Here is a 67,119-nt window from a genome sequence, read left to right as displayed (position 1 = left end):
GGGACAGAGGCTGACCATCCCACACTCCGGAAGCTGAGGATCTTCCCAGGGTCCACAGCAGGGAAGCTGCCCGGCCAGGACTCAACCCCAGGCTGGCTGCAGCCTCGCTTTTCAATGACAGAAGCTGGAGCAGAAGGAGGTCTCGGCGGCCCTCTAGACTGCCTTTGTCAGCACACAGGTAGGCCCAGAGAGAGGAAGGGATTTGTCCGAAGTCCCACAACAGAGCCCCTTCGGAAGTGCTGTCTATGGACCCAATGTCACGCAGGGTTCTGAGAACGTGTGGGGTTGCTCAGGCCCAGGTTGTTAACAATGCAGATGGGGCTGGTGCTGTGGCATAGTGGGTAAAGCCACTGCCTGCAGGGCCGGCATCCCATATGGGCGCCGGTTCGAGTCCCAGCTGTTCCACTTCCCATCCAGCTCTCTGCTATGGCCTGGGAAAGCAGTAGAAGATGGCCCAAGTTCTTGGGCCTCTGCACCCACGTGGGAGACCTGGAAGAAGCTCCTGGCTCGCTTTGGATTGACCCAGCTCTGGCCGTTGCAGCCAATGGGGGGTGAACCAGTGGATGGAAGACCTCTCTCTCTGCCTCTCCTTTCTCTGTGTAACTCTGACTTTCAAAGAAATAAACAAATCTTAATTAAAAAAAAAAAAAAAGATGGTGAGGTGGCCAAGGGCCGGCAATGGATTGGTTCACAAATCCCCATTAGCTCCTGGTCCAGGGAAAATGCAGTTTAAATTCCGCAGCTCATTACCTGGGAGGCCCTACCATAAATCCCAGCCCCAACAGGCCAGACCCCCACAGACCCTATATACCCCTCCATCTCCCAGCCTCTGCCTCAATTCCCAAACCATCCTCCCCCTACCCAAATCCCCCACATTCTCTAGGACCAAGCCTCTTGTGAACACACAGCTCAGCTTTGATGGGATTTCTGCCTCCTGTGTGGCATAAGTAGATACTCAGTGAAGGAAGAAAAGGCAGAGAAAGGCAGGGAGAGAAGAGGGAGGAGAGGAAGGAAGAGGGGGAAGGGAAGAAGGTAAGGGAATGTGGAAGAATGGATGGATGGGTGGGTAGGCAGCTGTGCAGGGTGGGTGCGTGGATGTGAATGGTTGGGAAGATGGATGGGTGGATGGGTGGGTGGGTAGACAGGTGTGTAGGGTAAGTGCATGGATGTGAATGGTTGGGAGAATGGATGGGTGGATGGGTGGGTGGGTGGGTGGGTGGGTAGGCAGCTGTGCAGGGTGGGTGCATGGATGTGAATGGTTGGGAGGATGGACGGGTGGATGGGTGGAAGCTAGGGAAGTGAAAGGACGGATGTGTGCGTGGTGTGTGGGCAGGCAGGAGAGGAGTGAATGAATGAATGAATGAATGGAAAGAAGAAACACCAATGGGTGAGTGGGTCAAGGGATGAGCGGAAGGTCAGAGGGTGGGGGTGGTGGGCAGGCGAGTGAAGAATGGGCACAGCCCATGAGGGGTCAGCTCTGCCTGGGAGCCAGGTGGGCGGGCAGCTCCGAGGGGCTCCGACCGAATGAATCTTGAAGCTGAGTGGACGCTGAGGAAGCGAAGGCCGGGAGGAAGGACACTGGGCTGTGAAGCTGTGTGCAGGTAAGCGAGGCTGCAGCCGCCGGCTCCGGCTGAGCAGGGAGCGGGGCCTGGTGACGACGAAGACTCTGGGCCCCTGGAGGGCTGTGCCGGGGACAGATGCTGTGGGGTGTGTTTCACAAAGACCGCTCTGATGTCCATGTGGGACACATTTTGGTCGGGGGTGGGACAGGAAAGGGAAAATGGGTAAGGAAGGTTTGCTATTATCCAACCATTTCTCCCAGGAAGCCCCGCCCCCTCACCCCAGGCCACCTGGCTTCTCCCCTCCCCAGCACTCTGGGTTCTGTGTTATTCTAGCTGTGGTGCCCCAGGGGGCAGGAAACAGACCCCTCGCAGTGGCTGCTCAGCCTGCTCATCACGCGGGTCTGCGGGTGCAGACTCAGCTCTGGCCCTGGGGACAGTCCAGTCTGACGGCAGAGGGCAACCAAGCCCAGGGTGGGGTGGGGAGCACACGGGAGCCTTCCTGAAAAGGGTGCGCTTTTTTGACTCAGCGTTGAAAGAAGGGAGAGTCCTGGAGGGTGGAGTGGGGAGAGGGTGTTCCCCGCAGGGGCGTGGCTGTGGGAACCCCAGCTCCCAAGGCTGAGTCGCACTGTAGTCAGGAGTCAGAGTGACAGCAGGGCAGGACAGAGGGAACGGGGAGGGCAGGGAGAGGGGTCCCCAGGTGGTCCCAGCCTCCCAGATGGAAACAGAAGGAGTCATTTCCACCCATCAGAGAGAGGCATGGAGCAGAGTCAGCGCCTCCCCCAGGCTGTCGGGGCTCATGGCCTCCCCATTCAGAAGGAAGCGGGGTCAAGCTGGTCAGTGACCCTGGACGAGCCCCTGAAGCCCTCACGCCTGGGTTTCTTAGCTGATGGGAAAAGAGATGACTCAGAGACACGATGCTCCACGAGTGGCCGCCCAACGCCTGCACAGGGGCGGTCTCTGGCCAAGAAGCTGAGGGTGGATGATCAGCACAGTGGTGAGGTCCCCCACATCCCATATCATGGTGCCCGGGTTGAACGCCGGCTCTGCTCCCAATTCCAGCTTCCTGCTCATGCGCACCCTAAGAGACAGCAGGTGATGGCTCAAGTAGTTGGGCCCCTGCCACCCACATGGGTGTTCCAGACCCAGATGGAGGTCCAGGCTCCTGGCTTCAGCCTGGCCCAGCCACGGCCATTGTGGGCATTTGAGGCATGAACCAGCAGGTGGGATCAACCAACTCAATCTGGGGACAACATCCCCAGGATGTTGGAGGACGATGGGGGGTGGTGATGGGGATGGTTGGGGGAGATTGTTGTGGTGATGGGGGGTGCGGGTGATGGTCCTGGGGATATGGTGGTGGTTACTGTAGGTGGTGGGGATCATGACTGTGATCGTGGTACGGGGATGGTGGTGATAATGGTGTTGGTGCTGGTGGTGGTTGTGCTGGTGAGGTTAGCGGTGACGATGTTGGTGGGGGTGACGATGGAGGTGGTACGGGGATGATGGTGTGGCTGTTGTGGTGGTGGTGGGGATGGTGGTCATGATAAGGGTACTGGGGATGGCGGCAGTGCTGGGGGCAGTGGGAGAGAAAGGAGGCAGGAAAACGAAACCCTAAATCGAGTCTCCTTGGGGCACAGAACAGAACCAGACCAGCCTAGCAGTAAAACACACCTTCCTGCAGCTTCAGCCAAAAGCCGAGGTGCATTGTGGGCTTCCCACGGGTCAGCTCTTAACTGTATTGTGTCTTCTAATGCTCAAAACAACACTAAGGCAGCAACAGAGCGGCCTGGGGTCCACACCCAGGCAGATCTGCTCCTAGGAGGGTCTCATCCCACCCAACAGAGCCGAGGAAGGTTGCAAGCCTCATGGCCATCCGGGCAACCGGGAAAACAGGAGCCACTACCTGGGCCTTTGTAGCTTCCAGGGCCCGGTCTCCACCACCTAACCTGGAAGAGGAGGAGGAGGAGGAGGAGGGGAAGGGGAGGCATCAGCCAAGGCCGGCCACCGTGGGCGCCGCCCACCCTTCAGCCCTGCAGGCACCTGTGGGAGAGGAGGATGAAGAAGAGCACCCTTCCCCAGGCAGGCGCTGTCCCCAGGAAACCCACTCCAGGCTAGGCCAGCTCAGCATTCGCCACTGCAGCCCCACCCGGCACCCACTGGAGCCCCAGAGCAGCTGTAAGTGGACGTGGGCTGACCTCATGGGGCCCTGGCTACATCTCACCTTCTCTGTGAACCTGATCCAGGCCGGAGGTCTGCTCACCGGGGAGCATGGGGGTGGGGTCAGGGCGGCCCAGAGCCCCGCCCACCACTCGTGCACCTGGGGCAGTTGCTGAGCCTCAGTTTCCTCCCAGCAGAATAGAACGAGTCAGGGGAGCGGGCGGGGAGGGGGAGGGGCGGCGGCGGCCCCAGCTCAGCCTCAGAAAGCAGACACAGCTGCCCGTCCCAGCCTGGCCACAAGAATCAAGTGAGGCAACCCCAGGTTGGGCAGCTCTGAAAAGTGTCAAAGGGGAGCGCGAAGAAGGAGCAAACGTCGACTGGGTACCCGCAGTGTGCTTTGTCCGCACTTGGTCTTCCTTAACCCTCAAAGGAACCCCGTCAGGTAGGTGCTAAGAAGACGCAGAGACATGGGGGTATCCGCCCAAATTCACAAAGTGCAGACCCCTCCCATCGTTCCACACCACCTATGTTTGATTTTATTTCCTTTGGTTATCACTTTTCATTTGTATGCTCATTTTATTATCTAAGCACAAAGGAAATTAAAAATATATTTATCGTGGTGGCTAACCTGCCACTTAGAACCGCTGCTTACGACTAGGCAACCCATGTGGGAGTCCCGGCTGCTCCACTTCTGATCCAGCTCCCAATTGGTGTGCCTGGGAAGATAGCGGAGCCCAGAGGATTGGAACCCTGCCACCTACATGGAGGACCCGGATGGAGTTCCAGGCTCCTGGATTCGGACTGCCCCAGGCCTGGCCGTCTTAGCTGTTTGGGGAGTGAACCTGTAGATGAAAGATCTCTGTCTCTCTCTATCATTCTGCCTTTCAAATAAATAAAATAAGTCTTCAAAAAAGCTTAATTTATTTACAGTAATATAAGATTTCAGAAGATTAGTGCCTGCAGTCTGTTTTTAATTAAGAAGCTGATATGGTATTCATCAAATTAATTAGCTGATTCTTTGGTGTTCAAGTTTTTTGTTCAATTTCTTTATCCCTCTACACACACACAATTCTATGTAGGTGCGCAAAATTGTGCACAGCCTGCTTTTTCCTTTCCTTGTTTTCTCCGACGCCCTCTTCCCCTCTCCCCTCCCCCACAGTGATCTGTGATAAGAGGCTCACACTTTTGGTGCTTATGTAATTGCACACACACACACACACACACAAACGAGGGGTGATGGCTTGGTTATTGTTTGATTCACACAAATGGAATCAGCGTCATCCACGGGCCTTTCTGGGTTGTGCCTCTCTCTCCCCTCCTCACCTCCTCGTCACAGCTCTGATTGTGCTGTAACAATGGCTCAACATCCCGTGGTGAGGCTGTGTCAGTATTCCTACCATCGCCCACCTCCAATAGAAAATTTGTTTTCCATCTTCTGTTGCTATAAATAGGCCCTTTTAGACTGACGTTGATTTCCATTGATCTCACATTAAATAAAGTCCCTTATGTGACAGCCAGCTTCACTGTATATCCATAGGTGAGGAGTTAGAAAAGAACCTGGGGGTGGGGCCGGCACTGTGGCGTAGGGGGTAAAGCCACCACCTGCAGTGCTGGCATCACATATGGGCACCGGTTCAAGTCCCAGCCGCTCCACTTCCGATCCAGCTCTCTGCTATGGCCTAGGAGAGCAGTGGAGGATGGCCCAAGTCCTTGGACCCCTACACCCTTGTGGGAGACTCGGGGGAGGCTCCTGGCTCCTGGCTTCGGATTGGCACAGCTCCAGCTGTTGCAGCCAAGTGGCGAATGAACCAGTAGACAGAGGACCTCTCTCTCTCTCTCTGCCTCTCCTTCTCTCTCTGTGTAACTGAGTTTCAAGTAAATAAATAAACCTTGGGGAAAAAAAAAAAGAAAGAAAAGAACCTGGGAGAATGAAAACTCTGGGGACAGAACAAAAGGTGAATGTTTTCACTTTCTGAAACTTTCTAGATGCCCTTTCATGTTGTCACACTATTCAGATGATAGCTCAAAGTTGCAAAGGTTAAAAAAAAATGTCTGTTTAGGGGCCAGTGCTGTGGCATGGTGGGTTAAGCTGCAGCATCGGCATCCCATAAGGGTGCTGATTTGAGTCCTGGCTGCTCTGCTTCTGCTCCAGCTCCTTGCTAATGTGCCTAGGAAAGCAGCAGCGGATGGCCCAAGTGTTTGGGCCCCAGCACCAACATGGGAGACCTGGGAGAAGCTCCTGGCTCCTGGTTTCAGCCTGGCCCAGCCCCAACTGTTGTGACCGATTGGGGAGTAAACCAGCAGTTGGAAGGTATCTCTCTGTCTCTATCTCTTTCTCTCTCTGTTGCTCTGCCTTTCAAACAAATAAAAATGAAATATGTTTTAAAATGTCTGTTTTATGCATAACAATCTTCTTCTAAGTGTTGGGGAAAAGCAGACATGATGACCCAGCAGTGAGGTCAGAAATGGAGACCCCTCTGGACAGCTGCCACCTCTTACAGCCCTTGAGTTGCCCGAAGCCCGCCAGGGGTCTCCGTCTGCACTGACCCCATCCACACCAACCCACAGACATTGCCCTATGCCCTGTGAGAGGCACCTGGAATGTTGGGACTCCGACTCACAAAAGTCGCTTCTCAGAAGATACCCTGCACATGGCTTCCAAACCCTAGCCCCTCCTATCTTTCCTGAGTGCCCAAACTGCGTGTTGGGTGCTGGCTAAGGGGTGCTGTTGAGTCTCCAAACAAAAGTCGTGTTTGTGTCTGTCTTCCAGGGAGAAGTTGGGTGTTCAGCCACAAGCGACTGCAGGGGCAAGGCAAGCAGAAGCTGCTTATCTCAGACCCTAGGAGGAGCCCAAACATTTTTACAGCTCCCAGAAACAATGGGCCCAAAGAAACAGAGTCCTGGGCGCTCACCCCTGTCCGTTGACATCAGCAGCTGCACTTTATGGGCTATCATTAATTCTCACTCCAGTCATTGTTCCAGCCCTCGCTGCAATTATCTAAGGCAGCATTGCACAAACGTGGTCACATACTCAAGCAGAAGGAATCCAAGGGTGTGCTCGCAACAGACGAGTTACGAGGCACCCCGAGAACTCCCAGCCTCCTGGCCCAGGTGCTAGGGTCTTCGTGGAAAAGGCAGCCAAGAGCAGAACGCAGCCTGCTTGGACATTCTTCTTGGTTTGACAGAGCCAGGCCACAGAGCACCTCCTGATGGAAGGGCCGGCCCCATTCCCGGGGGCCTGGAGCTGTCCGCCTGTGAAGGGGCATCCAGAGGCTCTCCTGAGGTTCACCTGCGAGCTGAGAGTCCCCTGGGAAAGCTACCTTTCCCTACCCACCTTCCATCTCGGTTTCCTTATCTGTCAAGCGGAGCCCTGTCTCGGGGAGCTTCCTGGGGGTCCCCTGATGTGAAGTTCATGTCTGAAGACCTGGGCAGGGACCACTCCCCTCAGCCCCGTAGTGGGTGTTGCATGCCCTCTGTTCTGATCTCTCCTTAACAGAACCACTCACCAGCCAGAGGAGCACCTGAGGGCTCCTCTGTGTGTGTGGAAGGCTCCTCCCACCCCGTCCGTCATAGCCGGGACAGATGACTGCACGGAGGGAGCCGGGAGGCTGTTTCGAAACAGGCAGTCAGGTTCCTTGCTGGCACAGTATGCAAATAGGCACAGCTTCTCTGGAAATGAACTTGGTGATAGGGATCAAGAGCCTGACAGCATTTGGATCTTCTTGCCTGGTAATTGCACCCCTGGGAATCTAGCCTAAGGAAAGAATTCAAAATGTTTGCAAGAGCTTCGCACAACGAGGTTCATGGCTGCACTGCTTTAAGTGATAACCAGAAACAAAATAAAAATGCGTTCACAGGGGCTGACGCTGTGGCGAAGCGGGTATAGCCGCTGCCTGCAGGGTCAGCATCCCGTATGGGCGCCGGTTCGAGCCCTGGCTGCTCCACTTCTGATCCAGCTCTCTGCTACGGCCTGGGAAAGCAGTGGAGGATGCCCAAGTCCTTGGGCCCCTGTACTTGCGTGGGAGACCCGGAAGAAGCTCCTGGCTCCTGGCTTTGGATCAGCACAGCTCTAGCTGTTGCAGCCATTTGGAAAGTGAACCAGCGGATGGAAGACCTCTCTCTCTCTCTCTCTCTGCCTCTATTTCTCTCTCTGTGTAACTCTGACTTTCAAATAAATAAATAAACATATTTTTAAAAAATACGCTCGCAGCGGAAGCAGCACTGGAAACGTATGACACTTACACGAACACAGGAGAGTGTTTCTCGTATTCTGTCAGGAAAGCAGAATGCAAAGTCTCCAGGCTCGGGTAACTTAGTTCTAGAATGCGCTCCTACGGAAGGAGCTTACCGAGATGCTAACGCTGGTTATCCTTGGGAGTTGGGATTCGGGGTGCAGTCTGAGTTGTGGGCTCCCCCGAGGTCTGGGGGTCAGGGAGGCACATTTGCTGAAGCAACAGTTCTCCATCACAGGGCAACGAGTCGTGCTCAGCAGGCTTGAAGGACTGGGGTGGTTTTTCTGTGTAAAGCAAGGACCTGAGCCGGCGCCGTGGCTCAATAGGCTAATCCTCCACCTTGCGGCGCCGGCACACCGGGTTCTAGTCCCGGTTGGGGCGCCGGATTCTGTCCCGGTTGCCCCTCTTCCAGGCCAGCTCTCTGCTATGGCCAGGGAGTGCAGTGGAGGATGGCCCAGGTGCTTGGGCCCTGCACCCCATGGGAGACCAGGAAAAGCACCTGGCTCCTGGCTCCTGCCAGGATCAGCGCGGTGCGCCGGCTGCAGCGGCGGCCATTGGAGGGTGAACCAGCGGCAAAAGGAAGACCTTTCTCTCTCTGTCTCTCTCACTGTCCACTCTGCCTGTCAAAAAAAAAAAAAAAAAAAAAAAAAAAAAAAAAAAAAAAAAAGCAAGGACCTGGATGCAGCTGGCAGATTAAATGTGCAGCTTACCCCACCTCCTGAACACACTGGCGCTTCTGCCCGTGAGAAACCGTGTGGACAAAGCGCAGGCGAGGGGACCACGAAGTTTGAAAAACAGAGCCAGAGGAGGGTCAGGCTCTCCACGTATCAAGACGGGACTTCTCAGGCTGAATCTGTCTAAAAAAAAAAAAAACCTAAAAATTAAAATTAAATAAAAAAAAAACTAATAAAAAAAAGGAGGGGACTCCTCTGGCACTGAGTTAGGAAACAAACTGAAGAAATAACCCAACTTAGGTTAAAACTGGTCCGACAGAGAATAATATTCAAATACAGTACCATCAGCAGCACCCACACCTCTGCCAGAAATATGATTACATGGCGGAAGCGGAGCAGGGAGTGAGGAGGAAGTGGGGAGGGCGGCGTCGTCCCAGGGAGCCGGAGCGAAGCCTTCCCAGCAGGAAGCCAAGCACTGAGCTCTGAGGCCAGAGCACGGTGAAGGGGGCACACTGGGAAGAGACAGCCACAGTGCCAAGCGGAAGGCAGACGCAGGGGTGGGACCCAGCTGCGGGAGTTCTTTTTCATAAAAAAAAAAAAAGAAAGAAAAACAAAATCTGATGTCATGCACACATAACTTTGCTTTTTAATATTTTCAATTCAGAAGGCAACCAGGAAGAAGGCACGTGACTGAGCCATGTGGGCCGTGCGGTTAGTCGGGTGGGGTTGATTCACAGGCAGATGCCGGAGGGCACCTGGTTGTAGGCCTTGACCAAGTTCTAACAGGGCCCCAGGGAGCAGCTGTGCCCAGCCCTGGGAGGAAGGATCCCTGTGGTGGTGGCCGTGGGGACACAGAGGAGGGCCTGGGTGACAGGTGTCTCCTAGGGGACTCATCAGCACTCATGTAGCCAGCTTCAGGAAGGAGGCTACAGGGGAGCGGGGGGGAGCAGCCTGGGCAGGGAGAAGTTCCAGTTCTGCCCGTGCACCCCATCCCACCCCTGCCCCCTGCCTCCCACACGGACATCGCTGTGCGGGAATTGGGGCAAGGAGCAGAGTCGGGAGCCCAGCACTGGAGTCCTCGGGTTAAAACACAGAGCGCTATTAAAAGAAAGGCACGGGCTTGTAGCCAGACAGGACTGGAGTGGAACTCCGATCACGCCACTGCCTGCACGGTTTCCGGAAGTCATTCAGCCCCCCTGACTCCCGGGGCATGTCAACCCACAGACAGGCCAGGCACAGCCGCCTCGCAGGACTGCCCCTGGGCAACGCTGGCCAGTGTCTGTCCCTGCAGCCCACGACCACCCTCCCCGTGGCCCCCCTGGGGCCATGGAGCTGCACTGGGAAGGCCCTCCCAGCTCCCCTGAGGTCCCTGCCATCCCTGCCTCTTTCAGGCTGTGGGGCCCCAGGGGGCTCCCCGGAGGCACCTTCACCTTCCCTTCCCGTCGGCTCAGGAATGGAGATCACACAGGTATGCATCAACCAGAAAGTCAGCTTTATTAGCCCACCACCAGCGGAGGGGAGGGGGAGACAGCTGGGAACCGCGCTGGGGTGACAGGTCGGGTCCGGCCTCTAGGGGGCGAGGCCGGCGCGGGCAGGGGCTCCGGCAGAGGCGGCTCAGTTCCGGGAGCTCTGGCTCTGGCTCTGGCTCTGGCTGAAGCTGACCGAGCCCTGCTCCTTGAGGATGGGCCGGGTCTGGCGAGCGGCAGAGGTCGAGGATGAGGAAGAGAAGACTGTGGGAGAGATGGGACCTGAGCCGGCTGCAGGGCAGCGGGGACAGAGGGCTGGGGGCGCTGGGGACGGGGCCTGGCCCCCATCCCCCAGGGAACAGGCAGGGGGCCAGTCCTCAGCTTACCATCCCGAGAAGAGTAGGATTGACCTGATGCTTGCTGGGAGGAGAGGCTGTGGGCGAGAAAAGGGGGCGTTAGATGCGCAGGGACCTGGGGGGAGGGGCTGGGGTGGGCCGGGCCCGCACTCACTGGGCGTCCTCGCCCTCCAGCAGGCGGCGGTAGGTGGCGATCTCCTGCTCCAGCCGCGTCTTCACGTCCAGCAGGATCTGGTACTCCTGGCTCTGCTGCTCCATCTCGCAGCGCAGCTGTGCCAGCTGCTCCTCCACGCCGCCAATCAGCCCCTGGATCTGGGCCAGCTGCATGCAGTAGCGGCCTTTGGTCTCCTCCAGGCTGTTCTCCAGGGATGCTTTCTGCAAGAGAGAGAGAGAGAACGAATGTTTGCAGATCACGGCCCTGTCCCTCCAGGTCTTGGAGCACGTTTCCCTAGAGGTGCACGGACTTGGGCTCCCAGCTGGGTAGTGATGGCCCAGAAAACATGGAGAAAAGCTACTGCACCACTCTGGGCCTTGATGTCTCCATCTGGATAATGGGTACCACAATCCCTCCAGTCCCGTTCCAGGGAGGAGGGAGAGGGCAGTGTGGAGGGGTGGCCCTGGCGGTGACTCGGGGTTGCAGCTTCGTACCATGCTGAGCTGGGACTGCAGCTCGATCTCCAGGCCCTGGAACACCCTGCGTAGCTCGGTCACCTCGCTGCGGCCGCTCTGGATCAGTTCGCTGTTAGAGGCCACTTCCTTGTTCAGCTCCTCGGTCTGAGAGGCAAGAGAGGACCAGCGAGTGTGAGGCACTCCGGGACCCCCCTGGCTGGGGCGTCCTGCGGGGGCGCCGAGGCCCCCGGCCCCACCTTGCTCAGGAACCAGGCCTCGGCGTCTCTGCGGTTCTTCTCCGCCATCCGCTCGTACTGGTCACGCATCTCGTTGAGGATGCGGCTCAGGTCCACGCCGGGAGCAGCGTCCATCTCCACGCTGATGTCCCCGCCAGTCTGACCCCGCAGGGCAAGCATCTCCTAGAAGGGGTGGCAGGCGACACTCAGCTCAGCGGACCCCGCTCCTGGCTCCAGGTGGACCTGGGAACTCCACCAATCCAAGCTCGTACCCCCGAAGCCAGCCGCAACCCTACCTCCTCGTGGTTCTTCTTCATGTAGGCCAGCTCCTCCTTCAGGCCCTCGATCTGCGCCTCCAGGTCGGTCCTGGCCAGGGTCAGCTCGTCCAGCACCCTGCGCAGCCCGTTGATGTCGGCCTCCACGCTCTGGCGCAGGTTCAGCTCGTGCTCATATCTGGCAGGACAGATGGCGGAGTCTCAGGTTCCATCCTTGACATCTTTTGGGTGGACGGCCCACTCCCCAGACCCGCAGCCCACCCCCAGGGTGCTCACTTGGTCCTGAAGTCGTCAGCCGCCAGCCTGGCGTTGTCGATCTGCAGGATGGGCTGTGCATTCTCAAGGGTGGCCGAGATGATCTGGAGCGGGGGTGAACGGACGGGAGGCCTGGTCAGCCTTGGACCATGCCGCTCAAGGGTGAGGGGCAGAGGGGCAAAAGGAGCCTCCCCGGGGGTCACCAGTGGGCAGGTCAGGCCCTCCACTCCCCTGGCCAGAGAGGGGTGCCTTGTCCACCCATGTCAGAGTGGTAGGAGTGCACCTGTACCCCACGCCTCCCACCACTGCCACCCTGAGCTGGGAAGCCTGAGAAGCTGAGTTCTGCTACAGTGCAGGGAACGCTTGCAGGGAATCCAAGACTCAGGCCCAACCCCAGCTCCAACACAGAAATGCTCAAAAGGGACCCTCTGCTACCACTTCCCTGGGTGCCCTGGCACTCCCCTGAAGCACCTCGGTCTCCCTGTTTGCTACACAGAGGTGTCCTAAAGACCCCTCTTAGGGCTGCAGCCCCCAGCACCGCCCACCTTGCTCCGCAGCTCCTCGATGGTCCTGAAGTAGGGGCTGTAGTCTTTGACCTCAGTGGGCCGCTGCTTCTGGTACCAGTCCCGGATCTTCACCTCCAGCTCGGTGTTGGCCTCCTCCAGGGCGCGCACCTTGTCCAGGTAGGAGGCCAGGCGGTCGTTGAGGTTCTGCATGGTGATCTTCTCGTTGCCAGAGAGGAGGCCACCATCAGCACCACCAAAACCAGCACCAAAACCAGCACCGAAGCCAGCACCAAGGCCAGCACCGTATCCTCCACCATAGGCGCTACCCAGGGCGCCACCAAAGCCGCTGCTGCTGCTGAAGCCGCCACCATAGCCACCCCCGATCCCACAGGCTCCCCCAGAGGAGAAGCGGGAGGAGGAGACAGACAGGCCCCCGTAGGCGCTGGGAGCCCGGCAGGATCCTCCGGCCAGGACGGAGGACATGCGGCTGGAGCCGCCTCCGATGCCACAGGTGCCCTTCATGGAGCTGGACGTGAACTGGCGGCTGCAGGAGGTCATGGTGCCGAGAGGTGGTGCGAGAGCGAGGAGCCGGCTGAGAAGAGCGAGGTGCTGGGGAGGCTGAGAGAGGATGCTGTGGCTGCCTCAGCCCCAGATGCTTTATAGGCGCCCGGGAAGGCGGGGCCCTGCCAACTGCTGACTCCAGGCTCCCTGGGGATTTCGTCACATGGCCCGGCCCAACTTCCCACTCCAGATTATTCAGCTGGGACCGACTCACTTCGCTGTGTGCCGGTTCGAGTTCCCACCCAGATCGGGGGGTGTGGGGCTGGGAGAAAAATGCACAAACACAAATGTGTTGTGACTCAGGCTGGGCGGCCAGAAACCCGGCTCCCGTTCCTGGAGCCCCCGGGGCTGGCAGGGCCTGGGCACAGTTCACTTTGTGACAGCCGCGTCCTAGTGGGCTGTGAGTCAGAGGGACTGCCGGCCCCCCCACCCCGCGCCACGGGTGACAGCCTTCACTTAGAGATGTCAGCGATGCCTTCCTGGGGCGTCCTGGGCTGCAGCTAGGGGGCTGGCTGGGCTGTGGCTGCACTGTGCTTTGCTTGCTGTGTGCCCTGAGGCCCCTCCCCTCCCTTCCCGGGGCCTGAGTGATTAAGGAGTCCTCTCCAGTCTCTTTCCCCTGCTGGGTCTACTCCCTGTTTGAGAGACCACCTGTGAGGTGCAGAGCAGGCCCTGCAGAGCCAGTCGGGGAGGTGCTCTCCTGTTCTGGCCCCTGCTAGCTGCACAGCACAGGCAGGTCCATCAGCCCCACCAAGCCTCAGTTTTCTCATCTGTAAAAGGGGAAGACACAGCACCAGCCACAGAGGACCACCCCCCAGCCCTGCCCCTCAGCCTTCATTTCCAGTCCAGCTGCCCCCTCAAGCTCACCGCTACAGTCTGGGGTCCCCCCCACACCTCCAGGCAGGACCCTGCACCCACACGCCGCCCCCAGCATATGGCCTCTCCACTCCCCCTGCTGCCCTCACCTAATCCCGGCCACCCACCTGCACGGTGGGAGGCAGGCCCTGTCTTGCACTAATGCTGCATGTGACCCCTGACCCTGCCAGGGACTTCAGAGCCCCCGCACAGACACAGCCCCAGCTCTTTCTTCTCACGTCCCCAGTTCCCAAGACATTCAGTCATTCAGCCTTAGTCTCTGGGCCCCACCTGGCTTGGGCATGTCTCAGGGTGCCTGACATGTGCCACTCAGTTCTGCAAGCCGGTGTCACTCCTGCCGCCAGCTCAGACCAGGGCGCTGGGACACTCACAGGAGAGCTCACAGGATGCCCAGTAGCATGGACCTGACACTGGAGCCCGGCCCGCCTGCTCCCCCAGCCCGGGCCCACTCCATTGTCCTGCACCACCTTCCCTCCATGTCTCAGCACCCCCCATCTTATTTATTTATTTATTTATTTATTTATTTATTTATAATTCAGAGGCTGACAGAGGTCTTCCATCTACTGGTTCACTCCACACTGCCCGCAACAGCCAGGGCTGGGCCGGGCCGAAGCTGGGAGCCCGGAACTCAGTCTGGGTTTCCCACACAGGTGACAGGGAGCCAAGTTCTTGAGCCATTGCCTGCTGCCTCCCAGGGTGCACATTAGCAGGAAGTTGGAATTGCAAGTGGAGTCAGGACTCAAACTCAGGCCCTTTGGTATGGGATGCAAGTGTCCATGCAGCACCTTAAAGGCCGCACCAAATGCCCACCCTGCACCACTTTCTTGATGTGTGAATTACCCTGTCGCGGGAGGACAGAGGCCGGTTCTTCCAGAGTCGCCGGGCTTTAACCCGAGGAGTCAGGACTAGAACACGGAGCTCCAGCCTTCTCCCGGCTTCCACGCAGGCACAGGCGAGCTCCATTCTCACCCACCTCCACTCCGCCTGGCTCAAGCTCTGCCCAAGATGGGTGTGACACTGGCTGAGAACCTGGCCCAGAGCTGAGGGCTGGAAGGAGGCCAGGGGTCTGTGCACAAAGGCAGGGGGCGCTGCAGGGCTGATGCAGCGCTGACCACTGTCCTTGCTCTGCAGGGCCTCTGCGGAGGTGGAGCTGCCCCATCCTGAGTTCTGCTGGGGCAGGAGATCCTCTCCTTCCGCATAGCGGGGGCTTGTGGCAGTCACATCTCACTCTGGCCCACGGGTCACCGGCCCCAAGCCACACACGGAGCTGATGCACACACCTGCAAGGCCAGACTGGAGAAGGAGCACCATACTCTCCTCCCTGGTTCCCCCAAAGGGCAAAGGGGTCCCAGAATCTTGGACAAAGCCCCAGGGTCCAGGTGCCGGATGCCTGGAGTTCAGGTCCAAACACAGACGCATCACCCTCCGGGGAGTGAAAGATTTGCCCACGGTTAAACAGCGTGCAAGCACGGGAGCAGGAACTTGAACCCCACTGCAACTCCCAAGTCGAAGTCCACAATTAGAGGAGCAGGAACTCAAATCCATTGCAACTCCCAAGTTGAAGTCTACATGACTCTTTTTTATTTTATTTTTTTTTTAATTTGAAAGGTAGAGTTACAGACAGTGAGAGGGAGAGACAGAGAGAAAGGTCTTCCATCTGCTGGTTCACTCCCCAAATGGCCGCAACAGCCAGACCTGGGATGATCTGAAGCCAGGAGCCAGAAGCTTCTTCCAGGTCCCCTATGTGGTTACAGGACCCAAGCACTTGGGCCATCTTCTGCTGCTTTCCCAGGCCATAAGCAGAGAGCTGGATCAGAAGTGGAGCTGCTGGGACTAGACCCGGTGCCCAGATGGGATGCTGGCGCCAGCCCCAAGGTCCACATGACTCTTACAGTGGAGGGTCTGGTATCTCTTCCTCTCTGCCCCAGTCTGTACACACACACACATACACATGTGCACACGCATACACATGCGTGCACACTCACCTCCCCTCTAACTACATACTGCCCATCCCCTCCTCCCACTCTAGGACCTGTGTGGGCTGGGAAGCTACTGGAAAGTTGCCAAGTGACCCAATACGTGGTTCAGCCAGTGCCACAGATCAGATACCCACTATGTGCCCAGCACTCAGGGGTTGGGGGAGGAGGGAATGACCAGAGGCTCTGACCATACAAGAACATAGGATCTGACCTGGGAGAAAGCAGCTCACGGCAGGAACCCCTGGGGTACCCACCAGGCAGGCCACGCCCCCACTACAGGAGGCAGCTGGAGTCTCCAGCAGTAGGGGACGAGGCTGACCCTGTGAAGGGGGCTCGCAGGGAGGCCGCAGCTGGGCCTCGCAGGGTCTGAGCTGGCAGAGAAGGAGCAGGGGGCATTGCCTTCCCCCTGGAGGGTGCAGAGCACAGACTCCCGGAGCTACGGCCCTTCCAGGCAGTGGGCTCCTGCCTCCCTCTGGCCCCGCCCCATCCCAGCTGTAAAGTCATGTCATGGCTCAGTCGGCCGGGAAGCCTCATTGGCCAATACCACGCTGAGACTTGCCGGGTTTCCCAAACCTGACTGGTCATCAGAATCCCCTGCCTCCTCCCGCCCGGCTCCCAACCCCTGCATCAGCATCGCCAGGACAAGCCTGGTCCTGGGGCTGTTTTACAAGCTCCCCAGGGGGTTCTCAGGCTGGAGAGGCAGGAGGCAGCCCAAGGGGCAGGGGTGGGAGGGGTTGCAGGGAGGCTGAGAGGAGAGAGGCTGCTGCAGGGCCCCCAGCCCTGGCGGGGAGTCCAGAACCACAGGCTCCTGGGCAGGAGGAAGTTGTAGAGCCCCACTGAGCCAGGACAGCCCTACCTGGAGTCAGGGCGAGCAGGGCTGAGAGCCTGAGCAAGCCCTTGGGCCTCCCTGGGCCTCAGCTTCTGTCTCTGCGAAATGGGAGCAGCAGATTAGAGGACGAGAGGTTAACAACCTGGCGGACCCCTGGCTACCACTGCATTTCCTCGACAGGTGCTTCTAAAGGCCCCGCCACGTGCTGAGCGTGGCTCTGAGCACTCGGACCCAGAGGACGGGAGAGAGGAGCCTCCAGACACCCAGTGTGGGGGCAGAGGGTGGGAAAGACAGCCCATTACCACGTGGTCCGACTGCAAGGGGGACCAGGGGCCGGAAGGGGACCGAGAAGCGGGGTCCCCAGGGCTGAGCAATTGTCCACTCCAGGCTCTGGCCCTGTGACGGGCCCGCCTGTCCCCTCAGCTCCCCAAAGCGGGATGACCTAAGACTGTGCCCTGCTTGCACTCTAGACTGGAGCCTCCCTCAGGCCCCTCGGGGTAGGCCCTGTCCCTCTGGGGCAGGCCAGCGGGGTCCTCCTTGCCCTGCGACACCGCGGACAGGGCGCTCCCCCAGCCACCTGCCTCCCTGTAGGGAACATGGCAGGGTCAGTCCCTGCCAGGGTATCAGTGTGGGGAAGAGGGGTCCCTGGGAAGCAGGTGTGTGTGTGTGCGTGTGTGTGTAAAACAGGATGCTGTGGGCGGGGTGAGTGTGAGTGCATTAAGTCCTCACGGAGTCCCATTGCTGAGCCCCCCCAGCCAGCCACAGGCACATGTCCCCAACCACCTGGGTCTGCTCAGGGTGCCTGGACAAGGCCACCAAGCTTCCCCACCCTACCCCCTGGGGACCCCAGTGTCGCAGCCGCTGCTTTCTGGTTCAGCTCTCCTGGCACACCTGGGTGCTCCCCTGTTCTGGCCACCTCAGCCCTCCCAACACTCATTTTGGGGGAGGGGCTTCCTCCCAGCAGAGGGGCACAGTCAGACTACTCGCCCTGTCTCCAAGGATGGACCCCCAGAGTCCACGGTAGGGAAAGAGCCAGGCGGGGCAGGAGGTGGAGCGCGGGGTGCCCGCCCCTCCCACGCCCTGCTGCACCCCCGACACGCCAGGCTGCGGAGAAGAGCTGAGTCACTGCTCTCGGAGTCTCAGTGGCCCCATCCACACAATGGGGCGCCTCTCCCAGAGCCCCCGCTCGCTGTGGCTGTCGCTCCAATGAATGAGCTCACCCTCCAGGATGAGCCATCCGTGGCCTAGGGCCGGTTCTTCTGGTCCTGGCTAGATGCCGGTGCAGGGTCTGGGGGAAATAGCGCCTCCTTCCTGCCTGCCCCCCATCCCGCCCATGCCACGTTCACTGCCAGGCCTCTGAGAGGCACCAGCCTCTGGCGGAACAGATCCTGTCGCTGCTTTGCGCCCTGCAGGTGCCACTGTGGCGGGAACCTCCGGCTGCCAGAAGGCACTCTGGCTGGGGGTGGAAGTCCGCAGCTTCTCCCACCCCTCCTACAACCTGTGGCTCCCACAGCCGAGAGAGGGCCCTCGGCTCACCCCAGCAGGCTCACCCCAGGGTCAGCGCTCCTGCCCGGCCCCCACCTTGCAGACCCAGCCTCTCCTCCAGGCCCCAGGCCAGAGAGGGTGTTACAGGGCCTGCTCGGATTCCACAGCAGCCCAGATCCCCGGCTTGGCAGTTGGGTGGGGGCACCTCCTCTTATTAGCCCCTTCTGCCGCACCCCCCGCCCACCTCGGAGAAAGCCAGGAAAGCAGGGTGCCCCACCCAGCAGCTTCCGGATTTACTCGAAGGAGGATGTCCAGGTATGGGGCTCGCCCGCCTCCCCGAGGAACTGGGCTGGGGCTCAGAGGGTCCCAGCGTGGTCAGGGCACACGGCCCCTCCTCCTCTTCCCCAGGATGTAGTTTCCCACCCTCCCTCATGCCACCCACCTTCAGGTAGGGAACCAGAGGAGGCCAGACTGCCAGGGAGGCAGTCACACTCCCCCCACCCCTACAGCAGCCGTCTGAGCCACCTGACCACAGGGAGCTGCCTGACCAACTGAGAGAGGCCCCACCCTCTCTCCCACACCTGGCAGGGTTGTAGCCATCCCCAGAAGCACAGGCTCTGGCTCCCTGTTCCCAGGGTGGGGGCAACAGGAGCCCCTCTTGAGTTTCCTGAGACTCACCCAGCTACCTGGGCCCTCGCCTGCAACCCCCATACCTACCCACCCCACCTTGGTGCCTCTCCCAGTCCCGCCCACCTCCAGCTCCCTCTGGAGGAGGAGCAATTGATCAGATGATTCGGCCGGCACCAGAGATCTTGTCCATTTATGGAGGAGAAATGAGGCTCAAGGAGGGGACTGCCTGACCTCCCGAGCCGTGGAGCCATCCGGGACAAGACAGAGCTCCTGGGACCACCCCGATATGCCTCATCCCCCTGGGGTCCAGCCCAGCCTGAGCCACCCTCCTGCCGGTCCCAGTCCACTCTCAACCTCGATCTGAGCTGACCCCGACCTCCAAGTCAATATCCAGTGTCCAGAGACTGCCCCTCTCATCCTCCCAGCCCACTCCTTTGTCACCAGTGCCCACTTCAGTGGCCAAGATGAGGACACATCTCACATGTGAGGCAACAAACTTTATTGGTGTCAGGCAGAGGGAGGTGAGGGAGGGACTGAAGCGAGGACTGAGGCTGGAGAGGCTAGGGGCTGCTGGGTGGAGGGCGGGTCTGCCTCCCCGCCGCCTGGGGACTGTCCAGGGGGAGACGAGTCCTTAGCGGGTGGTCTGGTGCACCTGCTCGCGGGAGGAGATGACCTTGCCGTCCTGGACCTCTTCCACAATGGTGCGCACCTGGCGGGTGGTCACGGCTACAGGGGAGACAGACACCTGGAGGTGGGTGGGGGGCCGAGGGGCCCTTGCCCAGCCCCCAGCCCCCTGAGTTGGGGCCAGTTCTCTTCCCAGTCCTCTCCCTGCTTCTGTGAATGCCTCTGGTGGCCCCTCAACCTCACAGCAGACACACATCGCTCCTCCCCTTGCCACAACCTCCCTTCTTCCTATGTCCACTGGTGCCTTGCATGGGTCTTGCATTTAACTCTGACCCATCAGTGGCCTGTAAGAAGACCACGTAGACAGACCCCTGTGGACAGGATGCTGCCTGAACCCTGTCCCAGCAGTCTCCAGGGCTGATCCCCATCAGACTGGGCTCTCCAGCACAACCCCCAGGCCCCCATCACCCCCAGGAGAGTGGGAACCCAGGGCTATGGTCCAATCTTCCCCATCAGACTGGGGTCTAGAGGGCAAGGACCAGGTCCCCAGGTCCCACCAGGCTGCAGGCCCCAGAGCCAGGACTGCTCCTGCCCATCTGTATGGCTTCAAGAGCAAAGCTCATGAGACTGTGTCCCTGTCACCCCATCAGATGAGTCCCAGACCCAGGACCACATCTCCTCCATCAGACTAGGACCTCCAGGGTAACAAACTTTATTGGTGCTCCCTGCCCTCTCCACAACCCGTCAGATCTGATGGCATCTCTCTCACATGACCCAACCCTGAACCCTAACGGGTCCCTGACCTAAGCCCTCATTTCCGGGAACTCCTTAGGGACCCCGCCCAGCAGTGCGCAGGGGGTTGCCTGGCCCATGCACCCCGCCCCCAGCCCTCAGGCACTGAGATCCTTACGTTCTTTTGGCTTGTACTGAGTCAGGCTGCAAAAAGAGAGAGAGAGAGAGAGAGATTAGATGTGGGTCTGAGACAGCCTCACCCCCAGCCCAGAGGCCCCCAGCCCCGGCCCCGGCCCCCACTCACTGGGCGTCCTCGCCCTCCAGCAGGCGGCGGTAGGTGGCGATCTCCTGCTCCAGCCGCGTCTTCACGTCCAGCAGGATCCTGTACTCCTGGTTCTGCTGCTCCATATCACAGCGCAGCTGTGCCAGCTGCTCCTCCACGCTGCCAATCAGCCCCTGGATCTGGGACAGCTGCACGCAGTAGCGGTTCTCTGTCTCCGCCAGGCTGCCCTCCAGGGATGCTTTCTGCAAGGGGGGAGAGAGAGAGGGTCAGAGATTGATGAAGCTGCTCCTTCCCTCTGTGCTTGCCCCAGGCCCAGCCCCAGGCCTGGCGGTGCTCCTACCATGCTGAGCTGGGACTGCAGCTCGATCTCCAAGGCCTGCATGGAGCGCCGCAGCTCCGAGATCTCGCTCTTGCCACTCTGCAGCAGCTCGCTGTTGGTGGCTACCTCGCGGTTCAGCTCCTCCGTCTGCAGACGAGACAGCACAGGCAGCCTGAGTCCCCTCCCGGAGACAGCCAGCACCGTGGGCTCCCCTCAGCCCCGAGGGCCGCCTTCCTGGCCTCCCCTGAGCCTCCCAGCCTCCTCCCAAAACTGACGGCCTCTTCTCACCAGCTTCCCACTTCCCAAAGCCCAGGAGCTGGCCCTTTGAAATGTTAGCGTTTGATGGTGAATCCCTTTAAGAGGGAGCCAGCCAGGATGCACAGCCCAGCCCAGTCCTGGCGCTCGTTCCCGACTCAGGGAGCGTGGAAGCAACCCCTGCTCCCGCCTTCATTCCATGGGCGCCCCCCACCCATCCCCCGATTCCGGTTCAGCTTAGCTCCACGTCTGTTGATGCAATGGGTGGTCCTGATCCCTAGGTCCCATCTCCGAGGCCGGGACACCCGCAGGGGCCAGGTGTTCAGCTTCCTGTTGGAGCTCAGGGCCCTGCCTCCCCAGCCCGGGCAAGGCCTCTGGGCTGCAGCAGCCCATACCTTGGTGAAGAACCAGTCCTCGGCGTCCTTGCGGTTCTTCTCCGCCATCTTCTCGTACTGGTCACGCATCTCAGACAGGATGCGGCTCAGGTCCACGCCAGGGGCGGCGTCCATCTCCACGTTGATCTCGCCACCCACCTGGCCTCGCAGGGAGTTCATCTCCTATGGAGGAGGGGCAGTGGGTGTGGGTGTCTGGGATGAGGACTCCTCGTTTGTCCTGTTTAGCCTCTACCTTCTGACCCCCCCAATGATTTTTGTACATTTGCCCTGTACAGGCCCTGCCTCCACCATTAGACTATGTCTCCCCCAACAGACTGAAGACTCTCTGAAGATAAAATCTAATTAGTATTAGGCCGGTGTCCCCACTTCCTCCTCTAACTCCCATACATCTCTGCGAGGTCCAGATGTGAAGATTTGAGCTGAGACAGGATTTGGCCTCATCTGTCCCCAGCCCTCAGGCAGGAGTCCAACAGAGGCAGGAAGGCTTCTGCAGGCCCTTGGAGGCCCCTGAGGTGCAGGCAGCGGTGGAGGGGGCTGCCCTGCACACTGGCTCTGGACCCCAGAGCCAGGGCTCTGCAGGCAGGGCAGCCCTGGGCAATGATGAGCCCGGCGCCTGCTCTGCTCCCTCCCACAGCATCAGCCTTGGCCCAGCCCCAGGGCCCTGCCGCCCCCTGCCCAGCCTCCTTGACCTGCTGCCCCAGCCTGCCCACCTCCTCGTGGTTCTTCTTCATGTAGGCCAGCTCCTCCTTGAGATTCTCAATCTGCATCTCCAGGTCAGCTCTGGCCAGGGTCAGCTCGTCCAGCACCCTGCGCAGCCCATTGATGTCGGCCTCCACGCTCAGGCGCAGGGCCTGCTCCGTCTCAAACCTGACGTGGGAACCGGATGCTTCAGTCCAGGCTGCATGCACTCACAGGTGGAGCCCCTGACCCCTCGCCTGCCCTTTGCCAGGGCTCTGAGGGCTTGTGTGGGACCCACCCGGCCTCCTGGCTTCTCTCCTCTTCCCCCACCTCACCTCCCCTCCCCTCTGACACCCGTCTGAACCCAGTGACCTTTGCTGTATCTTGGGCTGAAAAGTGAGCTCCCAGCAGCCCCTCGGAACACCCCTCCCCAACTCCTAGACCTTGCCCCAAGCAGCCCAGGAGCCCTGGGGTGGGGAGGGTGCCTCCAGCCCAGCCCGGACTCACTTTGTGCGGAAGTCATCGGCAGCCAGACGGGCGTTGTCAATCTGCAGCAGGATGTTGGCGTTATCCACGGTGGCTGTGAGGATCTGGAACACAAGGGAGGCGTCAGGTGGCAGAGGCTCAGTCCAGACCAGGCTTCTGAGGTGGTCTCCCTGCCCCAGTCAGGGTGGGATGCCTTGCCTTTCCCAGACCCCTCCCTTCCCGCCCAGCCTCTCCCCTGCAGGGTGCTGCAGCAAGCGGAGCCTGAGGGGCTGAAAACCACTTCCTCCACCCACCCGCCACCACCTGCTTCCCCCACCACGGGCTGGAGCCTGGCCCAGCCCCCCAGGAGTGCAGGGAACCAGAGAGGCACAGGGGCGTGTCCCCAGGCCAGCGATGGGGAGAAGATGTGACAGTCTCCTGCTGCACGGCCAGCAAGCCTGCCCCTGAGAGTCTCCCCCAAAGGAGGCTAAAGGTGCCCTTAGCACACCGGAAGCCACGCCCCTGCTAAGCCCCAACCCTGGGCTCTGGCAAGCAGCCATGCTCCCCCCATCAGGGACTCTCTGAGCCCCCACCTTCAGGGGCAGTAAGGGATGACGAAGCCAAGAGAGCTCCCAGACTAGGCACACAGGAGGCCTTCCCCACTCGGCCCCACCCCCGTCTCCGGCCTGCTGCCCCCGGCAGGTGCTTTCAGACAACGGAGGCACCTACACACCCAGTGCCCACCCCGCCGCCAGCCCAGCCTTCCAATGCAGCCTCGTGTTTTATCTGACAACCACACGCAGTGGCAAGGCCCCTCGTGATGGGCAAAGCGTGTCTCCGAGGGGCTTGTCCCTGGCCCAGCAGGCAGCAGCTTAGCTGTCTGAGGCCCTGCTGCGGCCTCCGGCTGGACGCCAGGCCTTCACCTAGGGCAGGGGCTATGGGGGAGAAGTCATGGGCACCAACAAGCCCACCTTGTTCTTCAGGTCCTCGATGGTCTTCCAGTAGTGGCTGTAGTCGGGGGCGGGCCCTGGAGCCCGCTTCTGGTACCAGTCCCGGATCTTCACCTCCAGCTCGGTGTTGGCCTCCTCCAGGGCGCGCACCTTGTCCAGGTAGGAGGCCAGGCGGTCGTTGAGGTTCTGCATGGTGGCCTTCTCGCCACCGGCCAGCAGGCCGTCTCCGCCACCAAAGCTGCCGCCATAGCTGCCGCCCGAGCCGAAGCTGTAGCAGCTGGAGTAGTTGCTGCTCCCCAGGGCGCCAGCCAGGCCGCCCGCAGACCCCAGCCTGCAGGAGCCGGCGCCCAGGCTGCCCGACACCCGACAGGAGGTGCGGGACGAGCCCCCCAGGCCGGAGGAGCCCTTGATGGAGCTGGAGGAGGTGAACTGGCGGATGGTGGTGGTCATGGCAGCAGCGGCCGGCGGCAGGCGTGGGGCGAGAGGGCTGGAGAGGAGGCAAGAGTTGCCGAGGTGCGTGGTGCTGCCGGGGCTCGCCTGCTCCCTTTATAGGCCGGCGAGTGGGCGTAGCGATTACAACAGGCGCGCTCCGCTGTTTCCATTCCCCTGGGCTTTCATCACCCCTGGCGCCCGGCCAGCTCCCAGGTGGCTGCGGCCCCCTCCCCTCCCATCATGGGGCTTTGCCTCCTTTCGCCGAACCCCTGTGCTGGGCGGCTACATGTGCGTGTGTGTGTGTCTCTGGTCCCGGGCCCGTCACCTGTGATTCAGGCAGGCCCTCCAGCTACGCTTTCCCATGACCTAATACGGACAAGAGGAGCAGGCATGACGTCACCGTCACCCAGCCCTCCCGGGCTGCTGCCACCCCAGCCCAGCCCACCTGGATGCCGGGGGCAGGTGGAGAAATGGGGCAGGAAGTCAGGCAGCCCCCGCCCTCTCCACACACAGGGCGGCCCAGCACCAAGCGCCCACCTGCCCTGGCAACTGGACCTAAATCCACCAGGCCACCGCCCAACACGGGAGCCCCGGCAGCCTCAGGACACCAGCCCAGGTCACAGAGCAGGAAACGGGGGCTGGGGTGACGGATGCAGTATCCACCGCCCCTCCTGGCCCCACAGCGGGGCATGCGGGCTGCCCCTTCACCCACAGGGAGCTCCAGGAGCGGGGAATGCACCCAGGGGCCCAGCCTCCATCTGGTCAGGTTTCTGACCCCGTCCCATCCCTAGGACCCCTGGGTGGCCCAGCTTCCTCTTGCAAGCCTTTCCCTATGTGCCTCTGACAGGTGGGGGTCCTGGGCTGGGGCAGGCAAAGGGGTGCTTGGCTGTGGGATGGGGAGCGGGGTTGGGGGATGTGGGGGTAACAGGAGATCTGTTCCCCCTTCTACACCCAAGAGGCCTCAGAGAGGGGTACAAAGCCTAAAGACAGGCTCTTCCTGGAGCCCCTCCCAGGGCGGGCTGCACGCCCCACCCCAGGGCCCACCCCGCCCTGCACCCCATCCCCAGCCGTGCCTGGGTCCCGGGGTCCCGGCAGGCCCTGCTGGGCGGAATGTGGTCGTGTTTCAGTCTGCCGATGGCTTCTACCTCCCAGACAGGCCCAGACAGCCCCCGCCAGCAGCCGAGAGATTCCCCAAGAACCTCGCGGCTGCCAAGCCACCAAAACAAACAGGACGCCCCCCACGCTCGCACACGCCCCCGAGCCAGGCAGAGCCGGTCTGGTTCCCTGGGCTGGCTCATTGCTGCCGCCCCCTGTCATTCATCAGGGCCCTGGACTGGTCCTGTGGAAACCCCCCTGCCCAGCCCCTCTCCCTCTGCTCTGGAACCCGCCCTGGGCTGAGGCAAGAAGCCCTGTGTAACAGGTGTGGTCCCCGGAAAGTCTGTGGGGCCAACCACAGAATCAGGGACCCACAGACTGATTCTTAGAAACCTCCCTGGCCTGGCAGACGGTCCCACGCCTCCACCCTCAATTCTTCCGCCTCCTTCCCCCGCGTCCGCCCGGGGCCCCGTGGTGGGCCGGGCAGCCTGGCAGTGGCGAGCCGACCGCAGAGGATCAATAACCTCTCCCCCTCCCCCAGTGCCGCAGCGCCCACCACAAATCACACGCGGACTGCACTTCAGGCCAAGCTTGAATCGTGGTCACTGGGGGAGACCCAGGAGGCCCCCTGGGTGGGGGCTGCAGGAAGTGGAGACAGAAAGCCACAGCTCGTGGGTGGGGTGCAGACGGGTACATGGGGCACAGCAGCGAGGGCTGGGAGCTGGGGGCCCTGGCTGCCCCGTGGTGCTCCAGGCAGGCCAGGCTGTCACACAGAAGGGGCCTCAGTGGGTGCACAGTGCACCTGCTTGTGGGACAAGACCACCTGGCCGGGACTTCCTCCATGACGGTGCAGTCCTGGCGGCTGCTCACCACGACTGCAGGCGGAGGAGGACGGGGGCACAGGAGCCTCAGGTAGGAGCCCCTATCCCACCCACCAGCCTAGCAGGTCCCCTCCCCTCCCACCCGGAGGGGTTCTCAGCCACTCCTTCCTTCTGGATCCACAGGGCCCCTCCTGTGAGCAGGGCAGGGCCGGCTCTTACCTTCCCAGGTGGGCTGGGAAACCACAGACCAGGAGTACTGGTGGCCAGGCTACAGGGAGGGAGACCAGCCTGGACCCCTGGGAGCACTGCTGGGGAGGAGCAGCAGCTGGGGTGGCCTGGGCAGAGGGGAGAGGGAAATCACAGCTGGGGGTGCGCAGAAAAGAACAGCTCAGGCCAACGGTCACAAGGAGCAGCGAGACCAGCCCCAGCCCGGCAGAAGGCCCGGTGGCATTTTGTGGCCACTTTGCGGCTCCTAAGCCAGGATTTACAAGGAGAAGCTAAGCAAGTGGTTTTATGTTTCCATATCCTGAAGGGCCCAACTGAAGGAGGCGGTTAAAGCAAGAGAGGCTGTGGTTAGACTGCAGATGGACTCCGCCATGGTCATGGAGCAAGACTCTGGAGCTCGTGACTAAGCACTCGGGACGCTCTCAGCCTTTGCCACCGGCCCACGAGCCAGACGGCCTCCCACCTGCCCCACAGCACAGCCTGGGTAAGGGCGTCACCAACAACAGTCATCCCAGCCAGAAACCGGGGTCATAGGTATCCACTCCTCCGTGTGTTCTTTCAGCATCTATGGAGCCCTGACTGTGAGCCACTCCCACCAGGGCCAGGCACCCAGCCTGCTGTTTCCAGCTCTACCTCTCCTCTGCGGGCAGGGCCTTCGATTCCCCGCCCCCAGCCCCTCCCACCCGCAGAGCTCCTCAGCCTCCCCAGGGGCCCCCCAGCCCCACCCTGACCTCTGCACACGTTCTGCATACCCCGCCTCTGGCAGTTCCCTCCCTGGCTCCCCGCAGCCCACCCTGGGCAGACCCCAGCCTGCATTCTCAGTCTCACCTCCCGAAAACCTCATGGCCTTTGGGGAAAGCAGCCGTAGCCCCCACTCGCAGGGCGTCCTCGCCCTCCAGCGGGCGGCGGGCGGCGGCGATCACCGGCCCCAGCCGCGTCTTCTCGTCCAGCAGCACCTGGTACTCCTGGCTCTGCCACTCCGCATCCCAGCACAGCTGACACAGCTGCTGCTCCACGCCGCCCATCAGCCCCTGCAGCTGCGCCCCGGCCCCGTAGCGCACCCCCATCTCGGCCATGCTGTTCTCCAGCGACACTTTCTGGGGCCTGTGAGAGAGGTGGCACAGCCCAGAGAGGGCCCGATCTGTGTGGGGCTGTGGATCACCCCGGGGTGATGTGGACAAAGAGGACAGAGGCCTTGCCGTGCAAAGCGGGGACCGGAGCTCCGTCCCCAGGTTCTGCACAGAGCCGCGGAGTTCGGTGACGTCGGCACCGCTGCTCTGTGGGGCCTCCCTCGGTGTCGGGGGCCACCTCGCAAATCAGCTCCTCCATCTGCAAGACAGGGGCAGGGACAGGGCACCCCACCCTGGGTAACTCTCAGAACTACCCCGCCCCCCTCCCGGTCTGTGTGGTCCCAAAGGCTCCTGCCCTCAGTCACCTTCAAGCCCATGGTGGAGCTTCTGGAATCTACTTGCGATTGTGCAGGCACTTGCAATCGTGGTTCCTGCCACGCACAGCGCTCAGAGACAGGCACCAGTTTTATCCTTTCCATGCCGGGCACCATCCCTGGGACTCCACGGAGCCTCGGTATGAGTTACCAGGGATGAGAGTGCCGGACACAAATACACACGCCCTAGGAACACGCGTGGAGGGGAGCCCTCACCCAGCTGTGGAAACCTGGACCTCCTCCCCAAGCCTCTCTGGTTGCCACGTTTCACACCTAGCGCAGTGGCTGGCCCAGCTGGGTTTCCGAAAGTGCTTCCAGCTGGCCCAGTAAGCAGGTCTGCGAGCGTCCCAGGCGCACCTGCACGCAGCACCTGCGCCCACACGGCCGCCCACCGTGCTGAAGAACCAGTCCTTGGCGCCCTTGAGGTTCTCTGCCACCTTCCCGTGCTGGTCACGCATCTCGTTCAGGATGCGGCTCAGGTCCACACCAGGGGTGGCGTCCATCTCCACGCTGCCGTCACCGCCCGCCTGGCCTTGCAGGGTGGTCATTTCCTGGGCAGAGAGAACAGTAGCTCACCCAGGGCCACCCTGGGAAGAGGCCCTGGAGCTTGTCTTGGGGAGACTAGTGCAGAGATGGACAGACAGACAGGCCAGCAGCGCCTCACCCTGAAGTCAGGAGGCAGATGCTGTCAGATCTCGCACCGAGGGGCCACGGAAATCAACAATCTCCCTGACACGCCCTGAGGGGACAAGGGGTCCTCTCCCCATCACAGCAAAGGAGAGCACTGGCAACTGCACTCAGCGCCCTGACCACCGGGTCCCCACTGCCCACCCCAAGGCACAGCCTTGCAATCAGAGCTGGGCCCCTGCTGGAGGGAAGCAGTGTGGAGCCAACCTCAAAGTCAAGACCCCTGCCCTCAGCTCAGGCCAGCCCGGGGTCAGCTGAGCGGGAAGGCACAGTACAGGGGGACACCGGGCCTCCTGAGGCCCCCAGCACAGCCTAGATCAATCCCGGGGGTGAGCCTGGGGCTCCCAGGAGCTCTCTGGCAAAGGAGGCAGGAAAGGTGTCAGGGAGGTGGAGTCAGACCTGGTCGCGCACCTGACGGGAAGCCGCTGTGCAGCCTGGGATAAATCCTGAACCCCGCTGAGCCTCCGTTTCTTCAATGGTAAAGAGGGAAGCACGTGGCTTTCTCCCAGCGGGCTGCGGGTACCAGTGCAGGAAGTGCCGCAAGCCGGGCCAGTGTCCCTGTTGCTATGACGATTGCTATAAGCCTTAATGACAATAATTAGCACTGTGTGTTCTTAGATTCACTCCCTCATTAGTTAAGTGTCACCACACAGTTGGCTGAGCCTCAAGGGACGAGGGTGATAGTTCTGGGAAGAGGGACCTCTTGTCAGAGTCAAGGCCAGGGCAGGGTCAGGGACCCACCAGAGCCGGGAACCGGATGGAGCAGTGTCTGGCCTGCCTTGGCCTCGCCTCCTCGGGGCTCTTCCTCAGGTCGGCCAGCTGCTCCCTGAGGCTTTCGATCTGCACCTCCAGGTCAGGCCTGGCCAGGGCCAGCTTGTCCAGCACCCTGCACAGCTCATACACAGGTTTGGCTGCGAGGTGTGGGTCATGGAGAGCCGCAGCAGGCCGAGCCCAGGGCCCACCTCCGGGCGCCCCGGGGCAGCCCAGAAGCCCAACCCCACTTGGTGCGGAAGTCATCGAAGTCGCCAGCCACCAGGTGGGCACTGACAATCTGCAGCACGAGGCTGCCAGGATCTGGGAGAGACAGGGACGTGGAGAGACGCTTCCCAGAGGGACCCTGCCACACCCTTCTCACTGCCAGTGAGGATGATGAGGGTCCCTGTGGTCTCCTCTCAGATCCCTGCTAGGAATTTCAGGGGCCCACCCCAGACCCTCGGGGGGCTCACAGAGTGGTGGGGCTACAATGCCAGGCACAGGTCCGCAGGGATGCCAGGAGAGAGACTTCTGCACCCACCTCCTACTCGCTCTCACTCCTCTTTCCCAACTAGATGCACTTCTAGGCTCAGGTGCTCCCTCCTCCAGGAAGCCCTCCTGGACTCCGGTGTCCTCTCCCTGCTCATCTCTCTCTCTCATTCCACTTCTCCAGGTTGTGTGATTTTAGACCCATTTCCATGACTTTCCGGTTCTTTCCTCCCCCGCTAGACTCTGCACTCCAAGGGGACAAAGCCATGTCTGTCTCGTTCTTTGGAATCCTCAGCCCTGGGCACGGCGCCCGGCCCAGTGCTGGCCCCCAGGGAACCTTTGCTTAATTAAATGATTAATTAGTTAGCTGATTGACTGATGAGGTTTTGGCTGGCCCCGCCTCAGACCTAGGGCAAAGTTCCCTCTTCCCACAGTTCATCTGGGTGGCTGCAAGGAGAGCGGGAAGGGAGGGGCCCTGGAAGGAGCAGGGGCTGTTGTCTCCACTGGAAACGCCCCCAGAGGCTCCAGCTGGGGGGGGGGGGGCGCTGGGAGGCAGAGGAGAGCCCGGCCCCTCCAGGCTGCCCAGCAGGAGCAGGGGCATGGAGCCCGGGGTAGAGGGGAGCTGGCCTAGGAGCAAGAAGGTCCAACAGGCTGAGCCCAGGGCCGGTGCATTACCCCTCCCCACCGCCCCGGGCCTCAGTCTGCAGCCTACACCCGCCTCTGTGCTCTGGAGGCTGATTGGACGCAGCCCAGCCTGGGTGAGGAGGGGGCTGTGGGTCCAGGGGAGGAGCCCGGCACGTGGCGCCCTAGGAGCAGGGGCCGGGGGTGAGGAGCTGGCTGACCCCAAAGCTCCGAGCGCTGACTCACCAGGGCTGCCCGGCTTCCCCGCCGCCTGACCAAGCCCAGTATCTGATCTGGCACCGCCAGGCATTCTGCTTCCAAAGGGAAACTGCAGGAATCCCCTGCCCGGTGGAGGTCCCGGGCAGGAGCAGGCAAAGCCCCTCGCAGGGCAGCTCCAAGCCCAACTCTCCACCCAGGAAGCTGCACAGGCCACCCCGCCTGGGGGGCAGCCAGGCCCCAGCCTGCTCCACTCACCCCTTCAACTCTCACCTCCCCCTGGGGGCTGCAACACAGGGCAGGTCTGTGCAGAAGATCCAAGGGGCTACTTCTACAGAATGCCAAGGCCTTTGTTCTTAGGGGGCACGAGAGGGTGTGTGCTGTCTCCTCCGTCAGACTAGCTTAGTCTAGGTGGAAAAGCACAGCTCCTGACCTCAGGGATTCCACAGTTAGCAAGGGGAGACCCGACCCCAGAATGACCATCCTGGAGGGAGCATGGGGGACCCATGACAAAAGTGGCCATGAAGACTATAAAGAACACGATGAACAGGGCATAGCCTGGACCCCAAAATGTCAGAGGGGCCCCAAGGTCTGGGGATAGAAGGCAAGTGCCATCCATCCAGGAGGACTGCCTGGAGGAGGTGAGACAGGTAGGGCAGCAGTGTTAGAGCAGATTGCAATAGCAAGAGATTCAGGACAAGCGTTTGGTGCAGCAGTGAAGGTTCTGCTTGGGACATCTGCGTCCCGTATCAGAACGCCTGGTTCCAGCCCCAGCCCCGCTTCCCATTCCAGCTTCCTGCTAACGCACACCCGGGGCTCCAGCCGTTGGGTCCCTGCCTCCCACATGGGAGACCCAGACGGAGTTCCAGACTCCTGCCTTCAGCCTGGCCCAGCCCCACTTGTTGCAGGCATTTGAGAAGTAGATCAGTGGCTGCAAGAGCTCGCTCTCGCTCTCGCTCTCGCTCTCATAAATGAAAATGAATCTACAAAAGAAGAGCCAGCGTCGTCTCCCAGCAGCCACCCGGGTCCACCCCATCTCCACACCGTGGCCACGCTTGCTCTCCACCTAGACCATGGTTGCGAAGGTTTCCCCTGTCTCCTCCAGCACCTGCCCCAGTGCGGCCCCAGGAAGGGCAGTCTGCTCTGGCAACCTCCAGGCCTGGGATCAGAGACGGCCGCAGGGCCGGGTCCGGAGCAAGGAAGTGAATGAAGGAGAGACTGAACGATGGGCGCAGGTTGCAGCGGGGATGGACGGAGCCAGAGCCGACAGGAAGGGCCGAGGAGAGCAGGTGCGGGCAGGACGCGCCCACCTGGCCCCGCAGATCTTCAAGTAGGGGCTGCGCTCGTGGGCGGGCCCGGGGCCCTGTTTCTGGTGCCTCTCACAGATCTTCGGCTCCAGGTCAGTGTTGGCCTCTTCCAGGGCACACACATTGTCCAGATCAGAGGCCAGGCTGAGGCTCTGCACGGTCTCCTCACTGCCTCCCAGCAGGGCATCCGAGACGCCAAAGCTGGAGCCCAAGTCCCCACCCAGGTTGCAGGAGTAGCCCCCACCGTAGCCACCCCCAAGCTTGCTGAGAAGCGGGACAAGGTGACGGACATGCTGCCACAGCTGCCAGCTCCCAGGAGGCTGGGGCCCTGCAGGCGCCCCCCGCAAGGGCGCAGGAAGTCCAGGAGGACCCCCCGTGTGGCACGCACGCACCCTTGTTGGAGCCGGAGCTTGAGAACTGGCGGATGCTGCAGCCGGTGGCAGCCACGGCGTCCACGGGTGGAGTGCAGGGTCTGGTCCTGACACAGCCTGCTTTTACGCAGTGACCGCTCAACGCCCCGTTGTCTGCTTGGGAACAAATTTGGTGTTGGAGCTGCTGCCCAGGGGCAGGGTGAACCTCGTCCTCATGCATTTAGGCTGAGCTCATTGTCGGCGGGGGGGGAGGGGGTGCCGGAGAGCCCGGCCCTGGGAGCCAGAAAGGCCCAGAACCAGGCTCCACAGGCCCCAGGGACCAGGCAGCTAGTCAGCCCCCTACCCAGCATTCCTGGTTGTGGCCCTGATAGAGACCCCTGCCTGCCCCTTCCCTGGGGGGATTCCAAGTCCAGAGAGGAGACCCAGCCCCGCCCGGGCTGGGGGAGTCCCTGCATCTGAGCAGAACAAACCAGGCGGGCTGCAGGCCCTACATTTGCGGAACTCCTTTGTGAACGGGGGGACTTCCTCTCTCCCAAGGGCTTTGAGAGACTCTGGAGAGAACATGAGCAAAGGGAGGTGGGGCGGGGGTTGGGGCAGGGGGCAGGGAGGCCTTGGGGAGGCTCCCAGCCACGCCCCTGTCCCCGAGCCAGCACCCCTGCCAGGGAGCCGCGGGATCGCATCCTGGCGCTGGCACCGCCCAGTGCAGCCAGGAGATTACCCGCTGATCTTGGTGGCGCTAATGATTTCGGCGCTGCCAGGACGCACAGCTCTGTGCCGGGCCTGTCTGAATGGGGAGCCTCCTGGGGCAGCCAGGGCCTGAGGGACAGGGCAGGGACGGGCGGCGCACGGGTGGCCTGGGCGCTCTGCCCACACGTGGGGACAGGGAGGGAATCAGGTTTTCCATGTGGCCTGAAGTTCCCATGACGAGGCTAGACTGCAGGAAGGACTTCCTGCTTAGAGAGGAGGTGGTCCCTCCTGGGAAGGGGCCCCTCACCTGAGGAGTCCCAGAAGGCAACCCCAACCTTACCCTGATCCCACCCCCACCCCAGGGAGGATGCTCAGGAGGCCAAGGCCAGAGAACAGTCAGACCGGCACCAGGCTAGACAGAAGGAGGAACTTCCTGCCACCCAGGGACTGTCTTGAGAGAGGAGGGGCAACAGAGCCTGGGTCCACCTGAGTGGGCCACACACAGGCACTATGCCAGCTGATAGACACAGAGTGAGGACCCTTCCCCACCCCCCCAGGACCCCCTCTCTGCCCGAGCTCCCAGCCTTGTCCCCCACCCTGGCCTCCCCCAGGCAGCCTCCCTCTGGGCTCAGCGAGGGGAAGACCCTGCCTTCCAGCACCAAATCCACAGCCCAGCTGAGGCCTGGGGAGGAGGCCCGGCCACGCGGCGCCCCTGTCCCCAGCGCCTCCCCCTGCAGCCCCCACCCCAGCCTCCGGCTCCCCCGGGGCCTCAGGTCCCCTGCACCTGCTCTAGCAGCCCCTGTGGACCGACCTTCCCCAGGCCCAGGGGAGAGCCGAGAATGCACCCTAACCCTCCTTAGCCCAACCCCCGAGGGCTCCCCCCCCCAGTGCTGAAGGCGCAGCTTGGCCTCCCCTCGGGGCAAAGGGCACAGTCCGGGCCACAGCACGGAGCAGGAGCTGGAACCCCAGGGAGAACAGCCCTGGCCCTGTGGACTGTGTGGCTACCCCTGGCAAGGCTGAGGAGCCCAGGGAGCACTGTGGGGAAGCACGGTACAGGGCCCTGGTGCGTGAGCAGCCCAGGCAGCCCAGCACCTGCGTCACAGCCGGGCCTGCAGCCAGGGCCTCCCGCAGCCCCCACTCTCCCTGGCAGAGCCTGCCCAGGGCCACACGGAGGTCCTCTGAACAGCGCCTCCTCCTGCCTGGGCCTGCTCTCCACCCCCGGCAGGGAGCGGCCCCTGGCAGCACGGAGGGGCCACGCCGGGCTGTTGGCAGCTTGGCCAGCGGCACGGAGGGCAGAGAAGAAGGAAGAAGAGCTGCGGGCTCCCTCTCTCCAGCCCCCGGGGGAGATGGCTGGACGCCTCCCCAGAGGCCAAACCCACCCACCCACCCCCCCGCCACTGAGGGCCTGAGTGTGGGGTCCGGCTAGCTGGGGCTGAGCAAGCCCAGTGGGGAGGCGCCCCATTGTGTCGATGGAGGGCTGAGAGTGTAGACCAATCCAGAGGCTGACGTTCAACACGCCAGGTCCCACAGGCCCGGCAGACCGGGAGCCGTCAACCCCGAGGAGGAGGTGGACCGGGCAGGAAGGATCAGAGCCGGGGCTGCGCTGCCGTGCCGCAGTGGCCTGCAAGCGCTGGGGTAGTGGCTGGGGAGGCGGCCGGCTCCCTTCCACAAGGAGCAGGGGCAGTATCGGGGGCCACAGGAAGTGAGGGCCCCAGGAGCCTGAGGTGGGCTTCCATGGGGGTCTGGGCTTGGCTGGTGAGGAGAGGACCCGGGAGAGCCTCACTCCACCTGCAGGCCCAGCCCTGAGGGCCTGGTCAGCTGCTTTCCCCGCACCCCACAGACACTGAGCCCCACACCTGCAGGCACCTTGCGCGGGACGGGACGCTGGGCGCGGTTGGCGAGCAGGTGCCCACAGGTCCCTGCCCTCGCCTCACACCTAAGCACTCCCCTCCCCGGCCAGACACCCCTCTCAGAAGTGGGCATCACCACCACACCCTTGGCTGGAATCTTCCTCTTCCTCCTTTGTCTCCGGCCTCCATCCTGAGCCCGGGGCAGCCCCGCCCCATCCACCCACTAATGGTTTGTGTCTGCCTCTGAAGGGGCCCCACCCTCTGCCCCCCCAGGCCTGGGAGACTGCAGACACTGCTGCCCTGCCTCACACCTGGGGGGGGGTCCCCTAGGCCCCCTGCACACTCCAGGGGCTCCCTCCCCAGGGCAAGCAGACTCAGCCTCTCTTTCCCGCTGCCCCTCTCCACACCCCTCTGACTGTTCCAGGAACCACAGGCCTGGGTGCACAGACACCTGTGTTTCCAGGCAGAGCCACATCAGCCGCCCAGCCCCTTCCAAAAGAGGACCTGGAGGCCCGAATGTCCCGAGGAAGCCCAGGACAGGTCGGGGCACCGCAAGTGGGAGGGCAGCGGGCTGATGGACAGGAAGTCTGGGATGCCACCCAGGCCGGAGCTTGGCCAGGAGGCTTCCTCCCAGCCTCTCTCTGCTCCCCCTTCCTGAGGGTTGGAGAGGGCAGCAGCTCTGAGGGGCTCCCCCTCCAGGTCTGGGGCTTGCACCCCTCCCCACCTCACCCTGCAGACTGGCTCAGGGGCCCCCGAGGGCCCAGGGCAACAGGAAGTCAGGAGCACTGAGGGGCTCCCTACAGCTCCTTCCCACCTTCCAGGCCCCGCCCTCCCGGCTGCACCTGCCCACTCTGCCCATCCTTCCCCAGGCCCTGTGCAGGCTGGGGGCTCCCTGTTCAGGGAGGCACCCACGGGGGGCACCCACAGGGACCTGCGCTTTCTTGCTCAGGAGTGGTTTCCCCCAGGGGCAGGGGCAGCGGGCACCCAGAGAGGCCGTGTCTCTCCCCTCCGCTGGGACACGCCCTCCGGGCAGTGGCTGTGTCTCCCTGTGCAAGCCTCAGGATGCCCTGAGCATGGCCGGCGCCTTCACCTACCGCAGCGGCCCCTCGGCTGTCCGGGCAGGTGCAGACCGCACCACCCATCACAGTACCACCCACCCTGACCAGCGGGGGAGGAGGAGCAGGAGGATGTGGGGAGACGCAGCAAAGACAAGGATGAGGAAAGGAGGAGGGCCTGGGAAGAACCATCAGGGAGGGAGGTCGGCCACGCTTTCTAGAAGCGCAGCAGGAGGCGCAGGCAGGAGCCCCCTCCGCAGGGCCGGGCTGCGTGGCCCCCGCTCCTGCCTCCTCCCTCAAGCCCTGTCTCGTCCTTCCCTGAGGCTGAGTGCCCCCAACCAGCCAGCCAGGAGCCAGTTCCCCTCCGCCACCCTCAGCAGCCCTGCTGTCCCCTGTGCCTGCTGCCTCTGCCTAGGGAGCCAGGGTCCTGGGGCCTGGTGTTCAGCCGCTTCCAGGGGACACCCACCCCAGCAAGGCTTTGGGGCAGGAAGCACAGCTCTGTTGTGGAATCTGTGGCCATGCGCCATGATGTTGTGAGAAGAGCTCCAAGTTCAAGAACGTGGGGTTAGGAGTCGGCACTGTGACAGAGCAACTAAAGCCTCTGCCTCCAACACTGGCATCCCAGATGGGCGCCAGTTCGAGTCCCAGCTGCTCCACTTCCAATTCAGCTCCCTGCTAATGCACCTGTAAAAGCAGCAGAAGACAGCCTAGGTCTTTGGGCCCCTGCACCCATGTTGGAGACCCAGAAGAAGCTCCTGGCTCCTGGTTTTGGTCTGGCCCAGCCCTGGCTGTTGCAACCATTTGGGGAATGAACCAGCAGATGGAAGATCTCTCTGTCTCTGCCTCTCCCTCTCCCTCCTTCTGTAACTGTGTTTTCAAATAAATAAAAAATAAATCTTAAAGGAAAAAAAAGAAAAAAAAAAAGAACGTGGAGTCAGATCTGGCCTCTGTGTGGCCTTGGGCAAGGCCCTTCCTTCGGCCCCTCCCTCTGCAAAACGAGGGTTCTAGATGTGGACACCAAACCCTTCCTGGGGATGACAAAGAAGCTAACACAGAAAAGCAGTGAGCCCTGGGCCCTGTGGTGACCAGGGGTCGGTGAGTTCTCAGCGGCTCTGGAGCTGGCCAGGCGGAGGCTCGGGACAGGGAGGGGAAGCCACGCGCCTTGGTGGGCAGAACAACAAACCCAAACATGTCCACATCCTGATACCTAGAACCTGGGAATGCGCACCTCACGGGGCAAACAGGACACGGCAGCGGTGAGCCAGTGCAACACAAAGCCTTCCCAGGAGGGAGGCGGGATGAGGTCACATCTCAGAGGCCAGAGTGCCCCGGGCCTCGAGCCGAGGGATGCCGGCAGACCCTCTACTGAGCCTCCCCGAGGAACGCAGGCCTGTGGACACCCTGATTGTAGCCCCGTGTGCGGCTCTGAGTCCCTACGTTTGTGCTAACTTGTTACAGTCCCGGTAGGAAAGGGATCCACACTAGTACCACAAGGAGCCAGCCACTGTGGCCATGTGAGAATTACGGGGAGGAGCGCTCTCCCTTGCAGGGGTGCTAACTCTTTCCAGCCAAAAGGCAGCTTTCGGGCCCCCTCGGGCCCCACTTCGACGACTCCCCCAGTGGACGCAGACGGCGGGATGCGGAGCTGGACCTCACGCACCACTCCTGCACTGCACCCATTGCGTGGCAGTCACTGGGCCGGGTGCTCAGAACTCAGACCTGAGTCAGCCAGGCCCTGCCTTTAACGAGCACAGGCCGGTGAGTGGGAGACAGACAGACGCACAAACAATGTTATTGTGCAGTGACAAAAGTGTGTGTGTATAGGCGCCCTGGGAGAAGCGTGGAGGGAGCGACTCGGGCAGCCAGAGACGGTTTCGCAGGGAGGGACAGCCAAGCCGGGTTTCACAGCCAGGACAGGGCTGGGCCAGGCGGGAAATCTTCCAGGCAGAGGCGGGACAATGCCCTGGGTGCCTTAGGCAGCTCCTGGGGACTTGCTGCTGGGTCAGCAACAGGAGTACCATGGAGAATGGATCCTGGAGAGGACCCGTTCCTTCAGCTACTGTTAGGTGAACACTCACTGGGTGCCCAGTGCCGAACACAACACACAACAGGCAATCAACCAACCAGAGAGGCAGGGCCTCTCCTAGCGACAGGAAGAGGGGAGTGGAATGGAGGAGGGAGCCATGTCCAGGGAAGGGCGTTCCGGGCCAGGGTAACAGCTGTGCAAAGGCCCCGAGCCTGCACTAAGGGGTCCGTCTTCGAGGAACAGCGTGGCCCGAGTGGAGCAGAGCCACTCGAGATGAGAAAGGGTCAGGGCCGACCTCACAGAGCAGAGGCTCTCACTGCTGACGGCCAGAGCTGGCCCCCAGTGGTGCTCCCGAGAGCCAAGGCTGAGATCCATGATCCATGGCCTGTAGGCCAGGCCAAGGCATATTCTCATCAAAGAAAGAGAGAGAGAGAGAGGTCTTCCATCCGCTCGTTCACTCCCCAAATGGCCACAATGGCCAGGCGAGGCCAGGCTGGAGCCAGGGTACAGGAGTTTTCGCCAGGTCTCCCACCTGGGTGCTGGGGCCCAAAGACCTGGGCCGTCCTCTGCAGCCTTCGAGGGCGCAACGGCAGGGAGCTGGGTGGGAAGCAGAGCGCCGGGACTCAGCCCAGCGCTCCGCAGGCAGCGACTGCCCCCAGAACAGCCTTGGCTCCCTCGAAGTCCCGAGCCCCTCGGCTGGGAGAGGCAGACAGACAGACAGTGCTCCCATCTCCTTCTCCCCCAGTGCCCACGGCGGCTGGGGCTGGGCAGCAGCAGCCACAATGCAGGAACGCCATGCAGCTTCCCCACGTGTGTGTTGCGGAAACCCCACTGTTCGAGCCATCGCCACTGCCTCCCAGGGTCTGCATTAGCAGGAAGCTGGAGTCAGGAGTAGAGTCAGGGTAGAACCCAGGTCCTCCACGGTGCACGTGGGCGTTGCAACTGCAGGGCCCACCCTCCGCTCCCTGCCTGAGCCTTTAGCACGCATTGTGACTCCCCATGGCAAGAAGTGCGTCCCACACTGACTCGGACATGGGGTCACTTCCAGGAGGAGCTTGTGGGACTAGGGTTCCTTGGAACCTGCTCTGGGAATCCCCAGGCATACAGGCGTGAGAACAGCCGAAACAAGGGTGGGAAAGGGAGGCCACCACTGGTGCTGACCCGTCCAGACACTGTCCCTCAGCACAAGCGAGTTTCGCCCCCTGCCAAGCTGCGTTTAAGGTGTCACCCTGAAGACTACAGTTCCCCGCCTCGCCAGGGCTCCAGCTGCCGGGAGAGTAACACCTTCCACAGGTGCACCCCGGTCCGTCTCAGCCACCACCACCAGGAGCCAACGTGGCCGGCTCGGCCCCTCCCAGACCCTCCCCAGCTCCAGGACGCCCTTGCTTTACAAACAGTGCCGGCACAGTGAAGCCTTAGCAGCTACACCGGGAGGGGAAAGCGCAGCCACGGTGGTGCTGGGTTAAAGGGGAAATGTGGTTCTTTGACGCCATGGTCAGGTTTTCTTCCAGAGGAAAACCAAGCACTTTAAAACACTCTACCCTGGCCGGCGCCGAGGCTCACTAGGCTAATCCTCTACCTAGCGGCGCCGGCACACTGGGTTCTAGTCCCCTTCAGGGCACCGGATTCTGTCCCGGTTGCCCCTCTTCCAGGCCAGCTCTCTGCTGTGGCCCAGGAGTGCAGTGGAGGATGGTCCAAGTGCTTGGGCCCTGCACCCCATGGGAGACCAGGAAAAGCACCTGGCTCCTGTCTTCGGATCAGCGCGGTGCACCGGCCGCAGCACGCCGGCCGTGGCGGCCATTGGAGGGTGAACCAACGGCAAAAGGAAGACCTTTCTCTCTGTCTCTCTCTCTCACTGTCCACTCTAAAAAAAAAAAAAAAAAAAAACACACACACACACACACACACACACTCTGCCCTAGGCCTAGAGACCCAGATGCCCGCGCCCTGGGTTCAGTTCCCAACGGTGGCTCCTGACTCCAGTTTCCTGCTAACGAGGACCCCAGGAGTCGCTGGTGGTGACTCGGCATTGGATCCCTGCCGCCCACGTGGGAGACTCAGACGGAGCTCCTCCTGGCTCCTGGTTTCGGCTCCCAGACCCTGAGGGCATCCGAGGACTGAACCAGCAAATGGGAGAATGTCTGTCTGTCTCTGTCTCTTATATCAATAAATAGAAAATGTTTATAAAGGCAGCAAGTTGGCAATGATCAAAATTGGGTGAGGGTGGAGGGCAGCGTGTTTTGCTGTTCCTTCTACTTTCTGTGTCTTTGAATCTTTTCACAGTATTAAAAAATAATTATTGGGGCCAGCACTGTGGCGTAGCGGGTAGGGCCACCGCCTGCAGTGCCAGTATCCCATATGGATGCCAGTTCGAATCCTGGCTGTTCCACTTCTGATCCAGCTCTCTGCTGTGGCCTGGGAAAGCAGAAGAAGATGGCCAAAGGTCCTGGGCCCCTGCATTCGCATGGGAGACCAGAAGAAGCTCCTGGCTTCAGATCAGTGCAGCTCCGGTTGTTGAGCCAATTGGAGAGTGAACCAGCGGATGGAAGACTTATCTCTCTCTGCCTCTCCTTCTCCCTCTGTGTAACTCTTAAAATAATTTATTTGGGGGACAGGCAGAGTTAGACAGTGAGAGAGAGAGACAGAGAGAAAGGTCTTCCTTTTCTCTTGGTTCACCCCCCAATTGGCTGCCACAGCCGGCGTGCTGCGCTGATCCAAAGCCAGGAGCCAGGTGCTTCTCCTGGTCTCCATGCGGGTGCAGGGCCCAAGCACTAGGGCCATCCTCCACTGCCCTCCTGGGCCACAGCAGGGAGCTGGACTGGAAGAGGAGCAACCGGGACAGAATCCAGTGCCCTGACGAGGACTAGAATCCGGTGTGCCGGTGCCACAGGCAGAGGATTAGCCTAATGAGCCGCAGAGCCAGCCTAAAATAATTCTTAAAAAGTCAAGTCATTCAAAACTTCCCTCCCCCCAACTAGCCACTCCCCCTCCCCTGGTTCTGCCTCGCCAGCACTGGTGTCCCCAAGCTCGGGTGGTGGTCCTGGTGGTGAGACTGCCCTGTTTTCCATTTTTACCTCTCTTAGTTGTTGGAAAGAGCTCCCTACGGTCTTGGATTCCATCCCTTTAAGCGAAGTCTAATTCTAGTCTATATTCTATATTCAGATATATTCTATGTTCAGATATTCTTTATTTAGGAATAACTTATTTTCCTGTCTCTTATTTATTTATATATTTATTTCATTTTATTTGAAAGGCAAAGAGACAGAGATCTGCAGGTTCACTCCCCAAATCCCCACAATGCCAGAGCTGGGCGGGCCCATAGCCAGGAGCCAGGAGCCAGGAGCCAGGAGCTTCTTCAGCGTCTCCTACGCGGGTGCAGGGGCTCAAGGGCCTGGGCCATCCTCCGCTGCTGTCCCAGGCCATAGCAGGAACCTGGATCGAAGTGGAGAGGCCGGGACGCAAACCGGCGCTCCCACAGGGATGCTGGCGTCCCAAGGGCTGCCCTGCCCTGCCCTGGTTTTCAGCTTTGTCTTCTGCCCTTTCTCCACGCAGGTGACTCCCTCCCGTCACATTCATTAATTCTGTCTCTCTCGTGTCCATGTTCGGGTGCCGGGCACCTCAAAGAAGGCCCCGCGAATACCAGGTAGGGCCGGGGGAGAGCCGCCACCGGGGGTGAGGCCGCAGGGTCCGGAGGACGAGGGCCGCGATGCCGCTGTCTCTGGACGTAGCGAGCGGGGCTCAGGCCCTGTCCACCATCACCGCGGTGGTGGTGTCCGGGTGGCAGGCGCGGCCCCCGCCTCCTGGAGGCTGAGGGCGACTCCCTGTGGGCGACTGCAGCCCCTAGGGCAGGGAACACGCGCTGGGATCCCCTGGGAGGCTCAGGCCGGACTCCCGGCATGGCGGGACTGCACCACTGGGGAACTTTCTAGAAAGACCAGCGGGCCCTGACAGACTCCGGGAACGGTCCTAGAGGAGATCTCGAGGTCGCCCCCTGCAAACAGGGGGCTGGAAACTGCCCAGACGGAAGCCTGAGCAGGGCGGAAAGAGCTGCACCCACCCCGTACTTCTCGACGGGACTTCCGGGCCCCAGCGCTTTCCAAGAACCAGACCGGGAGCCTCAAGCCCGTGACGGGAGCGCCCTCTGGCGGCCAGGCCGGGCACTCGTCGTCCCGGGCGGAGCCGCCTGCGGCGGGGGGAGGGACGCACTTGTACCCTTCCCCTGCCAACTTCTGCCCCTTCCTCTCCAGACCCATGAACCCCATGTCTCCAGGCCTAGCGAGCCATTGTGCCCATTCCCCTGCCTCTTGACCCATGGGCACAAAATTCCCGCCTGAAGCCGGCCTATGGCATGCCTCCCCACCCCCCTAACACTTCCCTCCTCCCCGCACACTCGGTAGGTTTTTCCATTAAGCTGTTCCCCAAAAGCCAGCCTCCTTCGCAGCGCTGAGGGCCCCTGCTTGGGGGGGAGCCGTGGGGACCCCCTGCCCTCCGCCCGCGAGCTCCCTGTGAAGCGCAGGTGCTGCAGGAGCCCCGCACCCAGGATGTGGAACCCCTTGGGGGCCCAGAGCAAACGAACGGGGTGGTCGACGTGCCACCTGCAGCCACGTGCGCCGTGTGCGTGTGCGCGGGGCGACCGCACCCGCCTCTCCCGGCTCCTCCGCAGACCCGGGCTGAGCAGCAGGGAGCCGGCGTCTGCCGCCCGCAGGGGGCAGCACCGAGCCGCCCGAGCCGAGTCCGGTCTCCAGCTGGACCTGCAAAGGAGAATCAGACTGAGTCGGAGCTGGGGGCGCGGCCGCGGGGCGGAGGGGCGAGGAGGACCGACGGGCGTCCGAGGCGCGTGCTGACCTTGGAGGGGGATTTCCGGTGTGCGTTGGACCGTCGTTTAAAAACTCCTCCCCTGTTTTGTCAACGTTATTTCCAATCGACACCGTATTACCTGTATAAAAATAAACACTGCCCGCTGAGCTCTCTCCGGGCCGTGGGAAGACCGCCTGCCCCTCTAAGTGCGCTCTGCTCTCCTGGAGCAAAGCTGAGCCCCGAAAGCCCGCGATCTCCCCAGCGCTCACGCCAGGGTTCCCTGGGTCCTGGCTGGCACGCCTGCAGGCCACGCTGCACACCCACACCCTGGCACACGCATGGGTGTGCAGTCACCCACTCACAGACTGACACACACAGCTCACACACGGTCACACTCAGGCCGCCATCCTCACAAGTGGCCCTCACACACACTCACACTCGTTCTCCCAGGCTCCCACGCAGACTCCACGTTCACACACTCAACCCACAGCTCCCACACACGTTCACGCAGACTTGCACATACACGCTCGTGGATTCACGGATGCAGGTTCCCACGTGTGCACAGCACGGTCACAGCCTCCCCAGACGCACACACATTCACACCCAGACGCTTGGCGGCCTCCACAACCCCACTTTGCACACTCGTCCACCCTCGCACAAAGCCCCCACTGCCGCTCCGGCCTGTGACCCTGGCATGGGGGTGGGGAGGCTGGAGCCTGTACTTTCTCTGCTCTCAAGAGGGGTGTCAGCAGACCCCTCCCAAGGCAGGGGCGGCCCCCTGGGGCTGCAGGAAGCAGAGGCAGAGCCCGGGACTCCCCAGCTCCCAATCTCCCTTCATGAGGGGGCTGGGCCTGGGGACCGGAGCATGGGGAGTGTGGACTCCAGAGGAGACACCTGGGCCTCACGGGTCTTCCCACGAGCCCCTGGGGCCTAGGCAGCCTGGGCTGTGGGAGCGCCCACAGGGTCCCTGGTGCACCCCAGACGCAGCAGCTGGCGAGGGCGTCTGAGCAGGCCTGGGACAGCCAGGCCGCAGTAGACCCTGGCCTTCCAGGCATGGTGACCGGCCCAGGCCAAAGCCAGGGGCACACGGGGGCCCACGCCCTCAGGGAAGAGTGGCCGACAGGAGAGCTGCTGGGGGGATGTGGCAGGGGCCTGGCAGGCTGCCCTGAGGAGCATGGGCTCGCTCTTGAAGCCACGGTGTGCAGGGCAGGAGGGCAGGGCCGCTCTGCAGAGACTCCCAGGGCTGGCAGGCTGCCCCCAGCACCCACCCCTGGAGCAGAGCTCCCCTGGAGGTCCCAAGTACTGGCTCAGGGGACCCTTGTCCCTCGCAGGCCCGGCGTGGTCCTGACACGCAGGAGCGAAAGCCCTGGCCCTGAGGAAGGCTCCGTCAGTGCAGAGTGCCAGAAACACACAGCCCAGGAAGCCAGGGAGCTTCAGGAAAGTAGCCAGTGTCCCCAAACATGGCAGCACAGCCAGCAAGGTGGGGGGAGTGCCCCTCAGGAGGGAGCAGGGGACAGGCAGAGCAGAGCTGGGACAGCAGGAGGACGGCACGGGGGCCTGGCTCCCTGGCTGGGGCCCAGTCCTGGCTGAGGCGGGGTGGAGTCCACACATTCCTGCTGGGCACACCCCTCCCGCCTGTTCTCACCTGTTCTAGATTTCCCAGGCTGCCCTGGGCCCAGCGCTCAGGGCCAGTTCCCAGAATCCTTCAGGCTTCAGAATCCGACTGCAGGGCCCTGACCTACATATGCGAGGAGTCGCCTGCCCCCACCAACACACATGCAGTCCAGGGTACGCACTGAGCAGACACATGCTCACACACACGCATGCACACACACACGCATGCACACACGCACACACACACGCACACACAGAGCCACAGCACAGCTTTCCGAGGCCAAGGCTCCACCTCCCGCAGTGAAGACTGCGCGCTTGGGCAGGGGGCTGGGGTGCCCAGAGACCCCCAGAACAGCCTCTGCCCGGAATGCAGCCCAGAATCAGCCAGGCGGGGGCTGGGAGGGCGCAGCGGAGGGAGGAGCAGAGGGGTCCCTGGCCCAGCCTGGGACATCCAAGGCGGCTCTGCCCACCGCTGCTGCCACCAGCAGCTCTGTGGCCCTCACAGCAGGGCCTGTGCCCACCTCCTGCTCACCCCGCCCAGCTCTGCCCTCACTCTTCCAACCCCACCCCCCATGCAGAGGGGTTCCCACACCCACCCAGGGCCAGGGCCCCTTTGCTCACTCCACGGCCTGGGCAGTGCCGTCTGCAGCCTCCCCCCAACCCTGGCATCGGCTGTAGCTGAGGCAGAGGAACCGGGGCTCAAAACTACTGAGGCCTCAGGACCCAGGGGGCCCCCGTGGCCAGGCCCGGGGGGGGCTGAGATGCCAGCAGTGGCCCTGCAGCAAGGACTCAAACAGCGGCGGGGCCCCCAGATCCCAGAGCTTCAGGCCTGTCCCCTCCCCCAGCCAGAAACCTGGCCTGGCCTGAGAAGGGGAAGCTACAGAGCCGGGCGGGCAGAGCCCCCCCCTGGGGGGGGCGGTCCCGTGGAGCCCAGCAGGCCCCCAAACTCTTCCCCAGTCCCAAGATCCCACTCCATCCACCAACAACCCAGGGCCTTGGGGAACATGTGAGAGGAGAGGATACTGAGGCAGAGGACACAGGCGGTTGCAGTTGTGGGAGGAATCTCACAGCAAGGAAGCGGGCAGGACTGACCCTGACCCCCTCCCCACCCCTACAGAGCAGTGCCAGCAGCCCAGCCTGTGTGGGAGAAGCAGGCCCAGGTGGCAGATGTTGGATCAAGTCCCCCCTCCCCTACGGACACAGGGTCCCACCTGGCACCCAGTTAGGACAGAGACCTCCCTGGGGACTGGGGACGGCCAGCCTCTGCGGGGGCCTCACCACCCCGCTCCCAGAGTGCCCTGCCTTCTGCCCCCAGCAATGACTGAGCCACAAACAAGGCCAAGGCCACGACCACAGACCATCAGGCCTCAGCCTCCCGCTAACCAACCGCAGAAGCAGAAAAGGGGTGTGAGTAGGGGCCGAGGAGCGGGCACCCCGAGCCCTAGGGACCGCCGAGGGACCTGGGGCTCCAGCAGGCTTCCCCCCCTCCTTTCAGGAACATGCAAGGGCAGCAGTTCCCACAGCCGGTCTCAGGCAGCTGCCAGTCGCTGCCTTCCAAGGCCAAGGGCTGAGCTGGCTCGGGCAGGGGCCTGGGCGGGGCGCAGCACACCTGGCTGGGCCAAGCCCAGGCACACCCCGCTGGAGAGGAATGTGGACGCCGCCTGGGCTGGCCCTGGGAAAGCTCTGACTCAGCCTGGGTGGGCCAGCAGCAGCCTCAGCAGGAGCCAGGCGCTCCCACTCCGCCCTGCCCATCGGCCCACCTGGGGCTGAACCTGGGATCTGGGCTGGGAGAGGGCTGAGGGCGGGGGCAGCTTGGGGACAGCAGGGACGCAGTGGGATTTGCCCTTGTGGGCCTCGGAGCGCACCCCAGCACATTCCTCCAGGTCATCCAGGCGCTGGGTGCTGGAACTCAGCAATCTGCCCCTTGGGACCCGGGCAGGGGACTCACCAAGGCCCAGACACTCCTGTCTGTATGAGGAGGCAGGGGTGGCGTGGCTGGCAGGGCAGAGGCCAGGGAGAAATCGGCCAATCACTCGCAACTCCAATCTGGCCTGGGGCCTGGGGGGCCGCCAGCTCCAGAAAGAGGCGGCAGCCGTGTGGGTAGGGAGCAGGGAGACCCCCAGCCTCCAGCTGCCTCTCCCCGGGAAACAGACGCATTGGCCAGGCCCCGTGAGGCCTTGGCAGCCCCTGCTCCACCTGGCCAGCTTCTGTCACCTAAGGGACATCCCGATCCCTTGGCTGGGGCTGGGGCTCCCCCCGGACTAGGTGCTCCCTGGAGACTGCACCATATTTGTCCCCCACACAGGGGGCTCCCAGGAGAGGAGACCCCGCTGCCCTTCTCCATCTCCCATGGTCCCAAGTCCTGGCCACAGAGGGCCAGGACACCTGTGGTTGCCCTCCCAGCCCCTGCCCTGATCACGCCCCTCCCTGGCCACCCAGCCAGCCCCCAAACATGGCGCTGAGTGGCCTCACAGGGCTCAGGGGACCAAGCCCTGGGGGGGGGGTGTTGCAACCAAGTCTCCCACCTGTCCCCTACCTGTAAGGACAGGGCCTGCAGCCTCCCTGCCCCGCCCCCCACCTTGAACCTCTCCCGTGCCCCTCCGCTCGCTTGTGCTCTGCCCCTCTCTCTTGCTCCCAAGCCTGAGGGTGCAAGGTGCTGGGAGCTGAGGCTGGGGCTAGTGCCTGGGTGCTGGGGGGCAGTGGGAGCCGAGGCCAGGGCTGGGGCCTGGGGGCTGGGTGCTGGGGGGCAGTGGGAGCCAAGGCCAGGGCTGGGGCCTGGGGCCTGGGGGCTGGGGGCCAGTGGGAGCCGAGGCCAGGGCTGGGGCCTGGGGCCTGGGTGCTGGGGGCCAGTGGGAGCCAAGGCCAGGGCTGGGGCCTGGGGCCTGGGTGCTGAGGGCCAGTGGGAACCGAGGCCAGGGCTGGGGCTGGGGGCTGGGTGCTAGGGGGCAGTGGGAGCCAAGGCCAGGGCTGGGGGCTGGGTGCTGAGGGCCAGTGGGAGCCAAGGCCAGGGCTGGGGCCTGGGGGCTGGGGGCGGGGGGCCAGGCAATAGCCCTGCCCACGAAGCCTGGAGGCTGGGGGGCAGGGCTGGCAAGTGTCTCCAGCTCTGGGGGCCCTGCTGCTTCCCTCCTCAGCAGGCCCAGGCTGGGGGCCCAGGCTGGGGTGCGGCGTTGGCAGGACAGACAGTCTCCAGTGTTGTTCCTCTGTTACCAGGGAGGGGTGAAGGGCCTGGCTCCCGGCCCTGTTTGGGCCCCGGGCTGAATGCGTGGGTGGGGAGGGCAGGCGGGAGGACCTGGGGTGTGGAGCAGTCACTTCCCGCTCCCGGGGCCCCAGGGCAGGGAGGTCGGGCTGACGGGCTGGGATCCGCAGCTCCCCGGGCTGATTCAGACTTGCTGGAGCCCGGCCTGTGCTGGCTCAGGGAAACCAGGCCAGGCCAGGTGGAGGGGGCTGGGGGCAGGGCAGGTTGTGCTCAGGGGGCGCCCGGGTCTGAGGTCGCAATAGGAACCACTGCTGTGACGCCCTCACCCGCAGGACTGACCACACCCCAGCCTGGCTCAGGGCACCACGGCTGCGCCCGGGCCTCTGGGCCTCAGTTTCCCTGTCTGTTAAGCGCCGCCTCCCTCCTGTGCTGGGCTCTGCCTGTCACAGCCGAGCAGGCTCCTGCTGACGGCCCGTGGCCGGGTCAGGCTCCCAGCAGGGAATCCTGGGGCCCAGGAGTCCCCGGCTGTGAGGGCTCCACACATCCCCGCCGACAGCCAGAGCCAATGCCTCCTGAGCACTGGGCCCAGGACTGCGGTCAGTGCCGGGCAGTCTGGTGCAGGGGAGGGGACGCCGCGCGCCTCTGGCCCCCAGGGCAGGGGCTGCCTCTTCTGCATTTGGCAGCAATGGCCTAGCGACAGCCCACGAGCCCTGGTGACCTGTGCCCAGGTCCCCGCACAGCCTCAGCCCAGGGACAAACACCCACCTCCCCTCCACAGATCCGTCTGTTTGCTTTAAGAACTTTGGTCATTTCAAAGTTACTTCCCTTTTCTTCTTCTTTTTAAGATTTATTTATTTGAAAGGCAGAGTTACAAAGAGAGAGACACCGAGAGAGAGAGAGCTTCCATCTGTTGGTTCACTCTCCAAATGGTTGCAACAGCCAGGACTGGGCCAGGCTGAAGCCAGGAGCCAGCAGCTTCTTCCAGGTCTCCCACCAGGGTGCAGGGGCCCAAGCTCTTGGGCCATGTTCAGCTGCTTTCCCAGTGCACTGGCAAGGAGCTGGATCAGAAGTGGAGCAGACAGGACTCGAACCAGCACCCACATGGGATGCCGGTGTCACAGCAGCGGCTCTGCCCACTGAGCCACAGTGCCGGCCCCCACAGATCACTTACGGAGCCCCAGCTGGGTACCTGGCTGGTGCTGGAGGCGGACAGAGGCCCTGTCCATTGCACCATACAAGAAGCACACAGCCAACAGGGTCACGCTGACAGTGCAAGAAGGCCGCGGAGGGGGCGTGGGGAGCTGAGGCTTGAGTGGTGGTGTCCTGGCCAGATTGCGACTCTGGGAACAGAGGTCCTGGGGGAGGAGGAGGGCCCCCTCTGGGTGCTGAGCAGGGCTGCAGACGCCTCCAGGAGATGCCGACACCCAGCCCTCTGCTTTGGGTAAACAGGTGAGCTAGCGTCAGTCGGATCCAGACCTGCTCGCCCAAGCCTCACTGGCAAAAACCCAGCCAGCAGCCTGCCCGTGCCAGCTGCCGCGGGGCGGGGCCCGGGAGGACCCACTGCAGCCCTGCAGAGCTGGACCCCCGGAGCGGCAGGTGGTGCGGGCCCCACCCGGCCAACATGGGCTCCGGGGAGGACAGGCCTCCAGTTCTGCCTGCGACGCTGGAGCTCACAGTTCACACAGGAAGCCCCCTGAATTCCAGAGGAAGCCCCGAGCAGGCCGAACAAACCAGGGGCAGGGCCCGAGGAAGGCTGGACCCTTCATACGAAGGCAAAGAGAGGTGCAGGGCAGGACCAGCCTGCAGCCGGTGAGGACCAAGGCCAGACCCAGGCCCCTGCACCCCCACCCGCTGCTGGCCAATCCCACCCCTTCCCTCCACCACTATGCAGACCCCCGCACACCAAGGGGCAGCCGGCCCGCCTCCCTCATCACCCATCCCAACAGCCTTCACTCCAAACCTCTGGTTCCCAGTCCTAGGCCCTCCCACCACCGGTGCCGCCCCCCAGGAGTTGTGTGGCCCACAACTGCCAGAATTTACAAAGAAGGGAAACTGAGACCAGAGGGGCCAGCATTGCCCAAAGTCCCTCTGTGACAAGTTCCAGACCGTGGGAAGAGGGCTGGGTGCCCACTGGGAGCCCGTGCATTTCCTGGCCGGGGCAGGGGTGAGTTCCTGGCCGGGGCAGGGGTGAGTCAGGCACCGGCCGGGCAGGTCCAGGGCAGCCTCAGCACTGGGCGGAAGCGACCGTGGCCACCGCTGTCCAGGGCGGGGCAGGACTTCAGATGGCAGTGCCGCCGCCATGATGGCGGGGATGGCCTGGGACTCTGCTCCCCCGGGGACGCCAAGGCTGCCAGCTGCAGGCCGCACTTGGAGCAGCCGGGCCTGGAGAAGGTGTGCACACAGCTGCAAAGGGGCGGGGACAGCAGGCGGGAGGGCGGAGAAGGAGGCACTGGGTGCAGGGTCCTGGCAGGGATACAAAGGCCGGCTCTGCCCCTGACTGGTGGTGGGGGGGGTGCTCGCTGCCCCACCCCACAGCCTCGGCCTCAGCCCTAGGGTGCCCCCCGACTCAGTGCCTCCTACCTTGACCATGGTGCTGCGTAGGTGTAGACAGTTGTCAAAACGCCTGACCTCTACACTTAACACAGGTACACCTTATTTTATGTAAGTAGCACATCAATAAAGTCAAACCATTTATTCGCTTATTTTATTTAAAAGGCAGAGAGACAGACCATCCACTGGTTCACTCCCCAAATGCCCACAACAGCCAGGACTGGGCCTGGCCAAAGCCGGGAGCCAGGAAGTGAACCCAGGTTTCCCATGTGGGTGGCGGGGACCCAAACACTTGAGCCTCCACCCACTGCCTCCCAGGGTGCGTATGAGCAGGAAGCTGGAAATGGGAGCAGAGCCGGGACTTGAACCCTGCACTCCAACATGCAGCGGGCGGCGCCGCTGGGCCAAATGCCTGCCCCGAGGTGCACTGCCCCGAGGACGGGGGCAGCCGGCTTCAGTAGATGCTTTCTGTAAGCGGGGAGACCTGGGGCTGCGGGAACAGGGCTCACAGAACCCCTGCTCGGGGCCAACAGTACCCACCACTAACCGAGCGCCCGCCGTGTGCCAGGCACTGGTCCGACACTCGGCCTAGATCGGGGCCACGCTGCCTGTTTTTGTACAGCCCAAGGACTGAGGGTGATTTTTACATTTTTAGGTAGTTCTTTTAAATATCAAAATAGTGGCCGGTGTTGTGGTTACTGGGCTAAGCCTCTGCCTGCAGCGCTGCTATCCCACATGGGTGCTGGCTCATGTCCCGGCTGCTCCACTTCCTATTCCTATTCTATTGCTTATGGCGTGAGAAAGCAGTAGAAGATGGCCCAAGAGCTTGGGCCCCTGTGCCCTGGTAGGAGACCCGGAAGAAGCTCCTGGCTCCTGGCTTCAGATCAGCCTAGCCCTGGCCATTTGGGGAGTAAACCAGCAGATGGAAGACCTCTCTGTTTCTCCTTCTCCATGTCTATAACTCTCTCAAATAAATAAGTAAATAAAACATTTTTTTTGACAGGCAGAGTGGACAGTGAGAGAGAGAGACAGAGAGAAAGGTCTTCCTTTTGCTGTTGGTTCACCCTCCAATGGCCGCCGTGGCCGGCGCGTTGCAGCCGGCGCACCGCGCTGATCCGATGGCAGGAGCCAGGAGCCAGGTGCTTTTCCTGTTCTCCCATGGGGTGCAGGGCCCAAGCACCTGGGCCATCCTCCACTGCACTCCCTGGCCACAGCAGAGAGCTGGCCTGGAAGAGGGGCAACCGGGACAGAATCCGGCGCCCCGACCGGGACTAGAACCTGGTGTGCCGGCGCCGCTAGGCGGAGGATTAGCCTAGTGAGCCGCGGCGCCGGCCTAAATAAAACATGTTAATATATATATCAAAATACTATTCTGTGAAAAACAAAAATCGTATGTGGTACAAGTGGTGGTGAGCACATGTGAAGATCTCTTGGGAACCCGCACTGTGGCGCCATGGGCCAGGCTGCCACCCACAAAGCCAGAGTCCATGTCAGCCAGCTCTAGTCCTGGCTGCTCCACTTCCAATCCAGCTCCCTGCACATGCACCTCGAAAAGCAGCGGAAGCAGCTGGGCCCTGCACCCACAGGGGAGACCTGGATGGAGCTCCAGGCTCCTGGCTTTGGCCTGACCCTGACCCAGCCCCAGCCATTGCAGCCATCTGGGGAGTGAACCAGCAGATGAAAGATCTCTCTCTCCCCTCCCTATAGCTCTGCCTTTCAAATAAATGATAACATAAATCTTACACACAGACACACACACACACACACACACACACACACAACACGCACGCGCGCGCAGAGCCAGGCCCGTTCGCCCGTGGGTTGCTTTATACAGGGGAAGAGCTAAGCAGGTGCAAGGCTGGCACAACCTAAAATACCATCTGGCCCTTCGAGGGTTAAGTCCGCACCGTGCAAATGAGGACGAGTAAGAGGCTCCCACAGCCTTCCCCTCCACAGCTGTTAGGACGTTTGCCACCCCCAGCCCCCTCCACCCACGCTGGGCCGCGCCCAGCCTCCCCCAGCCCTGCAGAAACAATACAGGCCCAACCTCTGCAGCCGCCCTCACCCGCTCATCCGGAAGAGCAGCATCGCCCCCTGCCGGAGGTCGGGACCAGGCCGGGGCGCGAGGAGCCCAGACTCTTAGGGTCTGTCGCCACCTGGTGGCCACGTGGGAAAGCGCAGCTGGACGCCCAGAAGGGCTCGCGAAAGTTCACCAGGTGCAGCCCGGTGTGCGTGTAACCCAGAGCAACACGCGAATGGTTTCACGCAGGGCTTGAAGCCCTCGAGCTAGCGTCTCTAAAAATGTTTCATTTCGCCTTTGATTGTTATTTGGGGAGAAATCGTGTGATGGTACCAGCAGGGGGCTTAGCAAGTTTGCTGCCCTTGGCCCCACCAGCCCACCAGTTCCCCCAGAAACTGAGCACAGAACGTGAACCGTGGCCGGAGAGTCCGTGGTCGGCTGAGCCGCGGCTCCCCTCCCTGCATTTGGCCTTGAGTCCTTCCTGCGTTCTTCCTTGCAACAAATGCAGCTGTCTTTTCTTTCTTTCCCTCTCCTATGCAAGTGCTGCGCTGGACAAACAGCGGGGAACAAGACAGTGCGGCCCCGGCCTGTGGGAGAGCCGTGCTCCGCTGAGCCCACGAAGGTGTGGGGGTCCCACAACAGGCAGCACACACGCAACTGCAGCGAGAGGGCGAGGTAGCCAGGCAGGGCCGGGCAGGGGCGCGGAGGACGAGGGGGAGGGAGACGGAGGCCGAGGGCAGCCAGGGACCGGGCCAGGGGCGGCCCCCAGGGCAGCCAAGTTAGCCCGTGTCACCTGACTCTGGGGGTAACAGGAGCGCGGCGTGGCCTGGGAAGAGGCAGGGAAGAAGCCATTCAAAGACCAGCAGCTCTGGCGACCGACATGTCCTGTCCTCCTTGAGGGTGAAATCCGGGGCCTGCTAAGTTCCCCGCCCACCCACAGGGTGAGTTCCCTGTCCGCAGGCTTCGCGGGCCCTTGGGGCATGCGCAGATAGAGCCTTCCCCGAGTTCCCAAGACAGCCTTCACCCCACCCCGCAGTCTCAGGGGCCGGGGAGGGTGCCCTGCACCCAGGCTCTGGCCGCGTCCCTGCTCTTTCCCTCACGGCTGTGTAGCCTTGTGTCTGTCGCTCATCCTGAGTCCTGCCACAGCGCTGACAGCAGGCCGTGCTGGGGCAGGGGTGGTGACCGGGGGCGGGGGACAAGGCTGTGGTTTCTCCGCACCTGACCCTGTCCTGGGGAGCTCCCGTCATTCCGTGCTCTGCACCTTGTCACGGGCCACCAGCGGCGCTGCAGACGCAGCTTGGGACACCTGCGTGCCGGGTGCGAGTGCCAGCTCCTGATTCCAGCTTCCTACGGGTGCGCACCCTGGGAGCCAGCAGGTGACGGCTCCGAAAGCTGGGTCCCTGCTGCCCACGCGGGAGACCCAGGCTGAGTCCCCAGCCCCCCGCTTAGGCCAGGCTCAGCCCCAGCTTTGCAGGCATCTGGGGAGTGAACCAGTGGATGGAAGATCTCTCTCTCTCTCTCTCTCTCTCTCTCTCTCTCCCCCTTTCAAATAAATAAATGAACAAACTCGATTAAAAAAAAACACATGCCACCCAGAACTGAAGCCAGTTTGGAGGAAAGGGCTTCCCCTCGCTCCCGGGCCTCAATTTCCCCCTGTGGAGCGAGGGAAATCGAACGCGATGGCTCCAAAGACCCCCGCAGGGCCTGCGGCTCCCCTGCCCGGTGCTCGGCTCCTCTCAGCGGAACCGGGCCGTCCACTTCCTTCTTCCCCATGGCCCCTGAGGGCGGAGGCCTCCGGGCACCAGGCAGCCTTTGCCACCCACCACCCACCCCCCCTTGCCCCGGCCCTCACGTCATTCCTACGCCACAGCTCTCACCCGGGCTCAGGCACAGGCCGCCCAGCTGGCCCCGGTTCCCGCCCCACCCACACTCGTGCCCACGCACGGTCACCAGAGCGGGCACGACACCCTGCTGGCCTGGGACCTCAGGGCTCTCCCTGTCCCAGTGCTGGGGGTAGCGGTGCCCATCTCCTGCACCTGCCCAGCCTTGCCCTCGCCCTCCCCTGCATCGCGTCCCTGATGGGCGCGGAGACCCGCCCCGGATGACCGTGACAAGCCCCGGGCGGAGGGTTGAGGGGAACCCTGGACTGCGTCTGTGAGCTCGCGGCGCCCTCTGCTGGCCAAGCCGGCACCGCCAACGTCAGAGCAGAGCAGGGCGGAGCGAGCGGAAGGCCACGCCCCTGATGCTCAGGGCCACTCCCCGCCTCTCAGGGCCACGCCCAGCGGCGAGATAGCGGCTCCCCGGGGTGCCCTCTGCGTCCTCACCCAAGTCCGGTCCCCGGCCCTGCATGGACCTCCTGTCCTCCCTCCAGCTCTCTCAGCTGACATTGCTGGCCCCTCCGACTGCCGCCTCTAAGAGGAGGGGGGATCAGGGGCCTTGCAAGGGGGAGCCGCCAAGCTGGGCCATTCCGGGCCCCCCGCGGGGAGGGGACACGGCCAGGGGTCGGGCCATCAGTCTTTGCGATGGGTACTTGCCACTCGTCCCTGGGACCCTAGCGGGGCGAGACCATCCTGCGCCCACCTGAAGGAGTCTGGGCGCCTGGTGAGGACCGGGAACCCCGCGCGACGGGCGCGGGAGGCGACTTCGCGTCGCTAACCCGGTCTGTGCTGCCACCCTGTGGCCATGGCGGGAAGCGCGCCTGGAACTCCAGGTCGCTGGCGTTGCGCGACTCCAGTCCCTGGGACCGGGTTCTCGGAGAGCCAGTGCAGCCCCGCAGGGTGGCTCCGAATGACCGGCCCCCAAACTCAGCTCCAGACACCTGCCGGGGGGAAGGCGGTGTAGGAGGTCCCGGCAGGGCACGCCCAGGGCTGCGGGGGGCGCGGGGGGCTGAGCCCCGAACCTGCAGGCTTGGGCCGGCGCACAGGAGGGGCGCCACTCCGGATGCCCCGCCCGGGATAGACGGGTTCTCAGGAGGTCCGACTGCCCTCGTGCTGGCCAGCCGCGAGGAGCAGAGGGGACACTCCTGGCGCGGGGTGGGCGAGCCCTTGCGAGCCGGGCTGGACCCCGTCCCTAGACGGTCCCACAAGGGGCTGCCCGGGTCTCAGCACAGGGGCTTGGCCTGCTGAGGTCCTAGTGGCCCCCCCGGGCAGCGGGCACAGCCGGCCTTGGGGCGGAAGGAGCCTGAGTTTGAGATGTTCATGGTGTCACGTGTGTTGCCATGAGTGTGTGTGTGTGAGCATGTGTGTATATATGTGTTTGTATGTGAGTGTGTGTGTGTGATTGTGGGGAAATGCACACAATGCAACAGATTGTTTTGTTTATTTATTTGAAAAGCAGAGTGGAGGGAGGGGGATCATCCATCTTCAGGTTCATCCCATAAATGGTCACAACAACCAGATCTGGGCCAGGATGAAGACAGGAGCCAGGAACTGCATCCGGGTCTCCCATGTGTGTGACCCAGCCCCAACTCCTGGGCCATCTCCCGCTGCCTTCCCAGGCACATTAGCAGGGAGTGGATTGGAAGTGGAGCAGCCGGGACTGGAACTGGCGCTCTGACAGGGCATCACAACGCCCGCCCAGGAGTTTGGGGCTTTGTAAGGTTTGCAGAAAGAAGGGACTTGGTGGCTCAATAGGCTAATCCTCCACCTTGCGGCGCCGGCACACCGGGTTCTAGTCCCGGTTGGGGTGCCGGATTCTGTCCCGGTTGCCCCTCTTCCAGGCCAGCCCTCTGCTGTGGCCAGGGAGTGCAGTGGAGGATGGCCCAGGTGCTTGGGCCCTGCACCCCATGGGAGACCAGGAAAAGCACCTGGATCCTGGCTCCTGCCATCGGATCAGCGCGGTGCGCCGGCTGCAGCGGCGGCCATTGGAGGGTGAACCAACGGCAAAGGAAGACCTTTCTCTCTGTCTCTCTCTCTCACTGTCCACTCTGCCTGTCAAAAAAAAAAAAAAAAAAAAAAAAAAAAAAAAAAGAAAGAAGGGACTTGGCAGAGCTGGCCTCGGACACAGCCAGAGGCTGGGAGGTCACAGGAGCTGTGTGTCCTTGGGCTGGCCGCTTACCCTCTCTGAGACGTGGTCTCCCCAACCTATAAACTGGTGATAATCAAAGGAGCTGCCTCGTTGGATTGAGGAGACAAGCTGAGACCTCTGGAGCAGGGGCAGAGGTCTGAGAGAGGGTCACAGAAGCCGAGGGAGAGAAGAGGTTGAGAGCTGTGGGGAAGGGAGGATGCGGCCGTCCCGTGGCTGCCGGAGGGACCAGCTTGTCCCCGCAGGCCAGTGTGGCAACCAGGGAGCCATGTGCTTGCCCTTCCCAGGAGACGCTGGGAAATCTGCGTGTTGAAACAGCCCGAGGTGGTCCCTCCCCCCTTGCTAACCCCAGGCCAAGTGGTCTGGGCCGGAGCTGCAGTCCCCAGTCGCTCACTGCTGAAATGCACTCTCAGATTTCAGCCTGAGCCGTCTAACCCCGGAATCCTTCACAAGGAATCAGCCCTGGGCTGGGCGTCTCAGCACAGTGGCTGAGGTGCGTCCTGGCCGCGCGCCCAACTCCAGCTTCCTGCTAATGCACACCCTGGGAGACAGAAGGTCATGGCTCAAGTGACTGGGTCCCTGCCACTCGTGCGGGAGACCCACATGGAGTTCTGGGCTCCTGGCTTCTGCCTGGCCCAGCCCCAGCTACCGTGGGCGTTTGGAGAATGAACCAGCAGATGGAAGATCTCTCTCTCTCTCTCTCTCTCTCTGCCTCTCTGCGCTAGTCTCTCTCACTTCCTTGCCACAGTTTGGTTCTGTTAAGGTACAGTTGTTACAGGAAAGGCAAGGAAATAAAGCATTTCCATTACTTTCTAGTTTTCACAATAATGAGATGTTTCCCAGCACCCTTTAAAGTTGATCCGTAGTGGTTTTCTTTTATTGCCTTGCACTTGTGAATTTACACAGATTTGATACAAGCACCATTGCAATTAACACCTTTATACTTACGTGAAATACACACGTGGTTCCAAAATGAAGTCTTTAAGACAAGGTGAAGCCAAAACAGGCCAACTCTACCTCTGAGCTCGCTGTTCCCTCTCTCCCTGACCCCACCCCCAGAACGGTCACTCACATTGGAGCTTGAAACTGCTTACCCAGGCAGACACAGCAGTCGGATCTTTTTTAAACTGGACAGTAGGCGTTGTGACGTGGGGATCCAGGAGGCACTGTGTGTTTGACCTTTGTCCTGGGGTCAGCGCGAGTTCACTTCCATCCCCAGGTCCTGACAGAGCCCTGGAGTCATCAGGGCTCCAGGATCCCCCTGTGTGGTTCACAGCAGCCCCTCCCAGGAACCTTGGAGCCCTGTTACTGAGGTGACCTTGAGAAGCCCCCAAGGGTAGGGAGCTGGTTGTCCGGGAAACCAAGCAGGTGATGAGAAGACTGGAACCTTCTGCCCTCCGGGTGGGAGAGAGGGGCCAAAGGTTGAGTTTAGTCACCAGAGCCAGCACAGTGGAACCTCACAAAACTCCCCACGCAGGGCTCTTGGGGGCCCTGGCAGGGTGGGGCCCCAGGAGGGCCAGGAAAGGCCCACACTGCATCCCCTGCCTGGGCAGCTCTCCCATCAGAAGAGCGACCTTCCGGTTAGATCCTTTTACAATACACTAGCCATCTAGTACCAGAATGTCCCCTGAGCCCAGAAGCACAGGGTGCTGAGGGAGCCTCTGGTCCCAGCTGATTGGCCAGAGGTGTGTGAAGTCCATGCTTGTCCCTGGTGTCTGAGCCGGGAATGGCCCCAGGGGGCCTGAGCCCCTAACCCAGCAGTCTGGGGCGAACTCCAACAGCCCACATCAGAACTGACCTGAATTGCAGGGCACCTGCTGGTGTCAGGGGGCTGGAAAATTGATTTTTGGTGTGCAAAAATCCTCCACATTTAGTGTCAAAAGTGAAGTGTTCAGAATGTATGGGAAAGGTTTGGCTTTTGCATATTGTGCATATATTACTTGAGGCTGACTTTGTGGCATATCGGGTAAAGCCGCCACCTGCAGGGCCGGCATCCCATATGGGCGCCAGTTCCCGTCCCAGCTGCTCCTCTTCAGATCCAGCTCTCTGCTGTGGCCTGGGAAAGCAGTAGAAGATGGCCCAATTCCTTGGCCACCTGCACCTGCATGGGAGACCCAGAAGAAGATCCTGGCTCCTGGCTTCGGATTGGCATAGCTCCAGCCGTTGCGGCCAATTGGGGAGTGAACCATGGATGGAAGACTCTATCTCTCTCCTTCTCTGCCTCTCCTCTCTCTGTGTAACTCTGACTTTCAAATAAAATAAATAATTCTTAAAAAAAAAAAACAATTTAAAAAGCACATATTATTTTTACAACAAGGGAATTTAGCAATTTTTGAGACTTGTTTATTTAGGGGACCAGCGTTGTGGCACAGTGGGTAAAGCGATGCTGGCGTCCCATATGGGTGCCTATTTATCTCTCAGTTGCTCCACTTCTGATCCAGCTCTCTACTAATGTGCCTGGGAAGGCAGCAGAGGACGGCTCGAGTGCTTGGGCCTCTGCCACCTATGTGGGAGACCAGGATGGAGTTTCAACCTCCTAACTTCACCCTGGCCCATATCAGCTGTTACAGTCTTTTGGGAAGTGAACTAGTATTTTTTAATTGTTTACTTATTTGAGAGGCAGAGAGAGAGGTCTTCCAGCCACTGGCTCATGTCAGAGCTCTGATATGGGATGAGGGCTTTACCTGCCGCACCACAATGCCAGCTCCAAGAATTTTAAATAAAATAGGAGTGGGCATTGGTCTAGCAGTTAAAGCGCCTGTGTCTTACATCAGGGTCCCTGAGTGTGCGCCCCAGCTCTGGCCCCAGACTCCAGCTTCCTGCTAACCAGTGCACACCCGGGAGGCAGCAGAAATGGCACAAGTGCTTAGGCTCCGGCCACCCACGTGGGAGACATGGATTAAGATCCAGGCCTCCAGCCCCAGCCCAGCCCAGCCCAGCCCTGACTACAGCAAGTATTTAGGGAATGAACCAGGGGATAAGAGCATGAATTCCCTCTTTCTCTCTGCTTCTCAAATTAATAAGTAAAATTTTAAAATACAACATAATAATGCAAAAAAAAAAAACACACAGAAATTAGTTTTGCTCAAGGCCGTGCTTGCACTCTCTAGGCCACTGGCAAGCACTCTCTCCTGACTTCGCACTGGACAGGCTCCTCTGGCTGAGCCCAGCCTGGGCTCTGTCTTGGCCCAGTTTTAGCCAAAACTACAGAGTCAGTTTACCCCAAATCCCCCATCTTATCGCCCTGGCCTTCCCTCGGCAGGAACGCGGCTGGGGGTGGGCGCGGGGGCACAGAGGGCTAAGCCGACAGCTGAGGTGCCTGTGTCTCACAGCTCTGCGGCCCAGTGCAGCTTCCTGCTGACACACCTGGGAGGCAGTGGCCCATGAGTCTCTGCCACCTCTGTGGGCGTCCCGGCTCCTTCACTGGGCTGGCCCAGCCCAACTGTGCAGGCACTGGAGTGAACCAGCAGACGGAGGATCTCCCCCGTCTCTCTGCCTTTCAAGTAAGTAAGCAAATCTTTTTTTAAAAGATTTATTTATTTATTTGAAAGGCAGAGTTACAAAGAGGCAGAGGCACAGAGAGAGAGAGAGGTCTTCCATTTGCTGGTTCACTCCCCAGATGGCTGCAACAGCCAGAGCTGGGCCGACCTGAAGCCAGGAGCTTCTTCCAGGTCTCCCATGCAGGTGCAGGGCCCCAAGCACTTGGACCATCTTCCACTGCTATCCCAGGCCACAGCAGAGAGCTGGATCAGACATGGAGCAGCCAGGACTCGAACCCATGCCCATAAGGGATGCCGGCACTGCAGATGGAGGCTTTACCTGCTACGCCGTAGCGTAGCAAATCTTTTTAAAATCAATAGTCTGGTTAGGGCAGCTTAGCAAAGAATCACCCTACCTGTTGGTGGTTGTTTGTTTGTTTTAAAGATTTTATTTATTCGGAAGCCAGAGAGAGAGAGGAGAGAGAGAGAGAGAGAGAGAGAGAGAGAGAGAGAGAGGTCTTCCATCCTCTGGCATTGGCTCATCCTCTACTCTGCCAGCACCAGAGCCTCTCTCCTTCCTAAATCGAGTGCTTTGTTCCTGAGACACACAGGGAGGGACATAGGACCCACAGCAGAAAGTCGCGGCACAGCATCCCAGCAGGTCCGTTGTCTCCAAACCCCATCCCCCCCCGGCAGGGACGCCCTGGGGGCTCCTTCCCAGCCAGAGCTGACGAGGAGCAGGAAGCTCTCAGAACCTTGGGAGCATCCGGGGAGCAAGAAAACTCACACGCGTGTGCACACTCTCACTCAGCATGGGGGTATGTTCACTCACACTCAGACACACACACACCAGTGCCCTGTCTCTGTGCCCCCCCTGGCTTCTCCCAGTGCTGGCCCTTCTGTACCAGGGCTGAGCTCTGCCCACTCTCTGGGTCCTCGGGAGCACCTGTGCCCACCACCGCACCTGCCAGTGGAGCTCTGTCATTGCTTTATTAAATAAAGAAGATAAGAATGTTTCAACTTTTATAACTTTATTTTCATCTTATTGGAAAGGCAGAGAGATGGAGAGAGTAGGAGTTAGAGATCTTCCATCTGTTGGTTCACTCTCCGAATGCCCACAACATCCGGAGCTGAGCCAGGCCAAAGCCAGGAGCCCTGAACTCAACCCAGGTCTCCCACAAGGGCAGTGGGAACCCAAATACTTGAGGCCTCAGCTGCTGTCTCCCAGGGTGTGCCTGGAACCCCAGGCACTCTGACATGGGAAACGGAGCCCCAAGCGGCATCTTAGCCGCTTCATCGGACACCTTCCCAAGATCAAAGGTGTTTTAAGGGGCTGGCGCTGTGGCATAACAGGTTAAGTCACTGCCTGCGATGCCAGCATCCCATATGGGTGCCAGTTCAAGTCCTGGCTGCTCCATTTCTGATCCAGCTCTCTGCTAATGCACCTGGAAAAGCATCAGAGGATGGCCCAAGTACTTGGACCACTGCATATATGGGAGACCAGGAAGAAGCTCCGGGATTCTGGCTTTGGTCTGGCCCAGCCCTGGCCATTGCAGGCATTTGGGAAGTAAATCAACGGATGGATGACTTTCTTTCTCTCTCTCTCTCTCTCTCTCTCTCTCTCTGTAACTCTACCTTTCAAATAAACAAAATACATCTTTTTTAAAAAGTGTGTTTTAAACCCTAGGCTGTGCACCACAGTAGCTTCATGGCCACAGCTGCGTGGCTTCACACACTCACCCTCCAAGCAGGTGCAGCATGCGCTGGGCTCAGGCAGGGAACTGGGGTGCACACCCCAACACCGGCACATTGAAGAGATAGCCAGCCTCCCAGGAGGGTAGACTCCTCCCCAGGGGAACCTGGCCCCATGGGGTGGCCGGGCAGTGCAGCAGGGAGAGGCCCTGCCAGGCTAACGATGCTTTGTTGGGATTCCAAGGGGCAGAGGGTGATACACACAACACAGTAACTGTGAATGTCACAAAATAAAAAATAAATTATTGCCCAGAACTCCTCCTGGGGTTGCTCAGGGCCAAGGGTGAGGTGGGCACCCCTACTGTGCCAGCTCACACTCGGGTGCAACATGCATCCCTCGCTGGCCCAAGGAGCAGCTTGGCCAATGCAAGTGAAGATGTGGGGGGGGACTGTCACCTTCTTGGCCCAAGGAGGGACCCAGTTCAGAGTGGGGATATTAGGTAAGCCACCTGGGGGAGTGAGACTATCCCACAGCACAGGGCCAGGCGACAGGGACACCTGAACCTCAGAGCACTCTCTAAGTGGGGTGCAGGTGCAGTTGGCTAAGAAGGGCTGGTTTTGCTTTGAGGAACACACACAGGCTGCTGGCAGCACTGGAGGGGAGAGCAGGGCACCAGGGAGGGTGCAGATGGCCGAAGAGAAGGCTGGGGGCCGCTGTGCCTGGGACCACAGCCTGGCCGTGTGTGCCAACCGTCTCTCTTGGGTTTAGAATCACCATGAGCGGCACTGGCCAGCAGAAATATAACGCATGCCACGCACACACCTGTCAATTTCCTAGTGGCCGCGTGTTGGAGAAAGTAGAAAAAGAAAGGGGAGAAAATAACTGCAGTAATATATTTTCTCTAGCCCAATGTATCCAAGGTAGTATTATTTCAATACATAATCAATGTCCCAATGGCTGAGCTGTTTCACAGGATTTCTTTTTTCCATGCTAAGTCCTCAATGTTCTGTGTGTCTGACACCTGTGGCACATCCCCAGGCCTGGGCACCTCCAGGTGCCACATGGAGAACAGCTGAGTGCTGGGGGCAGGGCGCAGAGGTGTGGCTGAAAAGGGGCCAGCAGTGGTGGTCAAACTGGCGAGGGTGGGCCCAGCCAGGGCACTCCACCTCCCACACCCAGCCAGAAGACAGAACCCCCACTCCTACCCCTGCACCTGTGCTGGCCCTGCCACCCAGCTCACTGGAGCGGCATCTGACCCTTTGCTGGACTCCTGGAGCCAGATGCCAGGCCTGAGCCATCTCCGCCTCCTGCAGGAGCCGAGCCCCTGCTGCTTCGTCCCCACCCAGTGCCATTTGGCCACCCCGAGGCTGTGGCTTTCTTCTGCCTTCCTCACTCAGTGAGCCTGCCCCGTCCATGCCACTTACAGGGGCTTCTACAGCAGGAGGGGGCGGGTGGGAAGCAGCAGAGCAGCATGGGGAAGGCGGGCACTCTACTGGCAGGGAGGATCTGAGCCACGTGCCCGCCGTGGGCTGGCAGCAGTGAGTCCTGGGCCAAGGGAGAGAAAGTGAGAGCCAGAGAGAGACCTGGCTGCGTTGCACTGGGTAAGGGGGACACGGGGCTGAAATACAAGTGACACACTGGCCCAGAGGGGGCACTTCACACATTCTTCTCACCTGGATGATGAGGGCAATCATTCCCAGCACCCCATGAGGTCCCCACCCTTAGCATGGAGGCTGGGTGGATCTGAAGAGCTGACGATATGCTGAAGGCAGAACCGCAGGCGACACCCGACATGCACCCCCACGATGACCCAGGCAGACCTTGCAGCTCTGGTCAGCGCGCGGCCAGAGGCCGCTCCGTTTCCAAGTTGGGAGAGTAGCAGCCCTCATTCACTGGGCCCTTCCAGTGCGCATGCGGTGGAGGCGTGGGGGCAGGGGCTGTTCCAGTCACTCTCACGCACGGGAGGTAGGCCCGGAGCAATGAATGCAAGAGATACTGCACCGGTTGGACTTCCTTTAACATCACTTTTAGGCGAGAGAAATCTTTGCCAATTAGCATCCCAGCAGGCTGCTCAGAAAACCCAATCCTGGAATCGACAGGGCTCCAGCCCTCCTCTTGACTCTGGCTGGGTCACGGGGATTTCTGCAGCACCGGAGCTGCAGAGGGGCCCTGGGACCAGATCATCTGGCTGCCCTGGTTGCCATGGAGATACCTGCCTCCCCAGGGGACCTCCCTGCCAGCAGATTCTGCTGCTCCCGTGCCGCTTTGGGGGCCCAGGGGAATCTTATTGAGGCCAAGGGTTCCAGAACGTCCTACACAGCCATGCCCTTGCCATCTCCCATGGAGGTCGCGGTGGGGCGGTGCCCACCTCTGTCCCTGTCTCTTGCTGCTCTCAAAAGCCCTCTTTGCCCCTTTTCCTCTGAGAAGCTGAATCTACCTGATGATGCCATAGCCTTGTATTTTTGCCTGGCCACACATATTCTTCTCTTTATTATTTTTTAAAAGATTTATTTGAAAGACAGAGTTACGGAGAGAGGCAGAGACAGAGAGAGAGAAGTCTTCCATCCACTGGCTCACTCCCCAGTTGGCTGCTACGGCCAGAGCTGTACCAATCCGAAGCCGGGAGCCAGCATCTTCCTCCAGGTCTCCCACGTGGGTGTAGGGACCCAAGGACTTGGGCCATCTTCTACTCTTTCCCAGGCCACAGCAGAGAGCTGGATCGAAGAGGAGCAGCCGGGACCAGAACCAGTGCCCATATGGGATGCTGGCGCCCCAGGCCAGGGCGTTAACCCACAGCACCACAGCGCCAGCCCCTATTCTTCTCTTTAAATCCCCTCCACAAGCTAAGGGAAGGATGTTACTGCACCCACGGCACAGAGGTAAGAAGGAGGGCTGGGAGAGGCTGAGTCTCCGAGGCAGGAGGAAGTGCAGGTGCTCCCTGGGCACTTCGGCACCTGTGCCCTGTGCCCTGCCCTTGGCTGCTCCAGGGATAGCACCCCAGAGCCAGGAGCACAGTGATGAGGAAGCGGGCGTTCGCTGTGGGCATCACTTTCCCACATGCAACCCCGGTGCCATGATGCCTGCACAGGCCCCCGGGGCTGGGACGACCTCCCGCCTCGGGAAGATGGGCTCCAGTAGACCCCTTCCCGAAATGCTGCCAGCAAGGAGCACACAGCCACAGCCCTGACACCAGCAAGGAAATCGGCCAGGCCTTTTTTTTCCGGGGGATGAAATTGAAGTCCTGAGAGAGGAAAGTCACCCAGGAGCTTACGGCCACTTGAGAACTGATCTTCCCGCTGCCCTGGGCACCTGCCACGGGACTGCCCTCTCACCTGCATCCCGCCTGGGGCAAAGTGTGTGTGTGGCAATAACCGCTTCCAGTGCACCGGGCATCGGCCAGCCAGGACCTGTCTAGGGTGCCTAGGGCCACCTCCCTGCCCTGTGCGACGAGGCCAGTCCGGTAGCTCCCTTTGGAACTGAAAGGTGTTTTTCCGAGCCCTCTGCCCCTGGACTGTCCAGGAGGACTGCGGAGGCTGCAGCCCAGAGCTAGGACCCGTGCGATCCCAGTAAGCAAGCACCTACCACGCACACCCACGTGTCCACTCAGAGCAGAGACGGCCTGAGAAGCGGCCGTGCCGGATGGCCATGGGACCCAGGCAAGTCCCACAGGACTCCACCTACAGGGATTTGGCTCTGCTGTCGCTGTCTTGAAATTCATAACCGTTTTTGAACAAAGAGGCCCTTGTGATTTCATTTTGAACTCAGCCTGGCAAGTTACGGAGCCAGCTCAGGGAATGGGTGAGCAACTGGCAGTGTGGAAGTGGGAGCCAGAGAAGGGGCTCCAGCACAGGGAACACAAGGTCCCAGCTGAAGGGGGAAGGCGCTGAGCGGGGAGGGAGGAACAGGCTCCAAGCAGGGGAGCAGCGCGTATAACACCCTGAAGGACCAGTGCCGTGCACCACAGACCCGCCGCAGTCGAGGGTGGGGGGAGCGGTGATACACCACAAAATTGAAAAGGGAACCAGGGGGCCAGTGTGGAGGTGCAGCGGGTAAAGCCCCCACCTGTGATGCCGGCATCCCTCGTGAGCGCTGGTTCCTGTCCCGGCTGCTCCAGTTCTGATCCAGCCCCCTGCTAATGGTCTGGGAAAGTGTTTGGGCCACTGCACCTATGTGGGAGACCTGGATAGAGTTCCTGGCTCCTGGCTTCAGCCTGGCCCAGCCCTGGCCATTACACACATTTGGGGAGTGAAACAGAGGATGGAAAATCCCACTTTCTATCAAATCAATCATTCAAAAAATAAATATATAAATCATTTATTTTAAAAAAATAAGATATTTCTCTTGGTGCAGAAAATTTTGAAATGCAAGCATAGTTTTTTCATAAAACACATTTTCCACAAATTTCTTGAAGACTTTATTCAATGACTGGTTATCCACATGGGGGAAAAGCAGAGACCCACCTCACACAATGCACAAAAGTAAATTCCAGGCCAGGGGCCCAGCATTGCACCACCTGTAACCCTGGCAGCCCATATGAGTGATGGTTCAAGTCTCACCTGCTCCACTCCCAATGCAGCTCCCTGCTAATGCTCCTGGGAGAACAGCAGCAGATGGCCCAAGTCCTTGGGCCCCTGCTCCTACATGGGAGACATAGACGTAATTCCAAGCTCCTAGCTTTGGCCTGGTCCAGCCCTGGCCATTGCAGCCATTTGAGAAGTGACCCCGTGGATGAAAGTGCTCTGTGTGTGTGTCTCCGTCTCTGTAACCCTTTCAAATAAATAAATAAATTTTTTTTTTGACAGGCAGAGTGGACAGTGAGAGAGAGAGACAGAGAGAAAGGTCTTCTTTTTGCCATTGGTTCACCCTCCAATGGCCGCCGCAGCCGGCACACTGCGGCCGGCGCACCGCGCTGATCCAATGGCAGAAGCCAGGTGCTTCTCCTGGTCTCCCATGGGGTGCAGGGCCCAAGCACTTGGGCCATCCTCCACTGCACTCCCGGGCCACAGCAGAGAGCTGGCCTGGAAGAGGGGCAACCGGGACAGAATCCGGCACCCTGACAGGGGCTAGAACCCGGTGTGCCGGTGCCGCAAGGCGGAGGATTAGCCTAGTGAGCCGCGGCGCCGGCCTAAATCTTTAACATAAATAAATAAATTCCAGGTGGTTTAAAGACCTGAATGTGAAAAGCATAGGTTTGAACCTTTCAAAAAAAAAATGTCTTCATCAACCCGGGTCAGAAAAAGAAGTTCATTAATGGGAAGGATCTTTTCCTAAAAAGCTGAGGCCAGCATTAACACCAGGATAAAAGGCGAGATTTATAAATTGTCTTGCAAGGGGATTTTAAAATTTCACAGAACAAGGAGCCAGAATTGTGTCCCAGCGAGTTAAGCTGCTGCTTGTGATGCCGCATCCCGTATCAGAGCGCCAGTTAAGTTCCGGCTGCTCCACTTCCAACCCAGCTCCCCGCTAATGCATCTGGGATAGCAGCAGATGATGGCCCAAGTGCTGGGGCCCCTGCCACACACATGGGAGACCAGAATGGAGTTCCCGGGTCCTGCCTCTAGCCTAGACAGCCCCAGCCATTGCGGCCATTAGGGGAATGAATCACTGGATGGAAGATTCTCTCCCCACCCGCCCCGTGTCACTCCACCTTTCAAGAATAAATAATCAAAAAAAATTCATAGAACAGAATACTGGGTGCCCCAAGCCCCGTGCAGCACAGCCTCAGGTTGGCAGGTGGGGCGTCAGCTTCTGAGACTGCCATGGACGTGACCCTGGGACGCCCAGGGCTTCTGGCCGTGGTTCCCCCTTCCTGATGTCCAGGAAGTCAAACCATCACTCAAAAGAGCATTCAGTAAATATAGAACCAAAACAAACTTCCAGCAACAATTAGCTTCCCCACTCTGGGGGTTTCCATCTGGAGGGCTGCCGCCCTGCCCCACTGCAGTCCCTTCCCACCCTCCGAGTGGTCAGCTCCTCAGTGGTCTTCCCTGGCCCTGTCACTGTCACAGTGCCCTGTCCCAGCCCTTCTGAGCACTTCTCTCCAGCCTTCAACACTAAGAGTGCATAAACCAGCAGTCTATGGGGCTGACACACTTAGTTGTGCTTGGCTTGCAGATTTCCTCCAACAATTCGATTCTTGGGTAATATTTAAAAACCCAGAGATGTTGCATAAACATCTGGATTTCCAGGCTCTCCTGAAAAAGAGCCGGCACAAAGGTCGAGGTCCCCGCCGCGCCCCGTTCCACGGCAGGCACCCCGCGGCCTGCACGCCTCTCCCTCTCTCCC

General features: G+C 61.1%; 3 protein-coding genes across 5 annotated transcripts; all 3 read right to left on the bottom strand.

The window, feature by feature from the left end:
* Positions 1-10,093: 10,093 nt before the first annotated feature.
* LOC100341376 (keratin, type I cytoskeletal 16) lies at positions 10,094-13,125 on the bottom strand. The gene is made up of 8 exons (XM_002719157.6): positions 12,365-13,125; positions 11,841-11,923; positions 11,586-11,742; positions 11,311-11,472; positions 11,093-11,218; positions 10,599-10,819; positions 10,475-10,521; positions 10,094-10,352 (listed from the first exon to the last, which is right to left on the bottom strand). The coding sequence occupies exons 1-8, from the start codon at positions 12,881-12,883 to the stop codon at positions 10,237-10,239; spliced, it is 1,431 nt and encodes a 476-aa protein (XP_002719203.1). The 5' UTR covers positions 12,884-13,125; the 3' UTR covers positions 10,094-10,236.
* A 6,039-nt stretch (positions 13,126-19,164) lies between these two features.
* Positions 19,165-26,936, bottom strand: LOC100344942 (keratin, type I cytoskeletal 17). 3 transcript variants are annotated; one of them, XM_002719383.6, is made up of 9 exons: positions 26,785-26,936; positions 23,405-23,870; positions 22,476-22,558; positions 22,001-22,157; positions 21,291-21,452; positions 20,662-20,787; positions 20,343-20,563; positions 20,217-20,242; positions 19,165-19,408 (listed from the first exon to the last, which is right to left on the bottom strand). In XM_002719383.6, exons 2-9 carry the CDS (start codon positions 23,831-23,833, stop codon positions 19,314-19,316), a joined length of 1,299 nt encoding a protein of 432 aa, XP_002719429.1. In that variant the 5' UTR covers positions 23,834-23,870; positions 26,785-26,936; the 3' UTR covers positions 19,165-19,313. The 3 variants fall into 3 exon arrangements, with proteins under 3 accessions (XP_002719429.1, XP_089173950.1, XP_089173951.1); XM_089317824.1 differs by lacking the exons at positions 23,405-23,870; positions 26,785-26,936 and adding an exon at positions 22,748-22,893; XM_089317825.1 differs by lacking the exons at positions 23,405-23,870; positions 26,785-26,936 and adding an exon at positions 22,758-22,893.
* Positions 26,781-37,837, bottom strand: LOC127484396 (keratin, type I cytoskeletal 42-like). Its single transcript, XM_089318026.1, has 8 exons — positions 37,758-37,837; positions 31,477-31,737; positions 30,197-30,291; positions 29,084-29,161; positions 28,829-28,998; positions 27,793-27,951; positions 27,227-27,285; positions 26,781-27,060 (listed from the first exon to the last, which is right to left on the bottom strand). Exons 1-8 carry the CDS (start codon positions 37,835-37,837, stop codon positions 26,781-26,783), a joined length of 1,182 nt encoding a protein of 393 aa, XP_089174152.1.
* Between the last annotated feature and the right edge of the window lie 29,282 nt (positions 37,838-67,119).

The sequence above is a fragment of the Oryctolagus cuniculus genome, chromosome 17 (assembly GCF_051225735.1).
Source record: "Oryctolagus cuniculus isolate XC-2025 breed Fujian yellow rabbit chromosome 17, ASM5122573v1, whole genome shotgun sequence".
NCBI classification, from domain to species: domain Eukaryota; kingdom Metazoa; phylum Chordata; class Mammalia; order Lagomorpha; family Leporidae; genus Oryctolagus; species Oryctolagus cuniculus.
This window is presented reverse-complemented; position numbering and strand designations above follow the sequence as displayed.

Bases quoted from the DNA above. Each gene is read 5' to 3' on its own strand.
- LOC100344942 (XM_002719383.6), bottom strand. From the start codon at position 23,833: ATGACCACCACCATCCGCCAGTTCACCTCCTCCAGCTCCATCAAGGGC. The intron at 22,559-23,404 runs GTGGGCTTGTTG...CTTGTGTTCCAG, and splicing joins TCGAGGACCTGAAGAACAAG to ATCCTCACAGCCACCGTGGA. The intron at 20,788-21,290 runs GTATGGGCTGCT...TCTCGTCTGCAG, and splicing joins AGGACTGGTTCTTCACCAAG to ACGGAGGAGCTGAACCGCGA.
- LOC127484396 (XM_089318026.1), bottom strand. From the start codon at position 37,837: ATGGATCTCAGCCTTGGCTCTCGGGAGCACCACTGGGGGCCAGCTCTG. The intron at 31,738-37,757 runs GTCGGCCCTGAC...CCCGCTTCTCAG, and splicing joins GAGAGCCTCTGCTCTGTGAG to CAAGCTTGGGGGTGGCTACG. The intron at 28,999-29,083 runs GTTGGGCTTCTG...CACACCTCGCAG, and splicing joins TGACTTCCGCACCAAGTGGG to CCAAACCTGTGTATGAGCTG.
- LOC100341376 (XM_002719157.6), bottom strand. From the start codon at position 12,883: ATGACCTCCTGCAGCCGCCAGTTCACGTCCAGCTCCATGAAGGGCACC. The intron at 11,473-11,585 runs GTAGGGTTGCGG...CACCCCTTCTAG, and splicing joins TGAAGAAGAACCACGAGGAG to GAGATGCTTGCCCTGCGGGG. The intron at 10,820-11,092 runs GTACGAAGCTGC...TCTCTCTTGCAG, and splicing joins TGCAGTCCCAGCTCAGCATG to AAAGCATCCCTGGAGAACAG.